The sequence below is a fragment of the Lolium perenne genome, chromosome 4 (genome assembly GCF_019359855.2).
Source record: "Lolium perenne isolate Kyuss_39 chromosome 4, Kyuss_2.0, whole genome shotgun sequence".
NCBI lineage: Eukaryota > Viridiplantae > Streptophyta > Magnoliopsida > Poales > Poaceae > Lolium > Lolium perenne.
In genome coordinates, this window is record NC_067247.2 from 203,900,973 (window position 1) to 203,973,061 (window position 72,089).

The window sequence follows — 72,089 nt, forward strand, 5'->3', positions numbered from 1 at the left end:
ACAACGGAAAGAGGCAATCGGGACATCTGTAGAAGGATTGCCGAACTTTCCAGGCACTGCATAGATACGCGGGGCATGCCAACGCACAGGCAGCAAACAGGAACCCTCAGGGGCCAAGGAGTGAGATCCACCTTCCACCTCCACCCGCAATTACAGACGCAAATCGACACCTGTTACAATTGGCGGCAGCTCCAAGTAATGGACCCTAGATCGACACCAATGGGGCAGTCTCGATGATTCAGAAGGGCGGGCCATCCAATAGAGCTCAAAAAGTGATTTCGTGACAAGTCTTTATGGCAGAAAAGATGCCTCCACCAACAATAGAGTACCTGAATTGGTCGGGACATGACATCGGCTTCACCATAGCGGACCACCCGCAGAAAGTCCCTCGACCAGGGCAATCGGCTTTGATCCTGCCAGCGGTGATTGCAGGATTCGACGTTTCACGAGTGTTCATAGATGGAGGCAGCAGTTTAAACCTCATGTATGCAGATACATTGAGGAAGATGAATATATCCCTGGCGAACTTAACACCAACCGACACGCGTTTCCATGGGATCACACCAGACAAGCCAAGTTATCCATTGGGAAAGATCAATCTCGACGTTCAGTTTGGAACCCGAGAGAATTACAGAAGAGAGAAGCTGGAGTTTGAAGTTGTGGATTTCCCGTCACAGTACCATCCTTTACTGGGACGACCCGCATATGCCAGGTTTATGGAGGTACCACATTACACATACTTGTTGTGGAGATTACCTGGATCCAACGGCCCAATCACGGTAAAAGGTAGTTTCGCGCTAGCACATAAGTGCGGCAAGGATTTCCATCGGCTGTTGGAAATTTTCGGGATGCAAGCAGAGTACATGGCGTCAAGGCTAACAACTGATTACGAAGTGTTGCCAGACGGAGGAAGGCCGCTAAAGGAGCCAACCTTTGACACCACCAAAAACTCAAAGGAAGTGCAGATTCACCCGACAGATCCCAAGAAGACGACAGCTATCGCAACAAACATGGATATCGCATAGGAAAACACGCTCGTCGAGTTCCTCCGTGAGCACTGGGAAATCTTCGTATGGTGTCCAGCAGACATGCCAGGAGTACCCAGGGAACTTGCCGAGCACCCTCTCAACTTGGATCCAATGGCTAGACCAATCAAACAACCTTTGCGGCGTTTTTCGAAACCAAACCGCAAAGCTATGCTGTCAGAAATTAATCGACTCAGAGAATCTGGATTTATCAAAGAGTTACACACAGAAGCCACGTGGGTAGCTAACCCAGTGCTGGTCCCAAAGAAAAACACAGAGGTCCTTCGCATGTGCTTCGACTTCACGTGTCTCAGTAAACATTGTCCAAAGTATCACTTCCCCCTCCCGAGGATCGATCAAATTATCGACTCCACGGCAGGCTGTGAACATCTTTCCTTCCTAGACGCATACTCTGGTTACAACCAGATCCGACTAAAAGAAGAAGATGGGGTCAAAACAGCTTTCATAACACCCTATGGCGTGTTCTGCTACAGAATAATGCCTTTCGGGTTTAAAAACGCGGGAGCAACATATCAGCGGATGATGCAGAAGTGTCTCGCCACACATATTGGCAAGAACGTTCAAGTATACATTGACGATGTGGTCATAACAACAAAGCAGGGATCAACCTTGATCGAGGATCTCAAGGAAACTTTCGACAATCTCGATAAATTCTGCCTCAAGCTGAACCCGACGAAGTGCTCTTTTGGCGTCCCTGCGGGAGAACTTCTCGGGTTTCTGGTGTCAGCAAGAGGAATCAAGGCCAACCCAGAGAAAATTCAAGCCATCGTAACAATGCGGAAGCCAACAAATCTAAAGGAAATACAACAGCTAACTGGGCGAGTCGTAGCTTTAAGCAGATTCGTCGCCAAGCTGGGAGAAAAGGTGTTGCCGTTTTACACCTTGATCAAGCAAGGAGAAAAGTTCGAGTGGAACGAAGAAGTAGACAGGGCCTTTGAGGACCTTAAGCGCACAATCTCAACACCTCCAATATTGGTGGCATCCAAGGAAAAGGAACCTCTCCTGTTATATATCGCGGCCACACCTCAGGTGGTTAGCACGGTACTTGTGGTTGAAAGAGAAGTAGAAGGGAAACTTCATGGAGTTCAGAGCCAGTGTATTTCATCAGTGAAGTTTTATCACCTTCAAAACAGCGGTACCCGCAGTATCAGAAGTTGGCGTATGGAGTATTTACAACCGCAAGAAAGTTGCGGCACTATTTTTCGGTGCATCCGATAATAGTGGTCAATGAGGCGCCTTTATCAAACATATTAAATAACCCAGAAGCTACGGGTCGTGTCTCCGTTTGGGGAATAGAGCTTTCCCCTCGGGACATCACGTATGAGAAAAGAAAAGCAATAAAGTCACAGATTTTACCAGACTTTGTCGCAGAGTGGATGTAGCTGCAAAATACGGGACCCCCAGATTTGTCGAGAACCTGGACTATGAACTTTGACGGGTCCAAAAGGCTAGAAGGAGCTGGAGCAGGCGTGATATTAGTGTCACCTCAAGGAGACAAAATGAAATATGTACTGCGGATGACGTTCCCTAATGCGTCCAACAATGAGGCGGAGTACGAAGCACTCATACATGGGATGAAGATGGCGAAAGCGTGCGGCGCAACCAGATTAAAAATCTTTGGCGACTCCCAATTGGTGGCTCAATAGGTGATAAAACAATGCGACACAGTAAACGATAGTATGATAGCATACACAGAGGTATACAATGAACTCGAGAAGCTCTTTAATGGATGCGAAGTGAATCATATCAGCAGAATCAGAACGATGAAGCCGATGTTCTGGCAAACATCGGGTCACAATGCTTAGCAATACCACCCGGCGTATTTTGGGAGGAGATAAATGAAAAATCAACTAAGGCGAGGAAACAGACAAAGAAAAATGAGAAGCTCAAGAAATACTCGGGGGCTCCAGTAATATCAGAAGCAAACATATCGGGAGATGAAGAGGAATCACATGAGGTGATGGTGGTGCAAGTTCCTTGGATGCAGGTTTACATCGCATATATCTTAAGGAAAGAAATACCCGAAGATCCGGTTGAAGCAAGGCGAGTTATTCGACGGTCCAAGGCCTTTACTGTGGTCAAAGGAGAGCTGTATAAGCGAAGTATATCGGGAGTATTGCAACGATGCGTTACACCCGAAGAAGGGAGAGTTATCCTGAAGGATGTGCACAAGGGAGTATGTGGGCACCATGCAAGCAGTCGAGCTATAGCAGCAAAGGTCTTCCGAGCAAGGTTCTACTAGTTAACTACAATAGAAGATGGAAAGGACATAGTGCATACTTGCGATGCGTGCCAGAGATTTGCGGCAAAACCTCATTCCCCGGCAGCAGAGCTGATGCCAATACCCTTGTCGTGGCCTTTCGTGCAATAGGGTCTCGATATGGTGGGGAAGTTACATAAGGCTTGGCCAGGAGGATATGTATATATGCTCGTGGCTGTCGACAAGTTTACCAAGTGGATCGAGGCAAAACCAATAACCTCGCCAGATGCAGCATCGGCAATAAGTTTTGTCAAAGGCATTGTTTTTCGATTCGGTGTCCCGCACAGTATAGTCACACACAATGGTAGTAACTTCACCTCCAAGGAATTCAAGGCATATTGCGCAGAGGTAGGCATTGATACGTCTCCGACGTATCGATAATTTCTTATGTTCCATGCCACATTATTGATGTTATCTACATGTTTTATGCACACTTTATGTCATATTCGTGCATTTTCTGGAACTAACCTATTAACAAGATGCCGAAGAGCCGATTCTTTGTTTCTGCTGTTTTTGGTTTCAGAAATCCTAGTAACGAAATATTCTCGGAATTGGACGAAATCAACGCCCAGGGTCCTATTTTGCCACGAAGCTTCCAGAAGACCGAAGAGGAGACGAAGTGGGGCCACGAGGCAGCCAAACCCTAGGGCGGCGCGGCCCCTGCCCTGGCCGCGCGGCCCTATGGTGTGGGCCCCTCGTGCCGCCTCTTGACCTGCCCTTCCGCCTACAAATAGCCTCCGTCGCGAAACCCCCAGTACCGAGAGCCACGATATGGAAAACCTTACTGAGACTCCGCCGCCGCCAATCCCATCTCGTGGGATTCAGGAGATCGCCTCCGGCACCCTGCCGGAGAGGGGATTCATCTCCCGGAGGACTCTACGCCGCCATGGTCGCCTCCGGAGTGATGTGTGAGTAGTCTACCCCTGGACTATGGGTCCATAGCTGTAGCTAGATGGTTGTCTTCTCCCCATTGTGCTTAATTGTCGGATCTTGTGAGCTGCCTAACATGATCAAGATCATCTATCTGTAATTCTATATGTTGCGTTTGTTGGGATCCGATGAATAGAGAATACTTGTTATGTTGATTATCAAAGTTATGTCTATGTGTTGTTTATGATCTTGCATGCTCTCCGTTACTAGTAGATGCTCTGGCCAAGTAGATGCTTGTAACTCCAAGAGGGGGTATTTATGCTCGATAGTGGGTTCATGTCTCCGTGAATCTGGGGAAGTGACAGAAATCTCTAAGGTTATGGATGTGCTGTTGCCACTAGGGATAAAACATTGGTGCTATGTTCAAGGATGTAGTCACTGATTACATTACGCGCAATACTTAATGCAATTGTCTGTTGTTAGCAACTTAATACTGGAGGGGGTTCGGATGATAACCTGAAGGTGGACTTTTTAGGCATAGATGCATGCTGGATAGCGGTCTATGTACTTTGTCGTAATGCCCAATTAAATCTCACAATACTCATCATAATATGTATGTGCATGGTCATGCCCTCTTTATTTGTCAATTGCCCAACTGTAATTTGTTCACTCAACATGCTGTTTATCTTATGGGAGAGACACCTCTAGTGAACTGTGGACCCCGGTCCAATTCTCTATACTGAAATACAATCTACTGCAATACTGTTCTACTGTTTTCTGCAACCAATCATCATCCACACTATACATCTAATCCTTTGTTAAAGCAAGCCGGTGAGATTGACAACCTCGCTGTTTCGTTGGGGCAAAGTACTTTGGTTGTGTTGTGCAGGTTCCACGTTGGCGCCGGAATCTCTGGTGTTGCGCCGCACTACATCCCGCCGCCATCAACCTTCAACGTGCTTCTTGGCTCCTACTGGTTCGATAAACCTTGGTTTCATACTGAGGGAAAACTTGCCGCTGTACGCATCACACCTTCCTCTTGGGGTTCCCAACGGACGCGTGCTGTACGCGTATCAGGCATCAAACTACACTTTGCGTCAGTTGCTCACCCGCAGACCAATGGTCAAGTCGAGAGAGCGAACGGCATCATCTGCAATGGTATCAAGAAACGTCTGCTAACACCACTAGAAAAAGCTCGACACACCTGGCCAGAAGAACTGCCTAGCGTGCTATGGAGTATACGGACGACACCCAATACAGCGACACAAGAAACTCCATTTTTTCTGGTTCATGGAGCTGAGGCAGTGCTCCCGATAGAAGTAGAACACAATTCTCCGAGAGTGGCGGAATTTGATAAAGAAACCTCGAGAAAGGCACTGGAGGATGATGTCGATGCACTCGACGAAGCTCGAGACGAGGTGCTATCAAGGGTCACCAAGTACCAGCAAGATCTGAAAAATTACCACAGTCGACGTCTGCGACCAAGGTCCTTCGAAGTTGGCGACCTAGTTCTTCGGCTTACGCAAGATAGCCATGAAAAATTCGAGTCGCCATGGATAGGCCCATACATCGTCACCAAAGTAATCGAGGGAGGAGCATACAGAATAAAGGACAAGAAGACAGGGATTGCAGAGCCAAATCCCTGGAACGTGGCGCAACTTAGGCGTTTTACGCATAAGTCAAAAATATAGTCATACATGTAAACATACAATGTACTGAAAAGCCCGCGAGTTTCCAGACGCACTCTTTTTCTTTCAGGGCACCGAGTGGGTCTGAAAGGTTTTTAATGAGGCAGGCTCGCGGTGCTGCAATATAGTAAAGATATTGGTGATATACATCTTTTTCTTCGACAAAGTTCGGGGGCTGGCAACCCGCAGATTCAATATATACACAAATCCTCACAATATACAACTTACAAGTTATTTGCCTTGGTTGAAACACACAATAGCCACCAAAACGCTCGGGGGCTAACGGAAGGAAAAAAAATATGCAAGTTGTTTTAAATATACATAGTACTTACAATATACAGGGTTCCTTTGTCAGGAAAGCTTCGACAGAAGAGGAAGATCTTCAGTCAACTCATATCAGGTCATCTATGTTTACCCTTTCATCTTCAGCAGCGGCACCCATGAAATCAGCATAATTACCTTTAGCGAAGAAGTCAGCATCCATCCGAATTAAGTCATCCATTATCTTCTCGGCTACGGGTGTCACCAAACCGTCAATTTCGTCGACATTCTTCCTCCACTTCCTCAGCTTGTCATGACAAATTTCAACGATGTTGGTCATATCCAACTTCGGGTAGCAGATCTGCAGCATGATCATAGCAAATCGAGCGCTAGCAATTAACTGGGCCTTTACAAAATCATGGATTCGATAAGCACTCTTGAATTTGTCCATCAAGTCAGGAAGAGTTTTTGGCTGAGGGTTCCGAGGAAACATAGTATTATAAACCAGGGCCAGCGTCTTTGTGCAGAAATCAAGATATTCACGGACTTGGCCTGTGCGGTCTTGAAATCTGACAATCCGTCGGGTCCGATCTGGTGTAGCCCAATAGTTGGCGTCATGATCTAGAGCAAGTTTGACAAGAAGATTTGACCTCGCATCAACCCGCTGATCTTCGGCGGTAGCATCTAAAAAGGAGCCTATTCGACGAAAGGATCACAATGAGAGATGAAAACAAGAAAATGAAGTGGAGAGGAGACTTAAACTTGCGAAGCATACTCGCCATATCCAGACTCGCGTCGGTCATCAAGTCAAGCATATAATCTTCTCGAGAAGCAGCCTGTGCAGCTTCAGCGACTGCAGCCTCTTTCAAAGCTAAAGCTTCCTGGGCCTGCTGAAGAGCAATTTTTTCCCGCTCGGATGATTTTCGAGATTGTTCCATCACCACAAGTGTTTGCTTTTTCATCGACTGAAGCTGCTGTCGAAGTTCATCCAAATCCCGCAAAGGATCAGCGTTCGAAGAATCTTCAGCGAAATCATCAACGGAAGTTTTTCTCGAGTGGGAAGTAGCAGGCAAAGCATTCGAGGAACCAGGTGCCGCAGTATAGTTATCAAAAACCAACTGGAAAGAAAATCTTGACATCAATCATTTTGCAAAATAGCATTCCATTAATCATCAGGATATCTACATGATCATTACAAACGTTGGCTCCTAATGAACCAATGGTAAGCCGTCGCAAGCCACTATTAAGGCGACAACATCAAAAGAAGAAGAAAAAGAAAAAGACAGAGACAGGATGGTCTACTTGACCTCCGTCTTGGCAGTGCTGGTAGAACCGGCAGGCTTTGGCTTGAAGAAGTCGATGATCTTCTTCGAGTGGGCTTTGGCGTCCTTCACCAGCGTTTTCCACTTGTCCTTGCCAACCATGAGGAGTTCCCAACTTTGGCCCAGTCGACTTCTTGGCCGCTGTTGGCGACCAGAGCAATGGTCCCTTCAACGCCGATCTTCAGATTCTCGCGTCGATAGGCCAGAGCAAGGTCTTCTGTCGGCAGGAAGCGCTTGACAAGGGCAGAGAAGATTTCCGGCTCCTTTTCTTTGGGGGAGAAGTGAGGGAAGAGTCGTGAAAAGGCCGCCCTTGAATCGGAAAGATTGGTGCGCGCCAAACCACCCTGCAGCTCAAGGATGGAAAGAGCGTCGAGAAGACGATCATCCTTAGGTGCTAGCAACTCAAACCTTTCATCATTCCTCTCAGCTGCAGCAAAACACATGATCATGATCATCCATGAGAATGAAACGAGGAAAGCCTCCAGATAAAGAAATGACTTACGGAAAAAGCGCCGGCTTTGGGCTTCAAGCCGATCTATGATGCCTTGTTCCCGCGCAATCTGCTCAGTGATCTTGTCGCTCAGTGCAGATTCTGCCTTGGAGAGGCGTTGGCGAAGTTCTTCGGCAGAAGCAGCATCAGCTTGAGCTTTCTCGCGAGCCTCTTCGCTAATTTTTAGCTTGGCTTCGAGAGCTTCAGTGTGCTCCTCGGCTTGCTGAAGAGAACCTAATGAAGAAAAAGAGCAATATTGATTAGTCAAGGGATAAAAGAAAAATAGCATCTTAAACAAACAAGTTATACAACAGATACCTCTCAGAGCGTCGGCCTTGTTGCGAAACCCAACAGATTGGGTGCCGAGGCGGATGAATTGGTCCATCAGGGGCTGGTGGAAAAAAAGTGCCGCAAAAGATACTTAGAAGGGGAAAACATTTTCGCAAGAAGCACAAAGTTCGGGAATAATCAGGAAAAACTCGACACGATGCAGCAAAATAAAGTTCTAAGAGATACTTACATCATTCACCAAAGGAGTCGACGAACTCCCCAAGATAAGCGTTTGCTCATCGCCAGCCCCGACCTTGAGTCTCTTCAGAGAAGGCGCTCGGGGGCTGGGCGGTGGAGTCGACGTATCCACAATCTGCTGGGGAGGAGGCGAAGAATCCGCGGCAGCGCGATTTTCTTCGGAAAGGATCACGGTATTGGATGTGCTCGTTGGAGCCACACCAGTATCCACGAGTTCTTCTTTTTCTTCCTCCTTTTTGCCACTGGCAACATATGAATATAAATATGACAAGTAAACAGAGGTCGAGTCGAAGATAGTAACAAGGGAACTTACGAGCTAACTGAGCCTGCATCGCCGTAAGGGTCGAAAGCATCTCCATCTTCGGGAGATGACTCTTCGGCAGCAGGTTCGGTAGGCTTGGAGGCGCCAGAATCTTCGGTTTCACTCCTCTTTCTTTTGTTCTTGGGAGAAACAGCGGAAGGAGGAGAGTGCACAGATTCTGTGACTTTGTCAGAAGAAGCCGTGGATTTGTGAGATCCCGCGACTTCAGTTTCAGGAGGAGTGGATTCTTGCGACTCATCATTAATGACGGTTTGCTCATCCACCTCTCCACCCTCAGGAAGGGGAGGAAGAGAAGAGAGAATTTGGTGGTTATGTTGAAAAAGCAGCAAGTAAATACAAAAAGCGACGAGGAAACAAAATAGCAGTCGACAATTACAAGCATAACACGATGAAAAGGCACTTACTTCGGGAAGCGCGTGGCTGCCACTATATGGCTCCACGCGGCACGAGGTAGGGACCTCATCTTTTTTGCTCAGCGAGAAAAAACGTCGAATAAGCTTTTCCAGATCCTTTGTCGAAAGATCCTCGGATAGGCGGTCAACGTCTGCTTCGCCAGTGTACGCCCAAAGGGGGGTTTTGCGAGCCTGCAGGGGCTGCACCCGAATCCTAAGGAAGTATGCAGTAATTTGGACACCCGACAGTTCTTCACCGCGGGTGTTTTGGAGCTGGCGGAAGCGCTTCATCAGAACATTGGTTGCGGCCTTTTCTTCGGCAGAGGCTTCAGCATCCCAAGATTTGCGCCTCGGAATTTCTGCGGCACTGTCGAAGGGAGCAATGCTGTATTCTTGGCCGCCGACGGTTTGGTCCTGGATGTATAGCCATTTCTTGCGCCATCCTTGGACGGAGTCAGGAAACTTGACGTCAAAATAATCTACGTCGGATCAAACGCAGATGCAAACGCCGCCTACATTGTAGACGACGCTGCGAGAGTTGTTCCGCCGGAGATAAAAGATACGTTTCCACAAGCCCCAATGAGGATGGGACCCGAGGAAACATTCACAGAGGGTGATGAAGATAGAAATGTGGAGGATGGAATTTGGGGTCAACTGATGCAGCTGGATCCCATAAACGAAAAGCAGTCCACGAAGGAATTCGTGGATAGGGGCGGAAAGACCACGGATAAGATGGTCAACGAATGTTACCCGGTAGCCCATCGGCGGTTTTGGAGCGCTCTCGTCGACGGGGAAGATGAGGGAGTCCTTCTGCACCAATCCGAGCTTCTTCAAGCTCTTCTTGTCTTGGTTCGTGAGGTTGGACCTCTCCCATCCATGGATCTCAGCGCCCTCCATCGCAGCGTCTATGCCGGCGGCGGTGTGCTTCGTCAACCTCGCGCGCGGCGGCATAGAGTGCAATCTTGAGGGAAAAGAGAAGGTTTGGTGGTGTGAGTATGCGAGGGCGCGCGACGACAATGGCGATGGAGGAGAGATGGGAGATTTGAGCGGCGCAGTGAAGGGGATTTCTGAGGAAGAGGAAGGTCATTTATAGCGGGCCATCGAATCGCCGCGCCGTTGGATGCAAGAAAAATGGATCCAGGACCTTACACGTGTCGCCATGGGTAAAACAGTCTTTTTACAATGAAGTAATTAGACAGGCGCTACAGCGCGCGTGCCAGGGAAAGTGGAGGACGTGTGTCCCCCACTCGCGTAACGTGTCAAATACTGCAGAGTTTTGGGCCCACAGGTTAGCGACACGATAGCTCCCGCGCCTTCCCAATACAGCGATCGTGGCTATCGTTAGTGCTGATGTCACTATAAAGAAAATTTCGGCTGTAGTGCTTTGAGGATCGGCGATAGAGGAGTATTATTGGAAATTTCGGGAGCCTTTGATCAAATACAAGTTTTTGTTCAAATGCTCGGGGGCTACTTTTAAAAAAGGAGTTTGATAAAGGAGTTGATTTAGAAAGACAAACATGAGCCTACAGCCATCTTCAGCAATAACGTCGTAAGAAGAGAACTTCGAGTAGCTTTATCAAAGATAGCGACAAGGAAGTTTTGAGTATTTCAACAAAGAAAAGTCGAGAGCCTATGATCAAATACAAGCATTTGCTCATATGCTCGGGGGCTACTCTTATCAGAAGTATTGTCTATACTTCTGATAAGAGAATAATGCAGATGACAAAAACATAGAGTTGTTTAAAAGTAACACAAGTTGAGCCTACATCCAAGTATAAATACTCGACTGTAGCCTCGGGGGCTACTCCCATCGGGAGCGCTGGTCGCGCACCCGATAAAGATGGAAGTACTAGAAGAGTTGACAATATAGCGACAAAGATAATAAAAAGGTGAGCCTACAACCAAGTACAAGCACTTGACTGTAGCCTCGGGGGCTACTCCCATCGGGAACGCTGGTCGCGTAACCGATGAAATTGAAGAAGTCATGGTGAGCATATTTCGAGTTATGAAATAACTCTTCATATACTCCCATCGGGAGAACAAGATAAAAATATATAATTCATCATATGACTCGAACAAATGTGCTATTCCAACAGCCGAAAAAGGCACTCGACAATATATTCTCAGAGCGCCTCAGCTGCGACTTAATCTCTGAATGCCGCAATACTTTGCGAAGGTAAGACCCTAGGATCCGTCCTGCGCGGCGTGGCATCGCACCCGAATGCGCTCTGCTACTTTTTCCCATATCAACAGATGCGAAGAAAAATCCTAACTGACGCGTTAGGTACCCGATAAAACATGACTGGAATTCGGCATCTGGTAAGACCTTAAGCGGCACATGTCGAATTATGCCAGTATACCGAGATCATGTCCAGGGACTTGATCTTGAAGTAGGTTTTTGCGGGATTGCCACAAGAGCAGTTAACTGGTACCTGATCCGTCCGACGAACCAGCCCCAACTACCATTATCCCTGTACAATATATGATTGTTTCATAAAAGTCATTTACTTACTCGAAGAAATCAGGTGTTAATTGTAATAATGGAGATTTTTCCTGATTCTTCGATTCAAGCAAAATCTCGGGGGCTACTGACATAGACATCTCCAATGGGCCTGCCGAAGATGGTACGCGGGATTTACTGGAGGCCCACGACCCGAAGTTTATGAAGCCCGGAAGCCCAATTAAGAAATAGTTTGGAAGATAGAGTTGTATTAGGAATAGAGACTTGTAACTATTACGGGACAAACTCAAAGAGTCTCCCGATCTGTATAACTTGTACATCACGAAACCCTCGGCTCCACCTCCTATATAAGGGGGAGTCAAGGGAGAAAGAGGGGATCGATTTCATTGTCAACACAACCCTAGTTTTCTAGCAGTCGAGTACTTTTCCGGCTGAACCCTCGAGATCTACTTGCCCTCTACTTCCCTGAAAACCCTAGTCTACAATCTGTAGGCATTGACAAGTTAATCCCTTGTCAATCGCCGCCACCTTGGACTGCTCTTCTCCATCAACAACACCATCAACCCTCTAGTCCTAATGGCCATGTGTGAGTAATATCCTCTATAGGTGTGCAGTGTAAGGGAATTGGATGGGATCTCATATAAATATGTAGTGATGAATATCTAGTAATTTGAGGTGCTATCTTGTTGATGTTTTGTGTATGATTGTTTCTGCATGGCATTCATAATGCTTGTTAACTAGGGCCCGACTAACATAATTTCATTACTGAACTTTTATTTTTGCATCATATATATTAGTTTGGTGCTTATCTGCATAGTGTATAACCTATTGTATTGTTAAACCCGTGAACCATATAGTGATACCGTGGAAAAACAAGGACAAAATGGTATAATTTAAGAAGTTCATGTGTTCATGCAGTGTTAATGCGTTATTTCGGGCTACTAAAAAAGCTAGTGTAGCACCCTACCTTTTAATAAAGGCAAGATACCTGTGTATAGCGCTATTCCCGGGATCACTGATAGCACACACATTACAAAATATAGTAATCATTGCAATAGTATCAAATTACTACATCGTTGATCCAGAGGGTACAATAAAAACTTACAAATTGCATAGTCAAATGGACTAGCTCAGAATAAACACAATGAAAGTAAATCAGCAATGAGCCTTCATCATCTTCATGTGCCACAGGCAGTCATGTTGGAATGTAGACTCGAGATCCTACCACGTACTTCTCCTCAGAAAATCCTGCACGTTTGAATATGCAGCCCCACGAATGGAGGTCAGTACAATGATGTACTGGCAAACGACACTTATATGGTGGCAGTTTTGGGCATGACTATCTACATGATATTTGGCAAGTGGAGTTTAGGCAAATTTGCATAAAGCCAATTTTATCCTACATTTTATTTAAAAACAAAACATTTTTACAAAACTTGTAATGATGTCATAAACAGTACCATGGTTACATCTCCCATGTACTATCCGACAGTTGCTACTCAAATTTTAACTTATTCAGAAAAGGTGATGAGATTCTTCCGTACATTCCCTGCCTAGAAAGCTCAAATTGTCCATAACCGGGGACACGGCTAAGATCTTAGGTTTACTCTCGAGAGGTTGTGCACTTTCACCTTACGACCCACCCTTCCCAAGAGAAGAAATGAGACAAGATCTTTCAGAAGGAGGCTTCAACCATAACCAGCTAGACCCGTTCCCGTTTGGTTGCAAGCCACATCATCATGTCCAGCAACAAGTTTGACCTCACAACTTACTTAATCCCGGCAGAGCCCATAATACCATAAGGCTGCACTGGAAGCTAACTAGAACATGGACGACATAGTAATCTCTTTAATCCTGGGTGGCCATCCACAAGTGAAACTCACAAGCTTAAAACCATTAAAGATAATAAACCCCGCACGATCCCCTGGTGAAAACCGTAGGTGCGATCTAGAGCAACCACTATTCAATCACAAGACTCTCGTGTACCCACCGCCTTTGGTTTCTCCAGGGTCGGAGCCCTGAGCAGCCGCCCACCACACAACCAATCCACCCAGGTGATTCATTAAGGTTGTTAATTTTAATTCTCAATACTCACAATCCAGAATAATCAAAACAGCAGTGGCATTTTGTTATTGCTAGGCAACTAAGTATCCTAGCAAAGGTTCATGGTGGCTACACACTACTAGGATTGATAAGCATAGCATAACTTTCGAAAACAAAATCCTACCATGCATACTAGATTGAAAAACACTAATGCATAACAAAATAGGTAGGAATTGAGTGTCACTTGCCTTTTGGTAGTCGAAGCGCGTTCACTTCTCTTAATCAAAATACGTGCCTTTCCGTACAACTATAACATAGAATATAGCACAACATAAACACACCATTCAATTACAACATCATAATCAAACAAGACAACAATCGGAAGTCGCTCTATGGTACTAAGGTGTGGCATGAGGTTTGGCTTGCAAGATATCGCTATGAGAGTTTGGACGGAAGGTCACATGATTAGAAAGTAATGTACTATCCAAGATATAATTGAAGAATCTTTATGCTTTACAAGAGCATGAAAAGAATTTGGAACAACTCATGTGAATTGAATCATATAAGTGACAAATAGTGCAACACAAATACTATTGAATAAGTGTGACAACAATTACTCAAAATAGTATGAATTACACATAGGCTTGGGTATGGAGTTGTGACATATTGAACTACTCAATTACTCATTTGTAAATTGAATAGATCAATATAAACCAATAAGATTAAGTGGACCTAAGATGGAATATGTATAAATGGTAATTAGGATGATGATGGATGTTTGGACTCAAGATATGTGTGATATGAGGTGGAGTGTATCAAACACAAGTATCCAAGGCATACCTAATTGAGATACATTATCAATTAGTGAAATAACTCAAGTGAAATGTGAATCTATGTGAACTAGGTGTAGAGGTTTAATGTAGTAAGGATATTTGTTCAAGGTAAAGTGTCTAGTGGTATTATTGTGTGGATGTGATCATGAGTTTCACCTTCACAAAAGAATCATGTTGAGAAAGGCTTATAGAAATCGATAATGAATATATACTCAATTTCTCATATTTGAATTTGAATATTTGCAAAGTGATTCAAATATTTTGGACGGTGGTGCTATTGGATGAAGTACTGTAAAGCAACGCTTATGCAATTGACATAGTGTGACAACACTTATCGAGTAGCACAAGGTCACACATAGCATTGGATATTAACTAATGATATGGTGAACTATTCAAATAACTCATTTGAAATTCGAATAGTTCGAACTAAGTGGAAGGGTTGAATGGCATGATGGTGTATAGGCATGAATGATATCGGGATTTGGTTCGCGGTGCCTAATGGATAACAAAGATTCATCACATGTGATATGAGGTAGAGTATCTCCACCCTACTAAAGCAAGGTAAAATCTAAACTAGAACATGTCACACTTTACTCAAATAACTCAATTGTTATTGAATAATATGAACTAGACAACCAGGGCTAAGTTATGCATTATCTGTGAACATGATAAAGAATTATAACTGGTGCTAGAAGATGGGTATGATCATAAGGATCATTTTGCCTAAAGGAACTATTTCAAAACCAGTTATAGGACTACACTTTTCGCGAAAAATTATTAGAAGAAGTTCTCCGGATGAAAGAACTTTCTACACGGAAGTTGTAGAGAATTCCATTATAAGCGTATCGCCAAAAGAATCTCTCGAAAAAAGTTGGTAGGATTTATTTTATAGACGATGTTGCGGATCAAAGTGATACCACGGAAATAAAGTGGGCGAAACTGCCACGCAATAAGTCTAAGATGATCTACGTGATTTGCTGATTCCAACGGTATATGGTTTGTCGAAATCCGACGTGTAGAACTTAAGATATCGATTTTACAAAACTAGACATAAGTGGTCACAAATTCTAATGGTGTATGAAAAGTTATCCGAACAAGTTGCTCGGATGGAAAAACTTTCTACATAAAAGTTGTAGAGAATCTAATTAGAAACTTAATGGAAGAACCACTACTCTAAACGGAGGTGTAGATCTAAAGAAATAAAATTACGAAGTTGCGTACAACAGTCTACGTAAAAAGAGCGGGAAAAGAATTATTACCGGGCAAGGGTTGCGTTGAGACGCGGCGTTTCCCAAAATAGCGTTGCGGATGTTGCGTCGCGAGTGTGCGCCACGAACAGCAGCGTCGCGCAAGAGAGAGCAGCAGGAGCAGCTTTTGCGTCGGGTGTGCTGCGCCGAAAAGAAAGAGAGGGGACGCTGGGCGCTTGTGTGTTGGGGCTGCCTAGGGTGTCTCTTTTATAGGCGTAAGCTGGAGGAGAATTAATGAAAGGAGTCGATGTGGGACTAAAAACAAAGAAAAAGGCGGCGGGGGCAGGCGCTGGCGCTGGCGAGATCGCGCGGGGCGCGCTGGGCCGCGATGCTGGGCATGGCCGGGTGGGCCGGGGACTGGATCGTGCGGAGCTCGGCCGGTGTGGCCGGGTGGGCTGTGGCGCGCGGGGCCTGGGCGAGCTGGACCGCGGCAGGCGACGCCGTGCTGCCTGCCGCGCGCGGGCGAGCTGGGCCGGGCCAGCTGCGCGGGCTGGGCCGTTCAGCCTGGCCGCGTTTTTTTTCTTCTTTTCAGATAATGAAAATATATTTTTGGAGGCTCAAAAATAATCCGAAAAATGCAAATAAGGTATCGTTGGATTCATTATGAAAAATACTTTAATATGAGACTAAATTTGGGACAAAAATACAAAGTTTATAAAACCAAAATTTGACATATATGTCTATGTGGCTATAGTGCCTTTTTAGGGTTTAAGGTTTTCTCAAATAAAATATTTTATAAGTTTTAAAACCATCGAACAAAATAGAGCTGTTGGCAAATCTTTCAAAAACAAAAATTTATGAAAAAAATTCTAGGGTACTATTTTCTAAAATACAAATCCATTAAGGATTTGAAAACCTTAAAAACCAAGATATGTTTAGTTTTGAAAATACTTTGAAACCAAAAGTCCTTACAAACCTTATTTTGAAAAATACTTTTAAATAAATTCAAAAAGTTTTAATTCCTTGTGAATTTTCAATCAAGTTCAAACAATCAAGCATTAAATTCATTTTTATTTGACATTCCAAAATTTAGAAAATTTCGGGATGTGACAGCTAGACCTTAATTATCTGAAGTTCCAAGTTCCAACATGAGTTGCAACTAAGATTCAATGATGTTCTATTGAAAACAAAGTTAGTTCCCAATTTACTGAAAACTAGTCGCGCCTTTTTCTAAAAAATAGTGTGAGTCAGAAGCTTGAGTTGAAATTCTCAATATTTAAACTTGTACTTACCAAGTGCAATCAGGTAGAATCGAACGACGACATTTTTTGTTAATGTACTGACAAATTTCTCAACCCCAAAAATCGGATATTAATGTAGTTTTCAAAAAAGAATCCACGCCACTATTGTTTCATACAGCTCGCAAGGGCTCCTATCTTGATTAATTGTTTTTTTAGACAGAAGGCTTGACTAGAACCCAACTTTTAAATAAAACCCCATAGGCCAACACAAGATTCACAGACCAAAATCGCACAAACGCACCCAACACCACAACAAACAGGAAGGCCGTCCAGTCTCCGGAGCCACTTTGCCATAAGACAGATGTTCATAAGCCTCGTATCGAGGATACCTAGAACCCCAAGGGCTTAGACTACTCATAGTAAGAGTAATATAGGTAGTAACATCACACATTCCAAGACATTTTGGTGAAATGACATGACAATAAGTGAAGAAAGAGACTGAGGTGGTAACTAGCTATGTTACACTAACATCACAGTTCCCAAGACAAGATGGGTCTACAACCTAATAAATATGATCTTATATGATACCACACATATGTTACTACACCACTATAGAGGTAGTAGCATAGAGTAGTAACATGTGCATGGAGTATGGCGTTTTGGAGGCCGAGCTACATGTAACTATTTATTTTTAAACACTCGAAATTTGTACTTTGAATTTTCAAAAAATTACGAAACAAAATTCTAGAGATAGCCAATGATGTATACTACAATGGTGTAAAATCTTAATGCAAACTTATTTGTATTTTAGGCTACACGAAATTGAAAAATCTGACAAATTTTATAGTCTTGAAATGTCTACTATTCACTATAAAATTTATCAGAATTTATTACTTTTGTGTAGCCTAAAATATGAAGTAGTTTGTATTGAGATTTTGCACCATTGTAATATACATCATTACCTATCCATAGAATTTTGATTCAAATTTTTTGAATCTTTGAAACATAAATTTTAAGTGTTTAGAAATAAAGGGCTACATGTAGCCCGGTCTTTGTTTGAACTTTTTCCATGTACATGTTCCTCCTCTATGTTACTCCCCACTATGATTAGTTTTAGATTTGCACATAGCAGACCAGCTAAACTAATGATAATTTTCGAGGGATTTGCTAACTAAGCTCGCATTCAATCAAGTCCTACATTATTAGATTTGCTTTGTGATTCGAGCTAGTTATAAAATGAGTTGCACTAAGATTTAATAACATCATCTGACTAAGAACGAAGAGTCTACTAAAAAATAGCCACACCCTTTCTCCGATGGTTTTCATTGGCATTTTACTCCATCCGTATCGGTTTAACATGCACGCACGTAGTTTAAGATAAACTTTAACCATTGATTTGGTCAACAAAATATAATTTATATCTACAAAATATGTATCATTAGATTCGTATGCAAAAAAGCTTTTCAATGATATAACTTTTGTCACATAAATTATATGTTTTATTAACTAAAATAATATTCAAAGCAATTTCTTAAACTACATGTGGGCCTGAACTCTGGTGGATCAAATTTCGTAGTTGGATCGCCCTACACTTACGGGCTGGGCTTACGTAATTTCTGCTACGGGCGAACGTGGATGCGTGTGATTGGAAGTTTCCTGGAGCAGTTGCTCGGCCTAATTCTCTCGGATCAATATCTGATTCACACATCTGCCCGTATGATTTTGTACGTAAGGATTAGCCCGTAAGTGTAGGGCGATCCTTAGCCCGTAAGTGTAGCATTACTGAATTTCGTAGGAGGCCCCCATAGCATGCATCCTGATTAGTTGTCACCGCGCTAACTGTTCGCTGGTCGCCTCGCTGACGGAGCTATGGCGGTATTCCGACGAGCTCTGCCAGCTATCTCCCGAGATGTCCGACAGCTTCAGCAGGTACTGCGCGACCTCCCCCATTCCCGGCCGTGCCCCCGCGTTGCGCTGGACGCACCTTTCGATCAGTCTGACCATCATGACGACGGCGTCCAAGGGACAGCTCCCAGCCGCCATCGCCGGGTCTACAAACTCTTCCAGCCTCTTCAGCGCCGCGCCATCATCCCCGTGGTGTTCCTCATCGTTTTTCCGGTCGACGCCCAGCGCGTTCAACCCGGCGAGCGGGTCGCCGCCGCCATCCTCTTCCAGCTGATCCACGTCTTTCCCGGTGAATAGCTCTAGGAGCACCACGCCGAAGGAGTACACGTCGGCCTTGGGCGACACCACGCCATGCTCCAGGTACTCCGGCGCCATGTACCCGCGTGCGCCGGCGATGGTGCTCGTCATCGTGAACAGCTCGCGGGCATCGCCCTGGTCTCCGTCGTCTCCTCCCCGGATGACCCTCGCGCCGCCGAAGTTCCGGATCTTGGCGCGAAACGCCGTGTCCAGGAGGATGCTGCCGCTGCGCACGTCCATGTGCACGTACGGCGGCCGCGCGTACCCGTGGAGGTACCGGAGCCCCTCGGCGACGTCGAGCGCGACCTGCACCCGCTGCGTCCAGCTCAGCGGCGCCACCGCGCCCGTGGCTCCGGCGAGGAGCCGGTCACGGAGCGTTCCGTGCTCGGCGTACTCGGAGACGAGGTACCACCGGCCACGGTGATGGCAGAGGCCGTTGAGCCTGACAAGGTTGAAGTGGTTCATCCTCCTCGTGATTTCCACCTCCGTCGACACGTCGTGGTCCACGATCTCGACTGCAGCGGTGTCTTCGTTGAAGGCCGCTCGGTACACCGAGCCGCTGATGCGGCGCTCCGTGCTGAAGTCGTCCGTCGCCGTTACCAGCTCGTCGTAGGTGTACACCTTCAGGGAGGACTTGATGTCCGACAGGCTCGAGAACGCCTCGCTGATTGTCACGGAGACCTCGTCGCCGGTAACTCCATACGGCAGCTTGCCCATGTCCTTGCCGTCCTTGTCGGCGAAGCCGCCGGCGGTGGTTGGATCTGTGCTGGCTCGCCGCCTCCTCGCCTTCAGAACAAGAGCAGCCACAACAGAGGCGATGACGGCAACAACTGGCACGGCTACGCCAATGCCAATGTAAACCCCCGTATGGCTCTTGCCCTTCGTGGCCGGAACAGACGCTACCGGCGGCGGTGGCGGCGGCGGCGGTGACTGGAGTTGCGATATGTTCGGCTGCGACTTAACAGGGATGAGCAAGGTAGTGTAAGGGTATATTGTGGCGTCGCTCTTGAGTTGATTGGCCTCCAAGATGCTCCTGGCGTCGACGCCGAATCTCGCGGCCACGGCGTCCACCGTGTCGAGCTCGTCCACCAGGTAGCTCACCAGGAACCTGACGCCGGCCGCGGCCTGGGAGGCGCTCGGGCACGCGCACCGGAGCGGCACAGTGACGCTCTGCCCGGCGAGGAGGCTGGTCGGCGCCGCGCCGCCGAGGCCCTGCTCCTCGACGGCCTGGCACGTGGACAGGCCCTGGAACGTGTTGTTGGCGATGATGAACAGCGTGTCGCCGTCGCGAGCCACGTACGTGGCGTTGCGCTGGTAGTAGGACCCGCCCGCCGCTGCGCCCGTGCAGGAGCAGCGCACTGGAATGAGCACCTTGGTGCCCTGCGCGAACGGCGACGAGGCGGAGTTGGCCGCGGCGAGGCTCGCGGCGTCGGCACCGAGGAGCGCGGCGATGGAGGCGGGGTCAGAGAAGGGCGAGCGGGCGTGGAAGGTGAGATAGGACTCGCAGGATGGGGCGCCGCTGCCGCAGAAGTAGCCCAGTAGGCCGGTGTCGTTGTGCTTGCTGCCGCAGTCGGCGATCTCCGAGCCGTAGGGCTGCTGCGACCGCGCGGGCGGCGAGCAGGAAAGGACGAGGACGCCGATCGCGTAGAAGAAGAGGGCAACCGTGGCACGTGACGGAGGCGCCATCGCCGGTGCTTCTTCTTGGAGTATCGCTATGGTGTGGTTAGAGGTCAAAGATGTGTATGTTTTTTTTTTTTGAGAACTGATGTGTATGTTTAAGTACGCAGCTGCTGCGATGATGCAGTTGGTGCTGGCAATTTAGAACTTGGCCACGGGAAGGAGGAAGATTGTGCCAAGGTTGCAGTCAACGGTTTGATCCTGCTGGAAAGTCAAAATAATTCAGTGATGTCCTTATCATAGTTGATTTTTCAGAGTAGAATAGTTGATCAATTATCGCCTTATCAGTAGAGGTCAATGCTCAACCTTCCGTCTGGAAAACAGATGGTTAGGCTCGCAAAGTAAAACTTTTACTATTTTCCGAAAAATCTCACTATTTTCCAGAATATGGATAGAGCAAACAGTCAGAGCGATAAGGCAAATGCACATTTGTGCAGGCGTAAGCTTCATTTCTTATATACTACCCCCATCTCAAACTTAAGCCTTATTTTTTTATTTTTTTGAAAAATCAAACCAAATAAAATTTGATCAAACTTTTAGAAGAAACTATCAGCAAATATAATATTTTATAAATACCATACAAATATATATTTTATTATCTATCTAATAATATTGATTTTGTATTTTGCATAAATAATTTTTTGTAAAACTTAGTTAAACTTGACCGGGAGAAGTTGTGAATGTAGGTGCATCCCTTGAATTTTTAAACTTATAAATATAGTTTTTGATTTTCTAAAATAAAATAATCACTGGAGCTAGGAGCCAAATACACGTTTCCTCATCCGCTTCTTATACCGAGTCTTGTCAGCGCACCCCCAGTTTCAACAGAAAAAAAAAACGTTTGACCGTTCTAAATTCGGCCCCTAATGCATTTGACCAAATTGTGAACTTCTAAATTTGGCAACACACGGCGCTAACTTGCCTCAGTTGGCAAGGAATTCTTTTTTAATTTAATTACTTAATAATGACTTATTCTAGCTAGGTGTACAGTAATTTCTTATTTTTCCTCGGGTGGAAGATTCTTACTATTTCCATATACCAAATTCCAACGCTTATGCTTAGGAAAATGATCTGAATCCCCCGGAGGATAGCGCGCCTCGCGTCCTCCGCCTTCTCCAGGCGACACGCGTCCTAGTGGGCCCACACTAGCGCCTTATCTCTCTTCCTCCACCACTCGTTCCCTGCATGCTCTCTCTCCCTCTCGTTTCTTTTCTCCTCCCCCGACCTGCGCCGCCTAGCGCTCCCCGTTGCTTCCTCGCCGGTCCGTCCCCACCTGATTCCAGCCCGGCGGCGCATCCCCGCACCCCACACACCCGAATTCGCCGACCGAAGCTCGCCCACCTCGCCGCGTGGAGGTCGCGCCCTTCTCTGCGTCTATACTGTCAAGGAAGGTCCGAGCTCCCCGCGCAACTCCGGCTGGCCCCGACTCCCTCCGATGCCGGTGACACCTGGCGGCGCTCTAGATGCTGCTTTTTGCGGTGGGCGGAGGTGCTGCCACCGGCGGGCGCCACTGCTGCTTGCGGCGGTGGTCGGAGGTGCGGCCTGCGGGCGGGCGCCTTCCCTACCTCCTGCCGGCGGACGTGCTACTACCAATGGCTGTCGTTGCTGCGCACCGTGGGCGTAGGTGCTGCCTACTGAAGGCGTTGTTGCTGCGTCCCGTCGGTGGAGGTGCTACCTGCCGTGGGCACCCTTGCTACCGGCGTCGACGACGCTGCTGTGTAGCCAAATTTGGGATGCTACTAGTGGCCGTTACTGGTGCTACCAGCCGAGGGCGTCGATGCTACAGGTGGTCGCCGCCGATACTACCAGCACCACCTCCATCTCGCGCTCCTCTGCTTCGTTAGGAGTTTTGCTACCTCAGGCCAGCGGCGTTGCTACCAGCGGAGGCTGGTTTTGCTATTTAAGGTGTCCGGCATTGCTAAAAGGATCGTATGCCGCACCTAGAGGGGGGGTGAATAGGTGCTAACCAATTTTTAGTTCTTTTTCAATTTAGGCTTGACACAAAGGTAAATTCTCTAGATATGCAACTAAGTGAATTTACCTATATGACAAGGTTATCAACTAAGCAAGGTATAGCTACGCAATATATAGGAGATAGAATGGGATAGAGGTAACCGAGAGTGGAGCACGCGATGACACGGAGATGATTCCCGTAGTTCCCTTCCTTTGCAAGAAGGTACGTCTACGTTTGGAGGAGTGTGGTTGCTACGCAAGCCAAACCAACAGCCACGAAGGCTTCACTCAGATCTCCTGTGAGCAACACCACGAAGGTCTAGCCCACTTCCACTAAGGGATTTCCTCGAGGCGGAAACCGGGCCTTTACAAGGTTCTTGGGGCACACATCCACAACCGAATTGGAGGCTCCCAAATCTGTAACAACACAACAATCAACAACAATACATCAACACAAATCAACTAGGGATCCAAAGAGGAACACTAGCAAGGGGGCCCTCAAACAAATGAGGGGGAAATGTAAATCGCTTTGGTGAGGATGTAGATCGGTGGCTTCTCCTTCGAATCTCCAAAGATCACGAGCTTTGGTTGGGGGAGGAAGGAGATCTTGCAAATCTTGTGTTCTTGAGGTGGCTCTAATGGTGGTGAAGCTTGGCAGATTTTTCTTGCAATGATTGAGCAGCTTGTCCCTTTGGAGAAGAGAGCTATTTATATGATTGGAGCTCTCAGATCTGACCATTTTAACTATTTCTCGTAACACCGGAAGTTTCGGCCAGGAGGGCCGGAAGTTCCGGCTGGCACCGGAAGTACCGGCCAGGAGGGCCGGAACTTCCGCCTGGAAGATTCTTCATCTGATGACCTTGTCAGAAAAGATTGGGGCGGAACTAGGGCGGAACTTCCGGTGACCGGAAGTTCCGGCCAAGTTCCGGCCAAGTTCCAAAATTCCTGAAAAACTATACTGGATGTACTGAGCCACATTTCGCTGACTTTCGGAACTTGTCCGGAAGTTGGGTGGAAGTTCCGCTGACCGGAACTTCCGGCCAGCTTCACCGGAACTTCCGGCCAGAGAATAAAACACACCAAAGCAGAACTGTATTTGAAGGGCCTCTGCGGGGAGAATCTGGGCGGAAGTTCCGCCTGCTGTGGCCGGAACTTCCGCCAGACGAGAAAAACCAGCATAGCTTCATTTTTGTCTGTCCAAATCATCAGCCAAGTATATATCTTGAGATCTTGTACCTGTCTACATCAACACACATAAAAATATAACTAGTGTTGACATCAAACACACAAAACCCAAAAGGGCGGGAAATGTTCTTTCAATCTCCCCCTTTTTGGTGTTTGATGACAACACAAGTATTTGCAAGGAATGAATAATGTAAACCAACAATGTGAAAGATATAGAGGAGCTCTCCCTAAATCTTGCATCCGTCTTCCATGGGTTAGCAATACAACATAGTGATAAGCATATGGATAATAAGATCATGCACACATAGATAACCATGGAAGACTCACATACGGAGTTTACCATCCGCATAGGTAAGGTTCCAAACACATAGATAGAGTTTACAAGCCAAATAAACTAAGAACATAGTTCGACAACACAAGGATAAATAGAATCACAAGCGATAAAAATCAAAGCCAACACGAGCTTGTGACTCGCCCATGCAAATACCCAACGGAGAGCAACCTAATAAGGTTCTCACTCTCCCCCTTTGGCACCAAGGCACCAAAAAGGGATAGGAGAAACTACACGTCCCAAGGGTCGGCGTTAGCCCAGCCGGGAGGGAGGTTCGATGTAGCGCCGGGGTAGGAAGGAGTGTGAGGAGGAGACTCGATCTCGAGGCCATCTGGAGGGAGAGGCATGCCGTGCTAAGAGACCCACTCAGCCTCCGGAGTGATGTTCTCCTCGGATCCGGGAGGAGACACGTCCACACTTAGAGCCCTCATGATGCTCTTCTGACGAACCCGAGACTTCTTGGCTTCTGCATGTTGCTGATACTGACGGTGGTTGACTGCAGAGGTGAGGCAAAAAATCTGTCTCATGCGGTGGGCAAGCTTAGAAGCCCAACTAGGGGGCTTCTCAACCATGGGAGGAACATCTTCAATGGGCGCGTTGTGGCGCTTGGTCATCAAAACCTTCACTTCATGGGATGTAACGTTGAGAGGAATAGAGTGAACAAGGGAAGTCTGACAAGTCTCCATCCAAGTGTCCTCAATGAGCTTCATAATGTACGGAGCATACGAGGGAAGCTTCTTCTCCATCACACATGACCACATCTCATTGTAGATGTAGTCCATCACATCAAGCTTCTCACCGGTGCCCTTCTTAGCAAAGGAGTTTGCCATAAGATCCACTTCATATAAATGCAACTCATCAAGGTTGCCACCCTTTGGTCCAATGGTTTCCCGGTAGACTCTAAGCATAATGTCCCAAGTAGGGAGAAGATCCGCACTCTTGCCCGGGATACCCCAACCTTTGATGTAGAGGTTCTCCAAGACTTCCCTTGGTTGAGAAAATGAACTGTCATGGCACCTCCAACCATTTGCATCTACGCCCGGGTGGCGAGGGTATCCAAGGGCACTTCCAAACTTTGCCAAGTTAGACTCAAGGAGCCTTTCATGAGACATCCACCGGAATGTTTTAGCTTCATCTGAATCAAAGTGGACGATGGCATAGAATTGTTGGATCAACCCGATATCGTAATCCTTGTTGAGCTCCATAATGGGATAAAGCCCAAACTCACCACACATAGCATAGGCTTCTTCAAAGTACCTAGAAGCGGCCATCTTGCCGGTGTCAATAGCATGTTGAGGGGCTACCCCCTTCTTGAATGGCACATACACCTCATAGAAAATCTCCTCTCGAGCCTTGTTGTGGAACCGCTTATCCCCAACCCTATTGTTCCGAGGGGTGAGGTAAGGGTTCATGTCACGGAGCTCCTTGTACTCAAGATACTGCATGTTCTTCACGGATACATGGATATTCTTGCCTCGAACAGTGGGTGCCTTTTGCCTTTGAGCAGATTGCTGACGAGCGGTGAGCTTGGATGGCCTAGTTTGCTCAAGTTCTTCCTCAATCTCATCCACGTTACCCTTGCCTCTCTTCTTGGAACTACCTGAGATGGAATCAACAGGATAGGAATGATAAATGAGTGCACACTAGCAAGGAAGCCAAAAACCAGAGCCTGCACAGGATATTGAGAACAGCAGAAAAATTTGCCAGGCCGGAAGTTCCGGTGAGAACCGGCGGAAGTTCCGCTCGGGGTGGAAGTTCCGGCGTGTAGAGCCGGAACATCCGGCTGTTCGAAAACAGCAGCAGTTTCTCACCAGATCTGGGGCAATGGCTCGTTTAACCGCATTACCACAACCTCCTATGCAAGATCTAGTAAAGGAAAGGCATCTAGAGAAGATCTACCATAGCTTTTCCTAGAGTATGCCCTATAGTTCATCTAGTGAGGTCTACCCACACATAGAGAGGGAGAGAGCACAAACCGGGGGGAGCCATGGAGGAGGAGAGGGAGGGGATGCCAATCCACGGAGCAGATCCGACGGAGGTCGCCGGAGGAGGGAGATCCGGCCGGAGGGAGGTGCAGCCGCCACGGGGAGAGAGAAGTCTTCAACAGATCTTGGATGGGGGAAAGTGAGGAGGCAGTTCCTGCCTCCCCTTTCCCAACCAGATATGTGGTGGGATCGTAAGGGCGGAAGTTCCGCTCGTTGGAGCCGGAACTTCCGGTCCCTCAGAAACTGGCAGATACTGGCAGGAACTGGCAGATAGCTTCCAGCCGGAAGTACCGGTCGAAACGACCGGAACTTCCGGTGAAACGAAAAAAACTGTGCCAGGAACAGGTCTTGACAGAAAAGTGGTGCACTCGGAGAGGAAAAAGGATATGGCTTAGATGAGATAGGCTTAGGACAGATGCGCCAAACTGTGAGATGGTACATGATCACTCATTTTTGCAAATAATGCAAATGAAGGCCAAAAGTGAGTGATTTCCCATAAACAAGGAGATGTCAATAAAAACCAATGAAGATCCAAATAACTCCAAGTCTTCACAAAGAAGAGTGTGGTGGCCTAGGCCACCATATATGAGTGTTATGGTATGGCACCGCGAAGATATATCTTGGGTCCAAACCAATACTCATCATTGAAGCTCACATATCAACATATGATATAACGAGAATGATATCTTTAATGTTGGCATTATGGGGGGAGGGATAGCTCAATAATTTAAACCGCACTCCCCCTATTTCCATGCCCACATCTAAACCAAATAAAGTTTTGAGATAAAGGTGTGTTTGCAAGATGGTCAAGCTATACTCCTTGAATCAATGATATTTAGCTCATTCCTCAAATAAGAGAACCTTGCTTCATCAAGAGGCTTCGTGAATATATCGGCAAGTTGATCTTTGGTAGGAACATAGATAAGCTCAATATCACCACGGGCAACATGATCCCTAATGAAATGATTCCAGATCTCAATATGCTTCGTTCTTGAATGTTGCACTGGATTATAGGCAATCTTGATGGCACTTTCATTGTCACATAATAGAGGCACTTTGTCACAAATGACACCGTATTCCTTTAAAGTTTGCCTCATCCATAACAATTGAGTGCATCCACTTGCGGCGGCAACATATTCGGCTTCGGCGGTGGAGAGAGATATGCAATTTTGCTTCTTAGAAGACCAACACACCAAGGACCTACCAAGGAATTGGCAAGCCCCGGAAGTTGATTTCCTATCATCCTTGTCACCCGCCCAATCCGCATCGGTATATCCATTGAGAATAAAACTTGAGCCTTTGGGGTACCAAATACCATATCTTGGGGTATGAACCAAATATCGAAAGATTCTTTTGAGAGCCATCATGTGGCTCTCCTTAGGAGAAGCTTGATACCTTGCACACACACCAACACTCAACACTATGTCCAGTCTAGATGCACAAAGGTAAAGCAAGGATCCAATCATGGAGCGATATACCTTTTGATCCACCTCTTTACCATTGGGATCTAGTGCAAGATGACATTTGGTAACCATAGGAGTGGCCACACCCTTCATCTCGGTCATCTTGAACCTCTTGAGTATGTCTTGGAGATATTTTGCTTGATTGATGAAGGTTCCTTCCCTCAATTGCTTGATCTCAAAACCAAGGAAGAACTTCATCTCTCCCATCATAGACATCTCAAACCTATCGGTCATAAGCTTTGAAAATTCATCATTGAAAGCTTTGTTAGTAGAGCCAAAGATAATATCATCAACATATAATTGGCAAACGAAAAGCTCCCCATTGACCCTCTTAGTAAAAAGAGTGGGATCGATTAGCCCAACATCAAACCCACGGTCTACCAACAATTCTTTAAGGTGCTCGTACCAAGCTCTAGGAGCTTGTTTGAGACCATAAAGTGCTTTATCAAGCTTGTAGACATGGTTAGGAAAGTTGAGATCCTCAAACCCCGGGGGTTGCTTAACATAAACCTCTTCATGTAAAGGACCATTAAGAAATGCACTTTTCACATCCATTTGTTGTAACTTAAAGTTATGATGCGATGCATAAGCAAGAAGGATACGGATGGACTCAAGGCGAGCCACGGGAGCATAGGTTTCTCCAAAGTCAATTCCCTCAACTTGAGAGAACCCTTGAGCCACCAATCTTGCCTTGTTCCTCACAACATTTCCAAACTCATCTTGCTTGTTCTTGAAAATCCATTTAGTGCCTATAACATTGCGGCACCCCTTTGGCTTCTCTACTAAGGTCCATACTTTGTTGCGCTTGAAGTTGTTGAGTTCTTCGTGCATAGCTTCCAACCAATCCGAATCTTCAAGGGCTTCAAATACTTTCTTGGGTTCCACTAAGGAGATATAAGCATGATGATTGCTAAAGTTAGCCAATTGCCTTCTTGTGGTAACACTTGCCCTTAAATCACCAAGAACCTTGTCATGTGTGTGTTCAAGACGCTCAAGTTGCCTTTCTCTTCTTGCTAGATGATGGGCCTCGATCTCCTCCTTGGTTCTTCTTGGCCTTGGAGGTGTCACTTGATCAACTTGATCATTTGGGTCCCCGTCTTGACCTTCAACTTGAGCTTCCTCAATTTCTTGAGGTTGCTCATCCTCATGTGCTTGATCTTGGACATTATCCGGTGAGAGGAGAATGTTGAAAGGATATTCATCGGATCCATCATGAACCCGTGGTTGATCTTGTTCTTGATCTTGTCCTTGATCTTGCACACAAGAGGGAGGGTTTTGTTCTTGTTCTTGGGTTGGTGCATTATTTGCTTCAAGAGATGGGGTTTGTTGATGTTGAGAAGATGAGGGCTCCACCGTGGTAGAGCATAGTCCTTCCCGAGACGCCACACCGTGTCCCTCAATGGGGCGGAAAAATCCCACACCCATTCTTACTATGGCATCTTGAGGTATTTCATCACCTGCACATACATCAACTTGCCCCACTTGGGAGCCATCATTTTCTTCGAACTTCACACTACAAGATTCAATGATAATCCCGGAGGATACATCAAAGACTCTATAAGTGTGAGATTCGGCACCGTAACCAACAAATATACCCTCCAAAGCTTTAGGAGCAAATTTAGACAAACGAACTCCTTTGATTTTGTAGAAACACTTACAACCGAACACCTTGAAGTATGAGATATTAGGCTTGTTGCCGGTGAGTATTTCATATGGAGTCTTGTTCAATCCCTTGCGGAGATAGAGCCGGTTGGAAGAGTGGCAAGCGGTGGAGATGGCTTCGGCCCAAAAATTATAGCGGGATTTATACTCCGCCATCATAGATCTTGCCATATCCATAAGAGTCCGGTTCTTCCTCTCCGCAACACCATTTTGTTGAGGGGTGTAAGCAGCGGAATATTGATGACGAATCCCCTCATCACTAAGAAAATCATTGAGTGTATAGTTCTTGAACTCGGAGCCGTTGTCACTTCTTATTGCCATAATGAGGAGGTTGTGTTGTCGTTGCACCTCGGTAGCAAAGTCAATGAATATTTGTTGAGTCTCATCTTTCGTCTTGAGAAAGTAGACCCAAGTGTATCTTGAGTAGTCATCAACAATCACCAAGCAATGTTTCTTCGCACCAAGACTTGCGTGAGTAACGGGACCAAACAGATCCACATGAAGGAGCTCCAAGATCCTCTTGGAAGAGATGATAGTCTTGCTTGGATGTGGAGAGTCATGCATTTTGCCTTCAACACAAGCCCTACAAACACGATCTTTGGCAAAAGACACATTTTCCATTAGTCCCACAATATGGTTCCCCTTGTGAAGACTTTGCAAAGTTCTCATGTTGACATGGGCCAAGCGGAGATGCCACAACCAACCCACATCCACCTTTCCGAATAGGCACATCGCACTTGAAGTGGTGGTCCCCGAAAAGTCCACCACATACAAGTTATGTTCGCGATACCCAACGAAAGCGACTTTTAGAGTCTTGCTCCACAAGAGGACCACAATATCATTATCAATAAAGACGACGAAACCCATCTTGCCAAGGGCGGAAACGGAAAGCAAATTGTAACCAAGGGTTTTGAAAAGCATGACATCCACAAGAGTAATGTTGTGTGCAACCACAACCTTGCCAAAACCCATTACCTCGGATGTAGAATTATCGCCAAAGGAGACGGTGATATTATTTATATTGGGCCTCAACTCCTTGACGAGGTTCTTGCCGCCGGTCATATGACTTGTACATCCACTATCAAGTACCCATTTTGACCCTCCGGCGGCATAGTCCTACATGAGATCAATTCTTGGATTTAGGTACCCATTTCTCAATGGGTCCTCTTTTGTTAGCAACAAGGGTCTTTGGGACCCAAATAGACCAAGCAACATAACCATCATATGGGCCAACATATTTAGCATAAACATCACCATAGTAATCTTTAAATAGAACATAGTGAGGGTTAGCATTTCCCGCATCATCATCATTAATGGTTTTGCCCTTTGGGGCTTCACCCTTAGTGATATCTTTCTTCTTCTCTTGTGCGGGCTTGGCCTTTTGCTTGTTTGTCTTCTTTGCCTTGGCATTATAACCAAGGCCCTCCTTCCCATTGTTTGATCTTTGCTTACTCAAAAGATCATCCAACGAAAGTTTACCTTGGGGAGAGGAGGCCTTAGCAAGTTCATCCTTCAACCTAGCATTTTCCTCAATAACATTTGCATGATCACATGAAGGGGTAGATGAACTAGGCACATCATATGAAGCAAGCCTAATTTGAAGTTGCTCATTTGACTTGGATAGGAGAGTGTATTCACTCTTCAAAGCTTTGTGAGCTTTGTCTAGTTCATCTAGATCCTTCACAAGTTTCTCATGATCAACACCAAATTGGGCCTTTTCCTTTTTAAGCACTTTATTCTTAGCCCTAGCAAGATCTCTAGCTTTAGTGAGCTTGTTAATTTTATCTTGAGGCTCTTCAATATTTTCTAGCCTCTCTTCAAGAGAAGCTATGGTTTCTTGACATTCCTCAAGAGCATTTTTAAGAGCATGTATTTCAAGAGAGTCTTCTCTCTCTATTTGACATTTTTTCTCAAGAGTATCACTTAGTTGTGCTATACGAACCATGAGATTTGAAACATGCTTTTTAGTGTTACCTTGTAAGTTAAGAATGAAATCATCAAACTCTAGCATTTCTTGTTTCACTTTTAGACTAGCATGATCAACCCCCAGATCACTTGATATGTTAGGCATAGAGGGGCTAGGAGATAATACCTCGGAGGATTTAGCCATGAGACAACTTTCTTCCTCCACATGAATGACCTCATTGGGGGATTCACTTGGTGATGAAGAGTTAGTGGAGAGAGAGGCAAGAGCGACCAATCCATTAGAGGTTGCATCTTCTTCATCATCAACATCATCATCTCCGGAGGTATATTCTTCTTGAGTTGATAGCACAATAGATGTGTCCAAGGAGGACCTTGCCATGAAGCAATGTGCATTCTTGATATGAGGATTCTCATTGGGGGACTCAAAGAGAGATGAAGAGGGAATGTTGGTAGTGGCAATGACGGCCACTTCCTTTGAGCTTTCTTCACCTTCATCACCACTAGAACTTTCAACTTCATCGGAAGAATATTCTTCCCTTGTCACTAGCACAACCCTTGAGGGCCTCTTGCCCTTCTTGGTCTTGTTGTTGTAGAATTTCTTGTTGGGGGATTTTGAATATTTTCCCTTTGTGTCTTTGCTCTTGTCCTTGGGAATGAGCCTTCCATTATGAAGCTCTCTATTCTCATAGGGGCATTCGGCAATGAAGTGGCGCTTGTCATCACAATTGTAGCATGATCTTGTCTTTGGACCAAAGCTAGTGAACCCACTTTTGTGGTTTCTCTTGATGTTGTCTTCCTTGGCCTTGGAGGGATCAACCCAAAAGGACTTTGCATGGAAGGCCATGTGATCATGGTAGTGGCATTCCAAATCTTCCGGATAGGACATACTCCAAGATGCCCTATATTGTTCTTGAGGGTGCACTTCTTCTACGGGGTTGACCATCAAGGCAAGATTGTTCCCTTTTGACATACCAATGGCACGATTGCAAGAATCATGAGAGTTTTGCTCGTGCACCTTGAGGGCTTGCATCTCGTGCACGGCTTCTTGAGACGTGAGAGAGGAATAGCATTCTCTCCCAACAAGGGTCTTGACATCAATGGGTACAAACGGCATCATGCATTCAATGTACTTCTCCTTGATCCAAGAGTCATTGATGTGGGTGGCACCAATAAGCCGGAAGGAATCGGCAACGGTGAGAAGTCTTCCATACATGACTTGATGATCTTCATCCGGTAGCCTCATGAATCCTTCCGCTTGATTCCGAAGAGCATTATACTTGTTCCTTCTCGTGCTCTCACTTCCAATGCAACTAGCGGCCAAACCTTCCCAAGCTTCCTTGGCGGTGGTGTAGTTCCGAACACGAGACAAATCCTTTGTCCCCACACTAGTTTGAATCATGTGCAAGGCGGTGTTGTTGAGTTGACTATCAACCGCTTCTCTTCTAGTCAACTTGTCGGGGTTGTAGGGAGTGGTATGCCGGGTATGCAAGTCTGATATAACACCAATGAAACACCGTTCCACTCGTATTATATCGCTCAGAGTGGTACAACAGAAACATATGCGGGTCCAAGGCATGTCTATAGAATTACAACCCAGACTCTTTACAAAAGATCCACACAGCCTCCTACTTTACAATGAGGTAAAACTGCAAATAAACTCCAAAAGAACGACTCGTGATCTAATCTTATCACGTACTCTATTTATAGAGTATTTGACTAGCTAAAGAGGCTATGACTAGATTCTACCTAAATAGGAGCTAGGTTTAGGAAGCTAGTTCCCTTCTTCTACTTAATCTAGGTTTTCTCCATGGTAGTTGTGGTGTTTGAGTCTTCCGGCAGGTTCCTGTCCCCTTGAAGTATTTGTAGACTCCTCGGTCTTCGAGTTGCACGGTAGATCCTCCTTCGATGGCTCCATATCTAAGCAGGGGATTTAAGAGTGGGATGAGTACGAGCGTACTCAACAAGTTCATTATAGGAAAGAGGTGTTTAATGCACTAGCTACGGCATTAGACCAGAAAGTCTAATACCCATGCAGGTTTTCATAACCATTTCTTAAAAAGGTTGCTTTTATTCAGAAGAACTATGTCCGTCAGCCTTCACCGGTTTACTAGAACTTCATGGAGCTCCTTTCCGGCCGCGTTCGCAGTTCCATATCCCGGAACAGGGAGTGACAGGTCACGGTTCTTTACACTCTGCAGAGGTGTGTTGCTTTACCCATAAGAGATCTTAACCTTGGTGCCAACCGAGTCTATAGTTCTCGTCCACACTTCCTTTGGTGTGAGGCCCGGTATAAGGTCATAGCCAATCATATTCCTCCGCTACCTCATACACCCACCCGTTGATGCAAACTCCGACCCTGGGTCCTCGCCGGTGCTCTTATACCAATTAAGGACGGCCCCCGGCCACGACAACAGTTCAGGTCTCTACCATGAACTCCTTCGCCGGCAGCTGCAACCCATCATAGACCGCAATTACCGTGGGGACTTCATCGGGACCCCCACCCTACCACTTGTCCTCTCTTGGATCAAGGGTACCACTTGTCCTCTCTTGGATCAAGGGTCTACGGTAAAGCGCATCCGTTGATGTACAAGAGGTGGAAATACAATTGACTATTCCGTCCCACTCCAGATCTTATGGTTAACACGGGTATTACGGCACAATAATCACTGGCGACATTTGTTGTTTAATCCTAGATGGATATAAACCCTTGCAATGGAACCTCCACCATATCAACACAATCCATGGTTCCATTGCCCACCACATAGTCATATTCATAGTTATGAAAGTAGTGGTTTTGGTTTTTATGCAATAGTGATAATCATAGTACTTTGCAAGTAATTTGATAAAGATACTCAAATGATATGAGCAAGTGATGAACTTGCCTTTCTTGACTGCAAGATTATGCAGGCAAGGTCTTCGATACGCAATAACTCCAAATTCTGAAATAGCATCATCGTCCGGTAAGGACGATGTTTAAAAGATTGGCAAAAATGCAATAATGCATAAGTATGAGATGCAATCGTTCTAAGCGTGACCTAACCCCGATGATTTAGGATTAGTGAGTTGTTATGATTGATTTAAGGTGTGTTGCACTTTTAGAGTGATTCCCAAACAAGGTACTTATTCAGGGTTGTGTTGTTTTAGAATCATAAGCAGGTGGTAAAATGAATAGTAACAAACATACACACCCAGGAATAGTAATTGTATAATAAGTAAAGAGCAGTTGTCAATTTTTAAGTCCTATAATGCATGGTTGATGATTACTTATTATATAATTCAAAAGAATGACTTTTGAAGAACATGTTCTTTAATAAAGAACAAGTATAATAATTAAGGTTGTGGAGTTTTATGGTTTATTATGGTTTTAGTTGGGTTCTAGAGCAAGTATTAGATGGATCACAACAGAGTTGGATTCATCAATAGTAGGTGGAGTTATGCTTAGGCATCCTAAGCAATTAATTACACATGGGTGCTATCAAGGTTGATGCTACCTTCTTTGGTGATAGATGGCTATTGTCTATAGGTCCTATTAGGCAGGTTTGATGATGATTCTTTATTTACTTCAAAAGAATAACTTTTGAAGAACATACTTCTTAAATATTAAGAAGTATTTCAACTAGGGTTGAGGTGGTCTAGGTTTTACTTTTGGATCCACTTAAATAGGGCATAGTTGGCTCCTGGATATTATGGTTCATAAGCATCTAATACTTAGTAGGGTTTAGTGGAGTATGATTGTTATAGGATTTCATCACAATGGTGTGATGTTAACCAAAGTTAATTAAGGATGATGGTTTTAGTAATAGGAGCTAGGGTTTAGACTTGGTTGCTCCTACTTGATCAACTAGGTTGGTTAGGTACGCATACATGGAATACTAAATTATTGATAATAGGGATCCTACATTTTATGTGGCATGGCAAGTATTTAATTGCTAATTATGGTTTTATGAATCAAAAGGAAGTACATGATCTCTTGTTATATCTAGGGTTTAGGTTTTAGAAGCAAGTTATGGTTCATATGAACTAATGGAGCTAGGGTTCTAAATGGCATTAGGGTTTTAGTATCCCACATAAAATGATGGAGTTAGGGTTTTATATAAGTCTCCACCATTATAAAAGGACAAGTATTAGGGTGAAGACATGAAATGACCAATTTAATTTGCCTCTAGGACTTGTAAGCATTTAATAGAAGGTGAGCCTATATATATTTGTTGCAATATCAAATATAGTTGAAGAAAAAGAGCATTAATTCCTTTGATATTTTTCTCCATTATAAAATAACATTTTAAGTGATTTTAAGTTAGAATTGGAATTTTGAATAATTAAATATAACTTTACAAAAATAAGTGTAGACTAATGGATTATAGTTAAGAAGTAACCTTTGTGTACATGAATTTGTATTCAAGATTTTCTGTTGCCAAATAATATTACTTCATTTGATTTCTAGTATTGATTTTATTCAAAAGAATTTCTTAAATGAAGAGAAAAAAAAATAGACAAAAATTATTGGGTCAAACCCATTTAATCTGGTTGGGCTAGACCACCAGGTCCGGCTTGACTGGCCCAGCCTGGCTTGGCCAAATCGGCCTAACCGACCCGCTCCTCTCTCTCTTTCACTCGTCTCTCTCTCTCTCTCTCTCGTCTTTCACACGCACACGGTACACGCGAACCCTTGACTGCTCCAAGTCGATCCCCTTTCCCTGAGATGGCACTGATGTCGCTCCGGCCGGCCGCTGGCCAACTCCCGCGCCGCCGCCACCGAGGCTTCGCCGCCCTCTCCCCTTTCTACTCCTCCAACTTCCCCTGTTTGATTTGATTTTCGTGGTTCCTCACTGTCGTCCCCGTCTCTGGAACCCTAGCTCTGCCTCTTGCCCGCCCGGCCATCGTCGGCCGCTCGTAGCGCTGCGGAACGCCGCCGCTGCTCCACCTGATTGACCTCCATCACTCCTCACTCGCCGAGACGCCCCTGTCGCCCGCGCCCGTGTCCCAGACTAACCCTAGCTCGTGGCTTGGCCTGGCCGTCGGTGTGATTCTGGTGCCGCCACGCCTCTGGTTCCTCTTCCTCTTTGACTACCTCTCCATGGTGCTCATGCTGCACCACTTCGCTAGCCCCAATCTTGACATTGTGGGATGGCAGGGTCTGCAACTCGGGTTTCTACAACTCCCTACTGTGGCGATGGTGTACCGCTGGGGATGGTGTGGATGTGGTGATGTTGCTGGTGGTGGCATGGTGTTGTGATGCTGATGATGGTGCCGTGCTGCTGCTACTACCCCCTCGACCTTGACGCCGGCGGGACGGTGCCGCGGACGCAACCCCGGCGTCCGTGTACTGGTGGTGCTGTGATGTGCTATTGCGGCTACTTCATCCTCGACGCCGGATGGATGGTGTCGCGGACGCAACCCCGGCGTCTACTTCTTCGCTACTCTCTACTGCACTATGAGCTAAATCATTCCTTACTCCCCTGTCTTTGGGCATAGTGATATGTGCTGCAATATTGCTGCTTGGTCTAGTTGCTGTATGCTGATGTTGATCCTCAAATGATATTACTGTTAGATCATCTAGTGTCTTGTGCTTAATATGATCCCTACAGTTATTGCATCTACTGCCTGAGATTGGTAATTCATATGTGAAATGAAATGCTTCCTTTTTGGATGGATTAATCCTCCAAAGCATGTGTAGTCTGTGGGGGCATGAGTCTGACAAAACTGAATGTATAATTTCGGTTAAGGATTTGGTTACATTTGTTTTTATTTCAAGCATGTGTTGAGCTATGGCAATATACCAGTATTGATGTGTACAGAGACCTGATTTACTTGATGCTTGTTGTGGGCTTGTATGCATATTTGTGATAGTTTTACTGGAGATTTGAGATGATCCATTAATTGTCTGTGATTCAGCATGTGTGGAGCAAAGTTAATTCTGTGGTCATCCCCTGATGGGTTAACTACTGCTACTACTCGGGTTACTTGGTTGGCCTGGGAATAATTCCTGGACCCCAAATAAACCCTTGTAATCTGTTGACAAAGGATGGCTGCTTGAATATGATCTAGCTGCTGGTTAGCAGCTAATAAATGATTTTGGTATTGTTAGATTTTACTGGTGGATCTTGCTGTCCCATTTTCTTAGCTGTAAACTGATAAGAACAGATTATATGCTGGATCTTGTAGCCTTGCCGATGATGCAAAGGCTGAGGCACAATTTATTTGATCAGAACAGATACTGCTTGTGCCTAAAGTTCTCTGTGATGAATTTGAATAGCACTTCTATTCAAGACTGAGAGAAAACAATAATCCCTCCAATCCTCCTAGATAGAATCTGGTGGAAGGGTAGTTGGATTGGTTGTCTGTGTATTATTATTTTTTCCCCTTATTGATGTGCTCATGCAAAACTAAGAACAGATATTGCCTGATCTATCTTGTATTTCTGATAAAGTTCTACCTGTGGCACTTATGTAGTTTGATGACTGGTTCTTCTAGCCCTTCAGATATCCTTCTTCTTGTGGAGGGCTAGCTCCTCCCAGCTTCTGGATCTGCTTCCTATTGTTGGTTTTACAGCTCTTGATCTGTTGGTGGGTTCTGATATGATGTGTTTCTGCAGTTCCTTATGAACTGCAGATGCTCAAGTGGTGTACGCTCTGGTGAAGATTTAGCCAAATGGTTTGGCTAGCTGTGGTGCTCTTGCTTTTATATTACTGGACTATTGTCTGTGTGATCGACAACACATAGTTGCATGTGTGATGTGTGAGCTGCTAAGTAGGCTGCTTCCCCTCCATGTGCATGTTGCCAACTTGCCTTTCCTTGCCTCACGTGCAAGCCATTGCTCAACCTTGTACTTATCCTATTATGTCAATCTTTGGTACTGTTAAGTGAAAATACTCCTGTTGGCTGCTGTTTCTATATGGCTTTAGTTAATGACCATTTTTCTTAACTAAGTGTGGATTTAAATTCAGTCCTGCTTATGTACATGTGGTTATTAACTAGTGGCTTAGGATCATACTGACTTTTCCATGTCAGTAATGATCCATTAAAACAACTTTGTGGTGCCTCACAGATTCTAGCTAGATTAGAGGGAAAATATATTGCCTGTATTTGGTGGAGCATCATGTGTTGCCTTGTCCCTCAGAGATGGATCATCTAATGATGCCTTGTGTCCCTGGTTGCCTTCTTGATCACTGGGTTTTCTATGATAATGCCTCGTTGATGCCGAATTCTGATTTACTCCCTCTAATCACAATTTGGGAATCAAGACTAATTTTTGACTCCCAATAGCTAGTTTCTAAAACTAAAATGTCTCCCAAAATGCGGAGACAAACATTTTAACCTTAACACAACATTTCTTGGTCTTTGTTGTTTCTTTTGCAGGGAATGAAGAATAAGGAGATCAAGATTAGATTTAGGGATTCCTTTTTATTTCTTTGTAATCTCCTATTTCTTTTGGAGCTTGTAATTGATTAAGTTATTATAATTCTTAATGTAATATATATTTTTTCTTTCTTTATCTATTTGTAAATCTTCAATTGTGTTTTATATATTTGTTTGGAATTCAATTTCCAATTCAAGTTTTATTTGAATTCATGTTATTCATATTTGAATTCGAATTCAAACTCCTTCCCTCGAAAACATAATATTTCATCAAAGATCATGTCGAAATTTATTGCACTAGTGTCGATGACCTATATCAATTCACTTGACACAAGACAAACCTCGACATCTTTGTGTTTTAAACGAACGCGCAAAAATTCCCCGGATTTTCTATGCATGAATGCAATGCACACATCTGTTTCCTCTATTTTTTGTAACCCCAATCCTGGGATATTACAGTCTCTCCCCCTTAAACTAAACTTCGTCCTCGAAGTTTGAACTCTCTCACGTTTCCGGAGTGTGGATCTGACTTATGCAGACTACGACTTTTCTCGAACTCCGTGGTGATCTCACTAGATATAATTGAATATATCCCTTGTCCAGATTCTTCCTGGAATCCATTAGGTTATGTCTTACTTGAGCTTTCATACTTCTGAGTAAATATTACTCACTTTCTCAAGTTATAGTCCACTTCTTACTTCCTCGAGGTATAAACCTCGGCTTCTGGTCTGACATCCTTCTGAAAGTAGTGTTCTATAATCTTATGAAAATAAGATCGAACTTTCTCTCAGTTCAGACCTTCATCAACTATCTTGCTCAAAGTATTGATTCATATTGGATCCAACTGATCCCTTGCTCTCCCCCTTGGGATGTCCTAATGGTTGCTAAGCTCATCTTTCCCAACCAACTAGCTCCTTGGTTAGGCTATATGTCTTTTCCTTGGCTTTCTATTGTACTTTTCTAGGGTATCCTATTTGGATTGATTGTGTACCCACATGGCTGTGAATACCAGTACGATATGTTAGTTGGTTATGCAACTATAGTTATTCCGACTTTACACAGGACAAGTGTGTTGCCCATGAAAGCTTGAGCAATTTAAAGATATTATTCTGCAACTAATATTGTACTAAATGAAGAAGCTATGTTCAACATACTGATTGGGTCAGAACAAGTATGGTCAAAGTCCTATGCATCCGTCCTTGTGCTCCATCCACTTCCTTGTTCGAACTTCTTAGATGATGAGCTCCCCCGGTGGTTTGAAAATTGGTTCATTGCTTCATTAGATCTTCGTACCAGATATGGATCCGGGCGTTCTGATTTCATATGACCTAGTTGTCCACATCCAAAACAGGTAATATCCTGTTGCGTGCAATCCTTGGCATAGTGACCCTTTCTTGCACAGTTATGGCATCGAACTTGACTATAAAACGGTGTGATTGTCTCATCTCTAGTTTGGAAATTCATCTCTGACTGAGTTTGTTGTATCTGAATTGGTTGTGGTTCCAACCTTGCCTTCCGTTTTCTTTCATTCTGCACTTCTTCATAATCATTCTCCAAAGTAATTGCAGTATCCACTAGCTCGTGGAACCTTGTGCATTTGGTTAGATTTAACTGCATTTTCAGGAATGGATTCATCCCTTTTAAGAACCTTTTTATCCTTTTCTCCTCTGTGTTCACATCCTCTGCTGCATAACGTGATAAACGATCAAACTCTACTAGATATTTCCATACTGACAAGTCATTCTGCTTCAAGGTCTCGAACTCTCTTCTCTTTAGTTCCATGATACTTTCAGGAACCTGGGCTTCTCGGAACTTCTTCTTAAACTCGTCCCACGTGAAAACATGTCCCGAAGGTTGAATTAGAATCATGTTATCCCACCATAACGCTGCTAGTCCTGATAGTAGATAGGTGGCATATCTAACCTTCTCTTCATCATTACACCGAACTGTCTTTAATTTCCGCTCAGTGTCCCTCAACCAATCATCCGCATCCATAGGTTCTGGTGCGGTAGCAAAAGTCAGTGGATTGGTTTGTAGGAATTCCGTAAGACTCACTCCTTTTGGCCCTCCATTTCTGATACCTCCATTATTCTCACGTATCAGACGACTGAAAAACTCATTTTGTTGTGCTAAGTTTGCTGCTCGATCCTCAGCCATCCTTTCCATGTGCTCAAAGAATTCTTGCTCAAGCAGGACAGGGGTTGATGTTGATGATCTAGTGGCGGATAATGCCTCTTCCATCCGCTTAGCTTCTCTTTCCTGACCTTCTTTTGCCTCCCTCTCTTCATGAGTCGTTACTATTTCCTCAGTTGGTTGGTAACTCGTCTCTCCCTCACGCGATCCCATTTACCCTCTAGACCTGTAACATCAAGAAAGAACTCAATGATGCAACATGCATTTGCACACCAAGGTCAAACTTTATGCACAGATCTAGTCAATCAATGAAAATCCAATAAAAATCCAAGAAGATTCAGCTTTGTGCTTGATACGTCCAATTTGCATCACTATTTTATATCATAATTTGCTGTTATTCATTGATATATTTCATATTGGGACACAATACTTATGTTATTTCATCTATTTTGCATGTTTCATCATTATTGGAGGATCAAGCACCGGAGCCAGGATTCTGCTGGAAAAAGCACCGTCAGAACGCAATATTTCGGAAGATCAACTGTGGAAGGAAATTATACCAAAAATCCTATTTTTCAAGATGACGAAGGAAGCCAGAAGGAGGAGCTGAGAAGGCCCAAGGTGGGGCCAGACCACAGGCCGGCGCGGCCCATGGCCTGGCCGCGCCACCTTGTGGTGTGGGGGCCCCACAGCCCCTTTCGCCTCCTTTTCTTCGCGAAACCCTTCGTCCCGAAAACCTAAGCTCCAGAGGGTACGTCGCGAAGAGCCACAGCCGCCTCTGCGGGGCGGAGAACACCAGAGAGAAAAGAGCTCTCCGGCGGGCAGGAATCCGCCGGGGAAATTCCCTCCCGGAGGGGGAAATCGACGCCATCGTCACCGTCATCGAGCTGGACATCATCTCCATCACCACCATCATCATCTCCACCATCATCACCGCCGTCTCCACCGCTGGACACCGTCACCGCCGTAGCAATTTGGGTTTGATCTTGATTGTTTGATAGGGGAAACTCTCCCGGTATCGATTTCTACTTGTTGTTGATGCTATTGAGTGAAACCATTGAACCAAGGTTTATGTTCAGATTGTTATTCATCATCATATCACCTCTGATCATGTTCCATATGATGTCTCGTGAGTAGTTCGTTTAGTTCTTGAGGACATGGGTGAAGTCTAAATGTTAGTAGTGAACTATGGTTGAGTAATATTCAATGTTATGATATTTAAGTTGTGGTGTTATTCTTCTAGTGGTGTCATGTGAACGTCGACTACATGACACTTCACCTTTATGGGCCTAGGGGAATGCATCTTGTACTCGTTTGCCGATTGCGGGGTTGCCGGAGTGACGAAACCTAAACCCCGTTGGTATATCGATGCGGGGAGGGATAGCGAGGATCTCGAGTTTAAGGCTGTGGTTAGATTTATTCTTAATTACTTTCTTGTAGTTGCGGATGCTTGCAAGGGGTATAATCACAAGTATGTATTAGTCCTAGGAAGGGTGGTACATTAGCATAGGTTCACCCACACAACACTTATCATAACAATGAAGATTATTTAGCCGTATGTAGCGAAAGCACTAGACTAAAATCCCGTGTGTCCTCGAGAACATTTGGTCATTATAAGTAAACAAACCGGCTTGTCCTTTGTGCTAAAAAGGATTGGGCCACTCGCTGCAATTGTTACTCTCGCACTTTACTTACTCGTACTTTATTCAACTGTTACATCAAAACCCCCTGAATACTTGTTTGTGAGCATTTACAGGGAATCCTTCATCGAAACTGCTTGTCAACACCTTCTGCTCCTCGTTGGGATCGACATTCTTACTTATCGAAAATACTACGATACACCCCCTATACTTGTGGGTCATCAAGACTATTTTCTCGGCGCCGTTGCCGGGAGTGAAGCGCTATTGGTAAGTGGAATTGGTAAGGAAAACCTTTCTTGTTTGTGCTAATTTTATTTCTCGCTGCTGCTATAAGTCATTATGGAGAGATCTTCTCTTCAATTTCTATTTGGGAAATCTACTACTACTGCAACGGTAGTGGATGAGGCGCCAGGTGAGGAAGTGATACCATATAAAATACCTATGAAAATTATTGAACGTGTTATGGATAACCGCTATGAAGGGGATGGAACTGTCCACCCTGGAGATCATTTATTGTTCTTGCATGAATTATGCGGTTTATTCAAGTGTGCAGGTATTGCTATGGATGAAGTGAGGAAGAAACTATTCTCTATATCGTTGTCTGGTAAGGCGGCGCATTGGTATAAATTACTGGATAATGGGGATTCTCTTGAATGGAATGATATTGTGCCCCGGTTTTATTCTAAGTTCTATCCTCCAAGTGAAATTCACAAGGATCGGAATCGCATATATAATTTTTGGCCTCATGATGGAGAGAGTATTGCCCAAGCTTGGGGGGGATTGAAGTCTTTAATGCTCAAATGCCCCATTCATGAGCTTCCTGGTAATGTTATTATTGATAATTTCTATGCAAGACTTTCTTTTCAAGACAAGACCTTGCTGGATACTTCTTGTTCTGGATCATTTACACGCAACAAAGAAGAGTTTAAAAGGGACCTTCTTGATCGGATCCAAGAAAATACTGAAGGTTGGGAGAACGACAAGGATAGAGAATCAGGTATAATTTATGATTATAAATGCATTGAAGCTTTTATGGATACTGATAAATTTCGTAATATGAGTGCTACATATGGTCTTGATTCTCAAGTTGCTGCAAATCTTTATAAAGCTTTTGCCTCTCATTATGAATTGCCTAAGAAGAATGTTGATAAGTATCATGAACCGTATAAAGATAAAATTGATTCATCTATTAATAAAAGCGTTGTAGTTGAAACTGTTGATCATGTTATTCCTGAAGCTTATATTGAAAAAACTCCTTTCCCTGCTAAAATGAAGGAGTACTCTGTTATAAATAGTGCGGTTCATAAAAGTGAAAAGAAACCTGTAGAACCTGAAGAACAAATAAAAGTTGAACCTGCTGTTGCGATAGTTAAAGATCTTGTGACTGAAAATGTGGAGGATGGTCATATTATTTTCTGTGAAGATGCTTCTAATATTTTTTCACATCCTAATAAACCCAAACAAGTTAGTGTTCCTATGCTATCTGTTAGAATTGGTGATCATTGCTATTATGGTTTATGTGATATTGGTGCAAGTGTTAGTGCTATTCCTTATGAGCTTTACACGGAGATTATGCACGAAATTGATTCTTGTGAACTTGAAGATATTGATGTGGTTATTCAGCTGGCTAATAGAGAAACTATTTCTCCAATTGGTATTGTTCGAGATGTAGAAGTTCTATGTGGTAAGATTAAATATCCTGCTGACTTTTTGGTACTTGGTTCTGCTGCTAGTGATTATTGTCCTATCATTTTTGGTAGACCTTTTCTAAATACTTGTGGAGCTATTATAGATTGCAAGAAAGAGAAAATTTTGACTAAATTTGCTGGTGAATCTTATGAGTTTAACTTCTCTAAATTTACCAAAACTCCTTATAAAGCTGATTTGCCTAGTGATGATTTTAAAATGGAGCAGTGTGCATCTATTGTTCTTGTTCCTAATAATCCTTTGCAGCAACATTTGGAGAATAGCGAGAGTGAAGTTTTTAGGAAAGAAAGAGATGAGCTTGAGGAAATTTTTCTTCGCTAACCTATTCTCAAGCATGATTTACCGGTGGAAGATTTGGGTACAACACCGCCACCAAAGGAAGATCCTGTTTTTGATTTAAAGCCTTTACCTGATAATCTTAAATATGCTCATATTGATGATAAGAAAATATATCCTGTTATTATTAGTTCTAAGCTTTCAGAGATTGAGGAAGAAAGGTTATTGGAAATATTGAAGAAACACCGAGGAGCTATTGGCTACACTCTTGATGATTTGAAGGGGATTTCTCCTTCTATTTGCCAACATGCTATTAATATGGAAGATGATGCAAAGCCTGTTGTTGAACATCAGCGTCGTCTAATTCCGAAGATGAAGGAGGTGGTAAGGAATGAGGTATTAAAACTTCTTGAAGCTGGTATTATATATCCTATTGCTGATAGTAGATGGGTGTGGTGACCCGGCATACCACTGCATGGTGTAGTATGCAAGTCTGATACAACACCAATGAAACACCGTTCCACTAGTATTATATCGCTCAGAGTGGTACAACAGAAACATATGCGGGTCCAAGGCATGTCTATAGAATTACAACATCGACTCTGTTACATAAGATCATCACAGCCTCCTACTTTACAATGAGGTAAAACTGCAAATAAACTCCAGAAGAATGATTCGTAGTCTAGTCTTATCACGAACTCTATTTGTAGAGTATTTCCCTAACTACAAAGGCTAAGAATAGACTCTAGCTAAATAGGAGCTAGGTTTAGGAAGCTAGTTCCCTTCTATGGCTAAACTAGGTTTTCTCCTTGTTGGATGTGGTATCTGACTCCTTTGACAGGGTTCTGTCTCTTGAAGTAGTTGTTGACTCCTCGGCCTTCGAGTTGCACTGTAGATCCTCCTTCGATGCCTCCATATCTAAGCAGGGGATTTAAGAGTGGGATGAGTACGAGCGTACTCAACAAGTTCATTATAGGAAAGAGGTGTTTGATGCACTAGCTACGGCATTAGACCAGAAAGTCTAATACCAATGCAGATTTTTATAATCATTTCTTCAAAAGGTTGCTTTTATTCAGAAGAACTATGTCCGTCAGCCTTCACCGGTTTACTAGAACTTCATGGAGCTCCTTTCCGGCCGCGTTCGCAGTTCCATATCCCGGAACAGGGAGTGACAGGTCACGGTTCTTTACACTCTGCAGAGGTGTGTTGCTTTACCCATAAGAGATCTTATCCTTGGTGCCAACCGAGCTTAAGTTCTCGTCCACACTTCCTTTGGTGTGAGGCCCGGTATAAGGTCATAGTCAATCATATTCCTCCGCTACCTCGCACACCCACCCTTTGTTGCATGCCCCGACCACAGGTCCTCGCCGGTCCCATTATTCCCGTAATTTCAGGGTGGACCCCGGCCACGACGACAGTGCAGGATCGAACCAAACTCCTTCGCCGGTAGCTGCAACCCATCATAGACCACATTACCGTGGGGACTTAGAATGGGTTCCCCACCCACAAGTTGTTCCGCAAGCCGCAACCGCTACGGTATGCACAGCATAACCGTGGGGACTTAGAATGGGTTCCCCACCCACAAGTTGCTCCGCAAGAATACAACCGCTACGGTAAGCGCATCCGTTGATGTACAAGAGGTGGAAATACGATTGACTAGTCCGTCCCACTCGGATCTTATGGTTAACACGGGTATTACGGCACAAGAATCACTGGCGACATTTGTTGTTTAATCCTAGATGGATATAAACCCTTGCAATGGAACCTCCACCATATCAACACAATCCATGGTTCCATTGCCCACCACATAGTCATATTCATAGTTATGAAAATAGTGGTTTTGGTTTTTGTGCAATAGTGATAATCATAGTACTTTGCAAGTAATTTGATAAAGATACTCAAATGACATGAGCAAGTGATGAACTTGCCTTTCTTGACTGCAAGATTATGCAGGCAAGGTCTTGATACGTAATAACTCCAAATTCTGAAATAGCATCATCGTCCGTAAGGACGATGTTTAAAAGATTGGCAAGGATGCAATAATGCATAAGTATGAGATGCAATCGCTCTAAGCGTGTCCTAACCTCAATGATTTAGGATCAGTGAGTTGTAATGATTGGTTCAGGGTGTGTTGCACTTTTAGAGTGATTCACAAACAAGGTTCTTATTCAGGTTTGTGTTGATTTAGACTCATAAGTAAGCGGTAAGATGCATAGTAACAATCATATACATCAAGGGATAGTGGTTGTATAATAAGTAAAGAGCAGTTGTCAATTTTAAGTCCTATAGTGCATGGTTGATGATTACTTATTATATAGTTCAAAAGAATAACTTTTGAAGAACATGTTCTTTAATAAAGAACAAGTATGATAATTAGGTTGAGGGGTTCTATGGTTGACTATGGTTCTAATTGGTTTTGGAGTAAGTAGTAGATGGATCACAACCTAGTTGGATTCATCAACATCTAGGGCTTGTAAGGTTAAGATAAGCCTAGGTATCCTAAGCAATTTATTATACATGGTTGTTGTCAAGGTTGGTTTATCTTGCTATTGATAGCTGGCTAGGGTTTATAGGTCCTTATAAGCAGGGTTGGTGATGATTCTTTATTTACTTCAAAAGAGTAACTTTTAAAGAACATACTTCTTAAGTAATAAGAAGTATATCAATTAGGGTTGAGGTTGTCTAGGGTTTGCTATTGGATCTACTAAGTAAGGAATGGTGGTTTCCTAGTTAGGATGATTAATAATTATCTCATCTTGATAGGGTTTAGTGGAACATGGTTAGGTAGTGATAATTAGTGGGCATAGGTGCTATTGGAGTTCATCACAATGGTGTGATGCTAATTTAAGGATGAGTAAGGATAAGATTCTTGGTAATAAGGACTAGGGTTGGTCTGTTTGATCATCTAGATAGGATAGGTGTGCATACATGGAATACTAAATTAGGGATAATAGGACTCCTACATTTTACGTGGACATGGAAAGTATTTAATTGCCAATTATGGTTCTATGGATTAAAAGGAAAATATCATGATCATATCTACTAACCTAGGGTTTAGGTTAGAAACAATTTAGGGTTCCTATGAATTAATGGAGCTAGGGTTCTTAATGGTATTAGGGTTTTAGGGTTTCACATGCAATGATAATGTTGTAATACCATCAATAATGAATTAGGGTTTGCTATTTACCATATAGTTCTATGATTAATAACTTCAATTAAAAGTTGAAGTTATTAGTAACTTGTAAATAAAATAATATTGAATTTGGCATTTTATTATTTTTACTGAATTTAATATTTAAGGTAATTATTAATTAGGGTTTAAATCCTTCTAATAAGGATTTAACAAAATAACAAATAAAGAAAATTAGTTTTAATGTTTTCTTTATTTATTTACTGGTTTTTATTTACTTTTGCAAATTTTTACTAATTATTGAATTTTAATTGAATTTAGAATTAAAATTAAAGGCTTAAATAACAAGTATTAAATAATTGAATTTTTATTAAAAATAAAAATTTCATTTTATATTTTTATTGGATAGGATTTATCTTTTAAGAATTTTGATATCTTATATTTATTTTTCTGAGCTATATTGGATTTTCTACAATTTTATCAAAGTTTCAGCAATAATTGGTTTGAAATAAAACAAAGGAAATGCTATTTGCACCCGAGACTACCGCGAGGGCAGCGGCCACGTGGGCCAATGGCCACGTCGACGCCACGTTGGCGTGGACTAAGTCCAAATCGAGTTCATGTCCAGGGTGGTCACTTTGGGCGGAAATCCACGACGGCGCCGCCGATCCTGAGCATGCTTGGACGAGCAAGGGGTCTCTATCGAAACCGCACGTCACGGGGAACCCATGCGATCCTAGCGCCGCTACCTAAAGGTCATCGGAGCATGGTCGCCGGCGAGGTGAAGCGGCGGAGCTTGCAGGTTCACGGTGAGGCGATGATTTAGGACGTAATTAAGCGGGCCGAGGGTGCTGAGAGATGCAGGAGCTCACCAGGAGCACAGAGCGCTTGGCGGCGAGGCGAATGAGGGTCGGTATCGCCGGAAATCATCGGCGCCGGTGTCGGGGAAGATGAACTCATCGGCGGGGATATAGGTTGCCCGGCTCAATTCCTTTTGCACCTTGATCATGTCGAGTACGGCGGTCACGTGGGTGGTCACGGCTTGGCACAGGGAGGTCTCCATCGACGGCGATGGCCGGAGACAGGGTTGGCTAGGGTTTCGGGATTCGGCGGTGCGAGACGAAAGAGGAGAAATTAAGGCTTTCGCGGTGCTTTATAGGGTCGACGGCGTGTGCTGGCGGTCAGCAATAGCGGCGACGACCGCGGGACGTGGCCCTGGCCATCGCGGTGGCGATCTCCCGCGCGTCCTGTGGAGGAGACGAAGACGACGACGTCTCCTCGTCTTTATCTACGCGAAACGGTATCTTTGAGCCACGACGGGCTGTCTTGGGCCGAGGTGCTTGGGCTGCTTGGTGGGCTGCCACGTGGGCTGCGACAGCAGTAAGTCCAGGTGAGGTTTTTCTTCTTTTTCTCTTTTATTCATTTCTGTTTTGTATTTCTATTTTTGAATTCTGTTTTCAATTCAAATTTGCATCTTTTTATTTTGTAGGTGTTTATAAATTTGGCTTTCAAGAGAACTAATACAAGAGTCATTGTATTATTGTATTGTTTCCAAATAATCATTTAACATATGTGAACTTTATTGTAATTTTTAATTACCTATGATTTTAGGCACTCACTTTAATCCCCTTTTTCTTGTAATCAAATACTTTGGAATGATTAGATTTGATACTTTGAACTCAGAGTATTTCGAGAGATTGTTATTAGGGCTTGGTTTCTATTTTGAGGATTTTGTCACTTGTATATGATTTTATGTGAGCACATATTTATTAGGGTTTTATCATTTCTAGTATAACCCCCTTGTTAAGGTTAATACTATCACTACATTTAAAAGTATCTCGGTAGGAATTTGTTTCCATCATGGTTTATCTTGTTTACAAAGATGAATGGTTGATCACAACACATATGGTTTAATTATAAAACTTAGCATTAGGTGGTTCTTATGTTTTATAATTGAAACATTGGATTTAATTAATGAACCATTAGGGTTCTAATGATATTTACCTAATGATACATGGTTTGAATCTTAATTGTGGTTTAGGTTTTATTTGTGATCACCCAAATGATACTCAACAAGGGTTGAGATATAATTCTAGGTTATAGAGATGGAATGACCCCATATTGCATGTGATAGGGATTAATCTCCCTAATCATGATAATATGGTTACTTGCTTAATTGTTTCTGTTCTCTTTTAATTGCTAAGTATTTGAGAATTGGTTTTATCTTCTACCAATAGATTTCTAATATTAGCCATAATCTATCATTAAGGTATTTAAAATGGTTATGGTTCTTTTTATAGTTAACTTTGGTTATAATGATGGATGGTTTCTCACTACATAAAGTATAGTGTTTAACTCTAAGGTTCTCTTGGGTTCCTTAACTTAGGAAATATAGATATGGTAGGATTCTAATTGTGAGCACCAAGTGGTTCACAAGTAAAGGTTGGGATATAAGTCTAGGGTTGCTTACTAATGATTTCCCCATGATTTCATGTGGTGAATGATATCTACTTATTCTATCAAGTTTATCTTATCCCCACATATCTCAAGAGCATGATCATGGTTAGACATGATCAACTTGTTCTTGATATCATTTCCTCAAGTTCTTAGGTTTTATGATCATCATTCAATTTATAATGTTCAAGGTTGGGCTTCCTAAAGTATTTCTAATGGAATGGTTTTCACTTCCATGATCAAGTGTTGTCTTGATTAACTAAACATAATATCTCCCTTATAGTTTCTTGGGTGGACATGGCTATGGTTGTCTCTATAGGTTATATCCCAGGAAAATGCCTGAGATATTTTGTTATGGTTCCACTTAAATAAGGTTGATATTATCATCTGGGTATATGGTTAGTTCTCTCCCTCAAACTCAAGTGTTGCCTCAACTAACTTGAGTGTAACACCATAATTGTTCTCTCTTATATAAGAATGGATTATTCTAGGTTATGGTGTACTCCTAATACTCTAGTTCAATTGTTGTCCTTTATTCTTAAATAGATAAAGCTATGTTTTGTATGACTGATCTCTCTCATTTTGGAAAGGACTTTAATACTAACTTAAGGTTAGGCTCTATAGAGATTGATGTGATCATCAATGTCTATGTTAAATATAAATGGTTTATCTCTCTAGGAATTGTCTTGGATAATATCCTAGGGTTTCTCTTAGAGATGATGATTTGAATACTTGGATGTATATCCAAGGTTTAGCTCAAGGTTTGTTATTGCTTCTCTAAAAATTATAATAGAACTCTCACCTCTCTAGGTTTGATGCTTAATAATTTGGAATAGAGAAGAATATATATTTCTAGAGTTAATCTCCATGTCCTGTTTCCAAGAATGAAGTGAAATAAATACCATGAGGTTCATGGTAGGATCATGGATTAGTTTAAGACATGGAAAAGATAAGTCAAGAATGGTTTTCCCATTTTATTGTTACTTGGTTTGTAATTGAATTGATGTTCGGATGTTATGACAAGGATTGCCATATTGTGATCTTTTATAAGATCAAGTAGTTGATCATTGAGTAAAGTGTTGGTGTGTTGATTATTAGTTCCATTTGATCTAACCCCTTAGATCAAATCATCTCTTCCCAAAACAAGGTTTTTGCAAAGTCACTTTGAGGTTTATAGCGCTTTGACTTGATGAGCTACTTCAATTCCACCAAGGTCAAGTGAAACTTCGATTCTTGTGACTGTTTTACTTTAAAGCGCGAAAATTCCCCAGATTTTCTATGCATGAATGCAATGCACACATCTGTTTCCTCTATTTTTTGTAACCCCATTACCTGGGATATTACAGTCTCTACCCCTTAAACTAAACTTCGTCCTCGAAGTTTGATATCTCTCACGTTTCGGAGTGTAGATCTGACTTGTGCAGACTTAAACTTTTCTCGAACTCCGTGGTGATCCTTTTGGATATAATTGAATATATCCCTTGTCCAGTTCGTCCTGGAATCCATTAGAGTTTGTCTCTGAACCATGGTTCTTACTTTGATTCTTTGATTTCTTCCAACTCTATAAACTTGTTCCACTTCTCATTGAAGATTCAATGATTGAGACTTCTTCTGGTGCTGTTGGTCTTATTTGAAGGCTAATTTGATAATAAACTCCTAATTGCTAAATAGGTCTTTGTTTTCCCTTACTACCAAGAGTGCAATAATGGTACTTAGTAAGGTACTAACTATGAAATTGGTCGTGATAGTTTATTTTCCTAATAATGGATTAGACTCTCTTAATCCATCCAATCATGGTTTATAGTTGATACCTATAACTATTTTGGGTTATTTAGGTTCCATGAAAGGAATCATTCTATTAGTCTGTGTTTCTGGTATGGTCAATTTCCTTCGGTCTTTGGCCTTCTTGAGCTGTATTTGGTCTATGGTATTTTCTTCGTCCAACTTCTTTATGCTTAACTTACTTGAGCTTTCGTACTTCTGAGTAAACACTACTCACTTTCTCAAGTTATAGTCCGCTTCTTACTTCCTCGAGGTATGAACCTCGACTTCCTGGTCTGACATTCTTAAAGTAGTGTTCCACAATCTTATGAAAATAAGATCGAACTTCCTCTCAGTGCAGACCTTCTTCTCCATCTTACTCAAAGTATTGAGTCATTGTACATCCAACTCAATATTTTACTCTACCCCTTAGAGTTTTCTTATGGTCTTCAACTCCTTTTCTTCCAACTATTGGACTTATGATTAGAATATTGATCTAGGTCTTGTTTATAATTTATATTCCTCTAAGGTTTTGCGAAGAAACTTTGTGGTGTATCCACTCAATTGTGGACATCCACTTTGTGAATCCTTTGACTAAATGTTTATAGATCTAGCTATTTGGCTGACAAGATTTTTATTTGTTCACAAACTATTGTTACAACTAATTAAATCGTGGACTATTTGTAATACCAACTGATACCAGCTGTGGTTATTATACCAACTGTGGCTATTTGATATCTAAAAAATGGATTCTATTATAGGTTCTGATCAACTGGACGAGACATCTTCTACTTTATCTCGCAGTATTGATATTATACCAATTGTGGTCTTCGATATCGACTATGGTCTTCTTATGTCTGCGTGATTTCATATACCACCTTCCTTCATTCAGGGTTTATTTTGCAATAGAACCACTAGTGACACTATGATTATAGTATCCTAAGTGATTTCCCATGCACTCCCTCTTCCATAAAGACTATGGTTCTACTTCTACTTCTCCATTATCATCATATTTCTCACCTTCATGCTTCTTATGTACTAAAGTACTCCTCTGTTGAGGAAAAGCATGAGTTTCGATTGGTACTTCCTTCAGAGTATTGTGGTTACTTCCCACAACTTTGTTTCTTTCTACGATGAACCTTTATCTTGTCTTCAGAATTTTGAATTCGTCACTTCCTCACACGAATACTATTACCCTCTAGATCTATAGCATCAAGTAAGAACTTGATATTGCAACATGCATGTGCATATCAAAGTCAAACTTCATGTATGGATCTAGTCAAACAAGGAAAATCCAATAAAATCCAAGAAGATTCAGCTTTGTGCTTATAATACACATCATCATAAGCCTGAATATACTAGTTGAGTAAGACATCTCTAAACATCAGGCTCTGATGTGTAGTATATAACACCACATAATATAGGTTTATATTGTGATACTTAGCACAAATATATGGAATTCTACTATTTGTCTCAACATTTACCTTAATTGCACAATTGCAATGAGATAAACTTGACACAAAGTGGTTTGGGGATGGTTAAGGTTAATCTAATTTTATCTGGAAGTACTACTTAACTTCCATTTTGTTGAGGACTACTACACATGCTAACTCTAGATTCTAATATAGCTACTCTAAATTACTCCTAACTATTAGAGCATAGTTCCTATACTTCCAAGTGTTTATACTATCATAAGACTATGGTTATGATGTGCTTGGCACACTTCTTATGATTTTGGAACACAAATCTTGCACTATTATTGAACACTGGATTCTTAGTATTCTCCTCCTAAATAATTATGAGGTTCTAGTCCATCACATATTGATTCTCAAGTGAATCTTATATGATTACTATCTCTACCATGTAGATAGACATATTTTATTCCTATCACTCTTCCTTACCTCCCATGATTGACTCATCATGGTCTAAACTACCTCATATCACTTGTTTGCATCACTTACTATCAGTTGTTTCACAAGTTTAGATAAATTTTACTTACTCATTACTTAACTATAACATGTGTTGGTACACATCTTCCAATAGGATAGCTTCCTTATGGTTGTATCCTCTCTTTGAACTACCATGTATTGTATACCAACTGTGATCTACTCATCTATGGTTTGAAAGACTTAATGGTATCCTACATGTTTGGGAATAGCTAACTTTACTTAGTAAAGATAAGTAAGAAATATTGACTCAAGTGTGTCAGGATTATTCTCAAGTGAATACCCATCTCAAGTCATAAAAATATTTGGTTTACTAAGACAACTTCCTATAGACACTACCAATCCTATAGGTCTCCTTTAAAGGGTTTTAATCCTAGGGTCAAAGCATTTGCTCTGATACCAACTGTGGTGACCCGGCATACCACTGCATGGTGTAGTATGCAAGTCTGATACAACACCAATGAAACACCGTTCCACTAGTATTATATCGCTCAGAGTGGTACAACAGAAACATATGCGGGTCCAAGGCATGTCTATAGAATTACAACATCGACTCTGTTACATAAGATCATCACAGCCTCCTACTTTACAATGAGGTAAAACTGCAAATAAACTCCAGAAGAATGATTCGTAGTCTAGTCTTATCACGAACTCTATTTGTAGAGTATTTCCCTAACTACAAAGGCTAAGAATAGACTCTAGCTAAATAGGAGCTAGGTTTAGGAAGCTAGTTCCCTTCTATGGCTAAACTAGGTTTTCTCCTTGTTGGATGTGGTATCTGACTCCTTTGACAGGGTTCTGTCTCTTGAAGTAGTTGTTGACTCCTCGGCCTTTCGAGTTGCACTGTAGATCCTCCTTCGATGCCTCCATATCTTAGCAGGGGATTTAAGAGTGGGATGAGTACGAGCGTACTCAACAAGTTCATTATAGGAAAGAGGTGTTTGATGCACTAGCTACGGCATTAGACCAGAAAGTCTAATACCAATGCAGATTTTTATAATCATTTCTTCAAAAGGTTGCTTTTATTCAGAAGAACTATGTCCGTCAGCCTTCACCGGTTTACTAGAACTTCATGGAGCTCCTTTCCGGCCGCGTTTGCAGTTCCATATCCCGGAACAGGGAGTGACAGGTCACGGTTCTTTACACTCTGCAGAGGTGTGTTGCTTTACCCATAAGAGATCTTATCCTTGGTGCCAACCGAGCTTAAGTTCTCGTCCACACTTCCTTTGGTGTGAGGCCCGGTATAAGGTCATAGTCAATCATATTCCTCCGCTACCTCGCACACCCACCCTTTGTTGCATGCCCCGACCCTGGGTCCTCGCCGGTCCCATTATTCCCGTAATTTCAGGGTGGACCCCGGCCACGACGACAGTCTGGGATCGAACCAAACTCCTTCGCCGGTAGCTGCAACCCATCATAGACCACATTACCGTGGGGACTTAGAATGGGTTCCCCACCCACAAGTTGTTCCGCAAGCCGCAACCGCTACGGTATGCACAGCATAACCGTGGGGACTTAGAATGGGTTCCCCACCCACAAGTTGCTCCGCAAGATACAACCGCTACGGTAAGCGCATCCGTTGATGTACAAGAGGTGGAAATACGATTGACTAGTCCGTCCCACTCCAGATCTTAAGGTTAACACGGGTATTACGGCACAAGAATCACTGGCGACATTTGTTGTTTAATCCTAGATGGATATAAACCCTTGCAATGGAACCTCCACCATATCAACACAATCCATGGTTCCATTGCCCACCACATAGTCATATTCATAGTTATGAAAATAGTGGTTTTGATTTTTGTGCAATAGTGATAGTCATAGTACTTTGCAAGTAATTTGATAAAGATACTCAAATGACATGAGCAAGTGATGAACTTGCCTTTCTTGACTGCAAGATTATGCAGGCAAGGTCTTCGATACGTAATAACTCCAAATTCTGAAATAGCATCATCGTCCAGTAAGGACGATGTTTAAAAGATTGGCAAGGATGCAATAATGCATAAGTATGAGATGCAATCGCTCTAAGCGTGACCTAACCCTGATGATTTAGGATCAGTGAGTTGTAATGATTGGTTCAGGGTGTGTTGCACTTTTAGAGTGATTCACAAACAAGGTTCTTATTCAGGTTTGTGTTGATTTAGACTCATAAGTAAGCGGTAAGATGCATAGTAACAATCATATACATCAAGGGATAGTGGTTGTATAATAAGTAAAGAGCAGTTGTCAATTTTAAGTCCTATAGTGCATGGTTGATGATTACTTATTATATAGTTCAAAAGAATAACTTTTGAAGAACATGTTCTTTAATAAAGAACAAGTATGATAATTAGGTTGAGGGGTTCTATGGTTGACTATGGTTCTAATTGGTTTCTGGAGTAAGTAGTAGATGGATCACAACCTAGTTGGATTCATCAACATCTAGGGCTTGTAAGGTTAAGATAAGCCTAGGTATCCTAAGCAATTTATTATACATGGTTGTTGTCAAGGTTGGTTTATCTTGCTATTGATAGCTGGCTAGGGTTTATAGGTCCTTATAAGCAGGGTTGGTGATGATTCTTTATTTACTTCAAAAGAGTAACTTTTGAAGAACATACTTCTTAAGTAATAAGAAGTATATCAATTAGGGTTGAGGTTGTCTAGGGTTTGCTATTGGATCTACTAAGTAAGGAATGGTGGTTTCCTAGTTAGGATGATTAATAATTATCTCATACTGATAGGGTTTAGTGGAACATGGTTAGGTAGTGATAATTAGTGGGCATAGGTGCTATTGGAGTTCATCACAATGGTGTGATGCTAATTTAAGGATGAGTAAGGATAAGATTCTTGGTAATAAGGACTAGGGTTGGTCCTGTTTGATCATCTAGATAGGATAGGTGTGCATACATGGAATACTAAATTAGGGATAATAGGACTCCTACATTTTACGTGGACATGGAAAGTATTTAATTGCCAATTATGGTTCTATGGATTAAAAGGAAAATATCATGATCATATCTACTAACCTAGGGTTTAGGTTAGAAACAATTTAGGGTTCCTATGAATTAATGGAGCTAGGGTTCTTAATGGTATTAGGGTTTTAGGGTTTCACATGCAATGATAATGTTGTAATACCATCAATAATGAATTAGGGTTTGCTATTTACCATATAGTTCTATGATTAATAACTTCAATTAAAAGTTGAAGTTATTAGTAACTTGTAAATAAAATAATATTGAATTTGGCATTTTATTATTTTTACTGAATTTAATATTTAAGGTAATTATTAATTAGGGTTTAAATCCTTCTAATAAGGATTTAACAAAATAACAAATAAAGAAAATTAGTTTTAATGTTTTCTTTATTTATTTACTGGTTTTTATTTACTTTTGCAAATTTTTACTAATTATTGAATTTTAATTGAATTTAGAATTAAAATTAAAGGCTTAAATAACAAGTATTAAATAATTGAATTTTTATTAAAAATAAAAATTTCATTTTATATTTTTATTGGATAGGATTTATCTTTTTAAGAATTTTGATATCTTATATTTATTTTTCTCGAGCTATATTGGATTTTCTACAATTTTATCAAAGTTTCAGCAATAATTGGTTTGAAATAAAACAAAGGAAATGCTATTTGCACCGCCAGACTACCCGCAGGCACCGACCGGTGGGCCAATGGCCACGTCGACGCCACGTTGGCGTGGACTAAGTCCAAATCGAGTTCATGTCCAGGGTGGTCATCGGCGGAAATCCACGACGGCGCCGCCGATCCCGGGCATGCTTGGACGGGCAAGGGGTCTCTATCGAAACCGCACGTCACGGGGAACCTCTCGATCCTAGCGCCGCTACCTAAAGGTCATCGGAGCATGGTCGCCGGCGAGGTGAAGCGGCGGAGCTTGCGGAGTTCACGGTGAGGCGATGATTTAGGACGTAATTAAGCGGGCCGAGGGTGCCGAGAGATGCAGAGCTCACCAGAGCACGGAGCGCGTGGCGGCGAGGCGAATGAGGGTCGGTATCGCCGGAAATCATCGGCGCCGGTGTCGGGGAAGATGAACTCATCGGCGGGGATATAGGTTGCCCCGGCTCAATTCCTTTTGCACCTTGATCATGTCGAGTACGGCGGTCACGTGGGTGGTCACGACTTGGCACAGGGAGGTCTCCATCGACGGTGATGGCCGGAGACAGGGTTGGCTAGGGTTTCGGGATTCGGCGGTCCGAGACGAAAGAGGAGAAATTAAGGCTTCCGCGGTGCTTTATAGGGTCGACGGCGTGTCCGGCGGTCAGCAATAGCGGCGACGACCGCGGGACGTGGCCCTGGCCATCGCGGTGGCGATCTCCCGCGCGTCTGTGGAGGAGACGAAGACGACGACGTCTCCTCGTCTTTATCTACGCGAAACGGTATGCTTTGGGCCACGACGGGCTGTCTTTGGGCCGAGGCTGCCGGGCTGCTTGGTGGGCTGCCACGTGGGCTGCGGCACGACGAGTAAGTCCAGTGAGGTTTTTCTTCTTTTTCTCTTTTATTCATTTCCTGTTTTGTATTTCTATTTTTGAATTCTGTTTTCAATTCAAATTTGCATCTTTTTATTTTGTAGGTGTTTATAAATTTGGCTTTCAAGAGAACTAATACAAGAGTCATTGTATTATTGTATTGTTTCCAAATAATCATTTAACATATGTGAACTTTATTGTAATTTTTAATTACCTATGATTTTAGGCACTCACTTTAATCCCCTTTTTCTTGTAATCAAATACTTTGGAATGATTAGATTTGATACTTTGAACTCAGAGTATTTCAGAGATTGTTATTAGGGCTTGGTTTCTATTTTGAGGATTTTGTCACTTGTATATGATTTTATGTGAGCACATATTTATTAGGGTTTTATCATTTCTAGTATAACCCCCTTGTTAAGGTTAATACTATCACTACATTTAAAAGTATCTCAAGTAGGGAATTTGTTTCCATCATGGTTTATCTTGTTTACAAAGATGAATGGTTGATCACAACACATATGGTTTAATTATAAAACTTAGCATTAGGTGGTTCTTATGTTTTATAATTGAAACATTGGATTTAATTAATGAACCATTAGGGTTCTAATGATATTTACCTAATGATACATGGTTTGAATCTTAATTGTGGTTTAGGTTTTATTTGTGATCACCCAAATGATACTCAACAAGGGTTGAGATATAATTCTAGGTTATAGAGATGGAATGACCCCATATTGCATGTGCTAGGGTTTAATCTCCCCTAATCATGATAATATGGTTACTTGCTTAATTGTTTCTGTTCTCTTTTAATTGCTAAGTACTTGAGAATTGGTTTTATCTTCTACCAATAGATTTCTAATATTAGCCATAATCTATCATTAAGGTATTTAAAATGGTTATGGTTCTTTTTATAGTTAACTTTGGTTATAATGATGGATGGTTTCTCACTACATAAAGTATAGTGTTTAACTCTAAGGTTCTCTTGGGTTCCTTAACTTAGGAAATATAGATATGGTAGGATTCTAATTGTGAGCACCAAGTGGTTCACAAGTAAAGGTTGGGATATAAGTCTAGGGTTGCTTACTAATGATTTCCCCATGATTTCATGTGGTGAATGATATCTACTTATTCTATCAAGTTTATCTTATCCCCACATATCTCAAGAGCATGATCATGGTTAGACATGATCAACTTGTTCTTGATATCATTTCCTCAAGTTCTTAGGTTTTATGATCATCATTCAATTTATAATGTTCAAGGTTGGGCTTCCTAAAGTATTTCTAATGGAATGGTTTTCACTTCCATGATCAAGTGTTGTCTTGATTAACTAAACATAATATCTCCCTTATAGTTTCTTGGGTGGACATGGCTATGGTTGTCTCTATAGGTTATATCCCAGGAAAATGCCTGAGATATTTTGTTATGGTTCCACTTAAATAAGGTTGATATTATCATCTGGGTATATGGTTAGTTCTCTCCCTCAAACTCAAGTGTTGCCTCAACTAACTTGAGTGTAACACCATAATTGTTCTCTCTTATATAAGAATGGATTATTCTAGGTTATGGTGTACTCCTAATACTCTAGTTCAATTGTTGTCCTTTATTCTTAAATAGATAAAGCTATGTTTTGTATGACTGATCTCTCTCATTTTGGAAAGGACTTTAATACTAACTTAAGGTTAGGCTCTATAGAGATTGATGTGATCATCAATGTCTATGTTAAATATAAATGGTTTATCTCTCTAGGAATTGTCTTGGATAATATCCTAGGGTTTCTCTTAGAGATGATGATTTGAATACTTGGATGTATATCCAAGGTTTAGCTCAAGGTTTGTTATTGCTTCTCTAAAAATTATAATAGAACTCTCACCTCTCTAGGTTTGATGCTTAATAATTTGGAATAGAGAAGAATATATATTTCTAGAGTTAATCTCCATGTCCTGTTTCCAAGAATGAAGTGAAATAAATACCATGAGGTTCATGGTAGGATCATGGATTAGTTTAAGACATGGAAAAGATAAGTCAAGAATGGTTTTCCCATTTTATTGTTACTTGGTTTGTAATTGAATTGATGTTCAGATGTTATGACAAGGATTGCCATATTGTGATCTTTTATAAGATCAAGTAGTTGATCATTGAGTAAAGTGTTGGTGTGTTGATTATTAGTTCCATTTGATCTAACCCCTTAGATCAAATCATCTCTTCCCAAAACAAGGTTTTTGCAAAGTCACTTTGAGGTTTATAGCGCCTGACTTGATGAGCTACTTCAATTCCACCAAGGTCAAGTGAAACTTCAGTTACTGTGACTGTTTTACTTTAAAGCGCGAAAATTCCCCAGATTTTCTATGCATGAATGCAATGCACACATCTGTTTCCTCTATTTTTTGTAACCCCATTACCTGGGATATTACAATGGGTTAGTCCTGTGCATTGCGTTCCCAAGAAAGGAGGAATGACTGTTGTGCCTAATGATAATGATGAGCTCATCCCTCAAAGAGTAGTTGTAGGGTATAGAATGTGCATTGATTTTCGAAAAGTTAATAAAGTTACTAAGAAAGATCATTACCCTTTACCATTTATTGATCAAATGCTAGAAAGATTGTCTAAAAATACTCATTTTTGCTTTCTTGATGGTTATTCTGGGTTTTCACAAATTGCTGTTAAAACTAAAGATCAAGAGAAAACCACTTTTACTTGTCCCTATGGAACTTATGCTTATAGGCGTATGCCTTTTGGTTTATGTAATGCTCCTGCTACTTTTCAAAGATGCATGTCTGCTATTTTTCATGGCTTTTGTGAGAGTATTGTGGAAGTATTCATGGATGATTTTTCCGTCTATGGGAATTCTTTTGATAGTTGCTTGCGAAACCTTGATAAAGTTTTGCAGAGATGTGAAGAAACTAACCTTGTTCTTAATTGGGAGAAATGCCACTTTATGGTTAATGAAGGAATTGTATTGGGACATAAAATTTCCGAGAGAGGTATTGAAGTTGATAGAGCTAAAGTTGAAGCAATTGAGAAGATGCCCTATCCTAGGGATGTTAAAGGTATTCGTAGTGTTCTTGGTCATGCTGGGTTTTATAGGAGGTTTATTAAAGATTTCTCCAAGATTTCAAAGCCTCTTACTAATCTTCTTCAAAAAGACGTACCTTTTGTTTTTGATGACGATTGTAAGGAAGCTTTTGAAACTCTTAAGAAAGCCTTAACAACTGCTCCTATAGTTGAACCTCCTGATTGGAACTTACCATTTGAAATTATGTGTGATGCTAGTGATTTTGCTGTAGGCGCTGTTCTTGGACAGCGAGTAGATAAAAAACTGAATGTTATTCATTATGCTAGTAAAACTCTTGATGCTGCTCAAAGAAATTATGCTACAACTGAAAAAGAATTATTAGCTGTAGTCTTTGCTTGTGATAAATTTAGATCTTATATTGTTGATTCAAAAGTTACGATTCATCTTTTGATCATGCTGCAATTAGATACCTTATGACAAAGAAAGATGCTAAGCCGAGGCTTATTAGATGGGTACTTCTTTTGCAAGAATTCGATTTACATATTGTAGATAGGAAGGGTGCCGATAATCCTGTTGTTGATAATTTGTCTAGATTGGAAAATATTGCTTATGATCCTGTTCTCGTTAATGATAGTTTTCCAAATGAACAATTGGCTGTAATAAAGGTGAGCTCGCGAGACAGGTCCTTGGTATACCGATTATGCTAACTTTATTGTTTCCAAGTACTTGCCTCCAACCTTTTCAGCTCATCAACGGAGGAAATTCTTTTATGACTTGAGGCATTATTTCTGGGATGACCCACACTTATATAAAGAAGGAGTGGATGGTATTCTGCGAAGGTGTGTTCCCGAATATGAACAACAAGAGATATTGAGTAAATGTCATGGTAGTGCTTATGGAGGACATCACGCCGGAGAAAGAACCGCGCAAAAGGTTCTACAATCAGGTTTTTATTGGCCAACTCTCTTCAAGGATGCGAGAAAGTTTATTTTATCTTGTGATGAATGCCAAAGGGTTGGTAATATCTCCAGACGTAATGAAATGCCTATGAATTATACTCTTGTTATTGAACCATTTGATTGTTGGGGATTTGACTTCATGGGACCTTTTCCGTCTTCGAAGGTAACACTCATATACTTGTTGTCGTTGATTATGTTACTAAATGGGTGGAAGCCATACCTACAAAAAGTGCTGATGGTGAGACCTCTTTAAGAATGCTTTTAGACATTATTTTTCCTAGATTTGGAGTGCCTAGATATATTATGACTGATGGAGGTTCTCATTTTATTCATGGAGGTTTTAGAAAAACTCTTGCTAGGTATGGTATTAATCATTGAATTGCTTCCGCTTATCATCCTCAAACTAGTGGGCAAGTAGAATTATCAAATAGAGAGATTAAATCTATCTTGCAAAAGACTGTTAATAAAACTAGAAAGAATTGGGCTAGTAAATTGAAGGATGCACTATGGGCTTATAGAACTGCTTATAAAAATCCCATGGGAATGTCACCTTATAAAATGGTTTATGGGAAAGCTTGTCATTTACCTTTAGAACTAGAGCACAAAGCTTATTGGGCAGTTAGAGAATTAAATAAAGATCCTAAACTTGCCGGTGATAAGAGGTTGTTGCAATTAAGTTCTCTAGATGAATGGAGAAGTGAAGCTTATGAAAATGCTAAACTCTTTAAAGAGAAAGTTAAAAAATGGCATGATAGGAGGATTATCAAAAGAGAATTTAATATTGGGGATAAAGTCCTATTGTATCGGTCTCGTCTCAGATTCTTTGCAGGGAAATTACTCTCGAAATGGGAAGGACCATACGTTGTTGAGGAGGTGTATCGTTCAGGAGCAATCAAAATTAGCTCTCTCCAAGGCAATGCCACACAAGTGGTGAATGGACAAAGACTCAAGCATTATATCTCAGGTGATTCTTATAATGTTGATGTTGATATTATTCGAGTGGAAACACCGGAGGCTTTCATCAAAGAACAAATTGACAAATCCGTAACTCGACTTTGAATAGGTAACAAGATCTTGGTAATGAAAAGTTCGCAATTTACTTTCCGAACAATATTTTTGATGTTTTTGGAAAATATGAAAAATTACGAGATCGAAACGGAGTGGAAAAGACGCACCAGGGCGTGCCACCCCAGGCCGGCGCCGCCGGACCGGGGCCCGCGCCGACCTCAGGTCGGGCCGCCTCGTCGCCCCTTTCCGACCCTGGTTCGATCTGGTACTTTCCTTTTGTCGTGAATTTTTTTGCTATATAATCCCCCGGACCCCTGGAGGCCCGTATATCGTTTTCTCGACGTGTTTTGTTTCGAGCTGTTTCTGCCAGGATTTGCTTCGGATCTAGAGCCATCATGTCTTCGTCGGAAACTCCGAAGGACAGCTCCTGCAAGGATGTTGGCAACTTGTACATGGAGGAGCTGAGGATGCACCCCAAGGAGTTGCTGCTCGTTGAAGGAGAACTGCAGATCAAGGATGTCCAGGGTCCTAAAGGAGAAGGAAGCTTGGAAGACAGGATGGAGAAGCTAGAACAAGAGGTTTTCAAATACAAGAAGATGGCTGAGCGTGAGGTGGATATCTTCCACAGGATTTTGTCTGAACTCATTGCTGAACATGAGAAGGAAACTGCAAAGCTTTGGGGCGACATCCTCTCACTTCACGACACCACCAACAAGCTCCAAGCACAACTCTATGACGTTCAGAATCAGAACCGTGAGTATGAAAACAGGTTTAAATACATAAGCCGTGCTGCTAGTTTCGAGATTCCCGAGACCAAGATGTCGTTTCTTGATGGAGAGCCTCTTCCTTGGAAGTTTGATGACGGGAGTTCATCACCACCATCGCCGCAGGAGTAATTCATCATCGGTATTGGCATCCCCTTGGTTTGTTCCAAGCTTGGGGGAGTGCCGCGGTATCACATCATCACTACCTTTTACTTTTTATTGTCAAGTAGTGTCATATCATGAGTAGGGAAGTTATCATATAAGATGGGTTGCAGTTTGGAAGTATCTCTCCTTTAGTTGGTTATCTATGTATCCCTTGGTGTGAGTTATCGTTATGGAATATTAATGAGAAGTCTTATCATTTACATATTGCACATCTTATTTTAGTTTGCAATCTCTATTATATGATTTACCTTGTTGTTAGTATTGGTATCACTTTGGGAGCATCGAATAAATCTATTTGGTTTTGGCAAACTTAGCATTGGTCAATAGCAACAACACTTTGAGGTTTAAGTAGAAAAGAGAAATACATGTAGTTATTTCATTGTCTTTCTTTCTTGTTAGCTCATAGCTTATTATTCTGAAGTTAAAATTGTTTGTGCTTACAAGGGAGATGCATGATTGTTTCTATCACATGTATATTTGTTTGTTTCCTTCAACTCTTATGCTTGCTAATTAGCCTTGCTAGCCAAAGACTTGTACTGAGAGGGAATACTTCTCGTGCGTCCAAACCTTAGCCCAAACCTATGTCATTTGTGTCCACCATACCTACCTACTACATGGTATTTTCTGCCATTCCAAGTAAATACTTCATGTGCTACCTTTAAACAATTCAAAACTTAGTATCTCTTATTTGTGTCAATGTTTTATAGCTCATGAGGAAGTATGTGGTGTTTTATCTTTCAATCTTGTTGGGCAACTTTCACCAATGGACTAGTGGCTTCATCCGCTTATCCAATAATTTTGCAAAAAGAGCTGGCAATGGGATTCCCAGTCCCAAACTAATTAAACTAATTAGACACTCCTCCATGTTATGTGATTGATGGACGGCACCCGAAGGATTCGGTTAGCCATGGATTGTGTAAGCAAAGGTTGGGGGGAGTGTCATCATCATAATAAAACTAAAATAAAAAGGCACTCCTTCATGGTATGAGATTGTTGGCAGGCACCCGAGGATTCGGTTAGCCATGGTTTGTGAAAGAAAGGTTGGAAGGAGTGCCACATAAAATGAAAATAATATGGGAGCCGCTCTTTGAAGGTTTTTCTGGCAAGGGGGTTAGAGTACCCGCTACCATTCGTTGACAACAACAAACACCTCTCAAAATGTTACTTTTATTCTCTTTATATGATTTCAAAACTGAAAAAGCTATAGCACATGATTTAATCCCTGCTTCCCTCTGCGAAGGGCCTGTCTTTTATTTTATGTTGAGTCAGTAAACCTATTTCCCTCCATCTCAAGCAAACATTTTAGTTGTTGTGATCAAACCATTATATTGTGATTTGCTTTATCATGTCTTTTATTCTTCCTTGTTTAGTACAAGTTTTATCTGAATGAATATAGCTTTGCAAGTTATCAATGATCATGAGGAGACCATTATGATTGAGTATGCAAGTTGTGCCTTATAAACTTTAACATGAGAGCGCTGCTCAATGAGATAAGTATAATCTGTTAATTGTTCTCTGACCAAGAACGAAGTTTGCCATCACCAACTATGATTTCTTATGCACCTTTATTTGTGATTACTTTATACTTGTTTCAAGTTGAGTTATATGAGGAAGTTGTTTACTAGAATGTCTTGTGTGAATGAATATGATGCTTCTTGTCCGTATTTTATTTATCGACTCTTCACTCCATAAACATGTGGTCCTGTTTACTGAGTTCGGTTCGCTTGGGGACAAGCGAAGTCTAAGCTTGGGGGGAGTTGATACGTCCAATTTGCATCACTATTTTATATCATAATTTGCTGTTATTCATTGATATATTTCATATTGGGACACAATACTTATGTTATTTCATCTATTTTGCATGTTTCATCATTATTGGAGGATCAAGCACCGGAGCCAGGATTCTGCTGGAAAAAGCACCGTCAGAACGCAATATTTCGGAAGATCAACTGTGGAAGGAAATTATACCAAAAATCCTATTTTTCAAGATGACGAAGGAAGCCAGAAGGAGGAGCTGAGAAGGCCCAAGGTGGGGCCAGACCACAGGCCGGCGCGGCCCATGGCCTGGCCGCGCCACCTTGTGGTGTGGGGGCCCCACAGCCCCTTTCGCCTCCTTTTCTTCGCGAAACCCTTCGTCCCGAAAACCTAAGCTCCAGAGGGTACGTCGCGAAGAGCCACAGCCGCCTCTGCGGGGCGGAGAACACCAGAGAGAAAAGAGCTCTCCGGCGGGCAGGAATCCGCCGGGGAAATTCCCTCCCGGAGGGGGAAATCGACGCCATCGTCACCGTCATCGAGCTGGACATCATCTCCATCACCACCATCATCATCCCCACCATCATCACCGCCGTCTCCACAGCTGGACACCGTCACCGCCGTAGCAATTTGGGTTTGATCTTGATTGTTTGATAGGGGAAACTCTCCCGGTATCGATTTCTACTTGTTGTTGATGCTATTGAGTGAAACCATTGAACCAAGGTTTATGTTCAGATTGTTATTCATCATCATATCACCTCTGATCATGTTCCATATGATGTCTCGTGAGTAGTTCGTTTAGTTCTTGAGGACATGGGTGAAGTCTAAATGTTAGTAGTGAACTATGGTTGAGTAATATTCAATGTTATGATATTTAAGTTGTGGTGTTATTCTTCTAGTGGTGTCATGTGAACGTCGACTACATGACACTTCACCTTTATGGTCCTAGGGGAATGCATCTTGTACTCGTTTGCCGATTGCGGGGTTGCCGGAGTGACAGAAACCTAAACCCCCGTTGGTATATCGATGCAGGAGGGATAGCAGGATCTCAGAGTTTAAGGCTGTGGTTAGATTTATTCTTAATTACTTTCTTGTAGTTGCGGATGCTTGCAAGGGGTATAATCACAAGTATGTATTAGTCCTAGGAAGGGCGGTACATTAGCATAGGTTCACCCACACAACACTTATCATAACAATGAAGATTATTTAGCCGTATGTAGCGAAAGCACTAGACTAAAACCCCGTGTGTCCTCGAGAACGTTTGGTCATTATAAGTAAACAAACCGGCTTGTCCTTTGTGCTAAAAAGGATTGGGCCACTCGCTGCAATTGTTACTCTCGCACTTTACTTACTCGTACTTTATTCAACTGTTACATCAAAACCCCCTGAATACTTGTTTGTGAGCATTTACAGGGAATCCTTCATCGAAACTGCTTGTCAACACCTTCTGCTCCTCGTTGGGATCGACATTCTTACTTATCGAAAATACTACGATACACCCTCTATACTTGTGGGTCATCAGTGCTTATAATACACATCATCATAGGCCTGAATAAAATAGTTGAGTAAGACATCTCTAAACATCAGGCTCTGATGTGTAGTATATAACACCACATAAGATAGGTTTATATCGTGATACTTAGCACGAATATCTGGGATTCTGCTATTTGTCTCAACCTTTACCTTAATTGCACAATTGCAATGAGATAGACTTGAAACAAAGTGGTCTAGGATAGTTAAGGTTAACCTTGTTTTCTTGGGAAGTACTGACTTAGCTTCAATTTTATTGAGGACTACTTCACATGATATCTATGGTTCTAACATAGCTATTCTAAACTCATAACTATTAAAGTATAGCTCCAATACTTCCTAGTGTTTCTACCATAAGACTATGGTCATGATGTGCTTGGCACACTTCTTATTGTTTTGGAACACAATTCTTGCACTATTTGTTTAGCACTTGGCTTCTTATTGTACTCCTCCTAAATACTTTAGATGTTCTACTTCATCACATACTGATTCTCAGGTGAATCTTATATGATTACTATCCCTATCATGTATGTAGACATATTTTATTCCTATCTCTCTTCCTTACCTACCATGATTGACTCATCATGGTCGATACTACCTCATATGACTCATAGTTATCACTTACTATCAATTGTTTCACATGTCTAGATAATTTTACTTACTCATTACTTATCTTGGTCTACATCTTCTATTAAGATATCTTAATTACCTTCATCTTTTGATATTACTCCAATTACAGGTATGGATATCTCTTACTTGACCATAACATGTGTTGGTACACATCTTCCAATAGGATATCTTCCTTATGGTTGTATCCTCTCTTTGGACTACCATGTATTGTATACCAACTGGGGTCTACTCATCTATTGTTTAAGGACTTCATGGTGTACTATATGTTTGGGATTAGCTAACTAACTTTATTTTATCTGGGTAAGCTAGCTAAGAAATGTTGACTCAAGTGTGTCAGGATTATTCTCAAGTGAATATTCATCTCAAGTCATAAAAAGTATTTGGTTTACCTAGGACACTTCCTATAGACACTACCAATCCTATAGGTCTCCTTTTAAAGGGTTTTAATCCTAGGGTCAAAGCATTTGCTCTGATACCAACTGTGGTGACCCGGCATACCACTGCATGGTGTAGTATGCAAGTCTGATATAACACCAATGAAACACCGTTCCACTCGTATTATATCGCTCAGAGTGGTACAACAGTAACATATGCGGGTCCAAGGCATGTCTATAGAATTACAACCCAGACTCTTTACAAAAGATCCACACAGCCTCCTACTTTACAATGAGGTAAAACTGCAAATAAACTCCAAAAGAACGACTCGTGATCTAATCTTATCACGTACTCTATTTATAGAGTATTTGACTAGCTAAAGAGGCTATGACTAGATTCTACCTAAATAGGAGCTAGGTTTAGGAAGCTAGTTCCCTTCTTCTACTTAATCTAGGTTTTCTCCATGGTAGTTGTGGTGTTTGAGTCTTCCGGCAGGTTCCTGTCCCCTTGAAGTATTTGTAGACTCCTCGGTCTTCGAGTTGCACGGTAGATCCTCCTTCGATGGCTCCATATCTAAGCAGGGGATTTAAGAGTGGGATGAGTACGAACGTACTCAACAAGTTCATTATAGGAAAGAGGTGTTTAATGCACTAGCTACGGCATTAGACCAGAAAGTCTAATACCCATGCAGGTTTTCATAACCATTTCTTAAAAAGGTTGCTTTTATTCAGAAGAACTATGTCCGTCAGCCTTCACCGGTTTACTAGAACTTCATGGAGCTCCTTTCCGACGCGTTCGCAGCTCCATATCCCGGAACAGGGAGTGACAGGTCACGGTTCTTTACACTCTGCAGAGGTGTGTTGCTTTACCCATAAGAGATCTTAACCTTGGTGCCAACCGAGTCTATAGTTCTCGTCCACACTTCCTTTGGTGTGAGGCCCGGTATAAGGTCATAGCCAATCATATTCCTCCGCTACCTCATACACCCACCCGTTGATGCAAACTCCGACCCTGGGTCCTCGCCGGTGCTCTTATACCAATTAAGGACGGCCCCCGGCCACGACAACAGTTCAGGTCTCTACCATGAACTCCTTCGCCGGTAGCTGCAACCCATCATAGGCCGCAATTACCGTGGGGACTTCATCGGGACCCCCACCCTACCACTTGTCCTCTCTTGGATCAAGGGTACCACTTGTCCTCTCTTGGATCAAGGGTCTACGGTAAAGCGCATCCGTTGATGTACAAGAGGTGGAAATACAATTGACTATTCCGTCCCACTCCAGATCTTATGGTTAACACGGGTATTACGGCACAAGAATCACTGGCGACATTTGTTGTTTAATCCTAGATGGATATAAACCCTTGCAATGGAACCTCCACCATATCAACACAATCCATGGTTCCATTGCCCACCACATAGTCATATTCATAGTTATGAAAGTAGTGGTTTTGGTTTTTATGCAATAGTGATAATCATAGTACTTTGCAAGTAATTTGATAAAGATACTCAAATGATATGAGCAAGTGATGAACTTGCCTTTCTTGACTGCAAGATTATGCAGGCAAGGTCTTCGATACGCAATAACTCCAAATTCTGAAATAGCATCATCGTCCGGTAAGGACGATGTTTAAAAGATTGGCAAAAATGCAATAATGCATAAGTATGAGATGCAATCGTTCTAAGCGTGACCTAACCCCGATGATTTAGGATTAGTGAGTTGTTATGATTGATTTAAGGTGTGTTGCACTTTTAGAGTGATTCCCAAACAAGGTACTTATTCAGGGTTGTGTTGTTTTAGAATCATAAGCAGGTGGTAAAATGAATAGTAACAAACATACACACCCAGGAATAGTAATTGTATAATAAGTAAAGAGCAGTTGTCAATTTTTAAGTCCTATAATGCATGGTTGATGATTACTTATTATATAATTCAAAAGAATGACTTTTGAAGAACATGTTCTTTAATAAAGAACAAGTATAATAATTAAGGTTGTGGAGTTTTATGGTTTATTATGGTTTTAGTTGGGTTCTAGAGCAAGTATTAGATGGATCACAACAGAGTTGGATTCATCAATAGTAGGTGGAGTTATGCTTAGGCATCCTAAGCAATTAATTACACATGGGTGCTATCAAGGTTGATGCTACCTTGCTGGTGATAGATGGCTATTGTCTATAGGTCCTATTAGGCAGGTTTGATGATGATTCTTTATTTACTTCAAAAGAATAACTTTTGAAGAACATACTTCTTAAATATTAAGAAGTATTTCAACTAGGGTTGAGGTGGTCTAGGTTTTACTTTTGGATCCACTTAAATAGGGCATAGTTGGCTCCTGGATATTATGGTTCATAAGCATCTAATACTTAGTAGGGTTTAGTGGAGTATGATTGTTATAGGATTTCATCACAATGGTGTGATGTTAACCAAAGTTAATTAAGGATGATGGTTTTAGTAATAGGAGCTAGGGTTTAGACTTGGTTGCTCCTACTTGATCAACTAGGTTGGTTAGGTACGCATACATGGAATACTAAATTATTGATAATAGGGATCCTACATTTTATGTGGCATGGCAAGTATTTAATTGCTAATTATGGTTTTATGAATCAAAAGGAAGTACATGATCTCTTGTTATATCTAGGGTTTAGGTTTTAGAAGCAAGTTATGGTTCATATGAACTAATGGAGCTAGGGTTCTAAATGGCATTAGGGCTTTAGTATCCCACATAAAATGATGGAGTTAGGGTTTTATATAAGTCTCCACCATTATAAAAGGACAAGTATTAGGGTGAAGACATGAAATGACCAATTTAATTTGCCTCTAGGACTTGTAAGCATTTAATAGAAGGTGAGCGTATATATATTTGTTGCAATATCAAATATAGTTGAAGAAAAAGAGCATTAATTCCTTTGATATTTTTCTCCATTATAAAATAACATTTTAAGTGATTTTAAGTTAGAATTGGAATTTTGAATAATTAAATATAACTTTACAAAAATAAGTGTAGACTAATGGATTATAGTTAAGAAGTAACCTTTGTGTACATGAATTTGTATTCAAGATTTTCTGTTGCCAAATAATATTACTTCATTTGATTTTTAGTATTGATTTTATTCAAAAGAATTTCTTAAATGAAGAGAAAAAAAATAGACAAAAATTATTGGGTCAAACCCATTTAATCTGGTTGGGCTAGACCACCAGGTCCGGCTTGACTGGCCCAGCCTGGCTTGGCCAAATCGGCCTGACCGACCCGCTCCTCTCTCTCTTTCACTCGTCTCTCTCTCTCTCTCTCTCTCTCTCTCTCTCTCTCTCTCTCTCTCTCGTCTTTCACACGCACACGGTACACGCGAACCCTTGACTGCTCCAAGTCGATCCCCTTTCCCTGAGATGGCACTGATGTCGCTCCGGCCGGCCGCTGGCCAACTCCCGCGCCGCCGCCACCGAGGCTTCGCCGCCCTCTCCCCTTTCTACTCCTCCAACTTCCCCTGTTTGATTTGATTTTCGTGGTTCCTCACTGTCGTCCCCGTCTCTGGAACCCTAGCTCTGCCTCTTGCCCGCCCGGCCATCGTCGGCCGCTCGTAGCGCTGCGGAACGCCGCCGCTGCTCCACCTGATTGACCTCCATCACTCCTCACTCGCCGAGACGCCCCTGTCGCCCGCGCCCGTGTCCCAGACTAACCCTAGCTCG

At 42.5% G+C, this 72,089-nt stretch overlaps 1 protein-coding gene across 1 annotated transcript; it reads right to left on the reverse strand.

Annotated features, from left to right (window-relative positions):
• Positions 1–18,710: 18,710 nt before the first annotated feature.
• Positions 18,711–20,888, reverse strand: LOC127295118 (lysM domain receptor-like kinase 4). The gene has a single exon (XM_051325019.1). It carries the CDS (start codon positions 20,830–20,832, stop codon positions 18,772–18,774), a length of 2,061 nt encoding a protein of 686 aa, XP_051180979.1. The 5' UTR covers positions 20,833–20,888; the 3' UTR covers positions 18,711–18,771.
• Positions 20,889–72,089: the final 51,201 nt, after the last annotated feature.

Excerpts from the sequence above, each read along its gene's own strand:
- LOC127295118 (XM_051325019.1), bottom strand. The coding sequence starts at position 20,832 with ATGGCGCCTCCGTCACGTGCCACGGTTGCCCTCTTCTTCTACGCGATC.